The 72,089-nt window shown below is 30.3% G+C and overlaps 2 long non-coding RNA genes and 1 pseudogene across 2 annotated transcripts; 2 read left to right on the top strand and 1 right to left on the bottom strand.

Moving 5' to 3' along the window:
- Positions 1 to 10,250: 10,250 nt before the first annotated feature.
- On the top strand, positions 10,251 to 11,374 carry LOC141910069 (uncharacterized; annotated as a pseudogene).
- A 36,567-nt stretch (positions 11,375 to 47,941) lies between these two features.
- On the top strand, positions 47,942 to 48,668 carry LOC141910258 (uncharacterized). Its single transcript, XR_012619888.1, has 3 exons — positions 47,942 to 47,970; positions 48,399 to 48,447; positions 48,533 to 48,668. It is a non-coding gene; the product is annotated as an uncharacterized LOC141910258 (long non-coding RNA).
- A 753-nt stretch (positions 48,669 to 49,421) lies between these two features.
- LOC141909738 (uncharacterized) lies at positions 49,422 to 52,914 on the bottom strand. Its single transcript, XR_012619787.1, has 4 exons — positions 52,638 to 52,914; positions 51,906 to 52,000; positions 51,685 to 51,792; positions 49,422 to 51,017 (listed from the first exon to the last, which is right to left on the bottom strand). It is a non-coding gene; the product is annotated as an uncharacterized LOC141909738 (long non-coding RNA).
- Between the last annotated feature and the right edge of the window lie 19,175 nt (positions 52,915 to 72,089).

Below are 72,089 nucleotides of genomic sequence, written 5' to 3'. Positions count from 1 at the left end.
CTTATTTTGGTTTTACTGTGCCATCAATGGGGATGTTCGCGTACGGGACTTGATTTTTTCTTGATAGAAACTTGGTATAAAACTCTGACGACTGTGATATCGAATTTTTAAGATTTTTGAATGTAGATTTAACCAACTGAGTTGGAATGAATCGAGTATAATCTCGACTGCAGAGGCGAGGCCTTCGCCAATATCCGACTTGATATTAATTCTCAGCAGATGGAAATAGCATGAGAACAGTTTGATATTTTTTCAAATCAGTGGAAGGCAAATCAAAGTTCAGGACTGTGTAAGATCCGTAAAACGTTTATGTCGTCCCGTTAAATGGGCATTTATCCACATCCGCGTTTATCAAAGCTTACCTGATTCTGAATCCTTAACAATTATCGACCGATTACATCCATAAAGAACTGGAAAAAAACGGCTTTTTAGTCACCACGTGAAGGTTTTGTGAGTTTATTTTTACTAGCGACAGAATGCAAGTCAGAGCAATGAAGAGAATAACTCAGGCGCCACAAGAACAACCTCGAGTTGATATGCTTATATGACTAGCTGCAGTTATTAAGATTTAAATCAAGCTATGACGTCATTAGTCTGGCATTTTTTATTAATCATGAATCATGATTGCAACGTAGAGCAATACGACTAACTACTATCGAACCTAGCGGATCATCGCGGAAACCTCGTTTGCCTAGTCTTAAGTTGTTAGATTGATTATAGAACCAAAATTAGCTTAAACTTGTCTTAAGTTGTTCGATTGATTATAGAACCAAAATGAGCTTAGACTTGTCTTAAGTTTTTAGATTGGTTATAGAACCAAAATAAGCTTAGACTTGTCTAAAGTTGTTAGATTGGTTATAGAACCAAAATGAGCTTAGACTTGTCTAAAGTTGTTAGATTGGTTCTAGAACCAAAATGAGCTTAGGCCGATCTTTGTTTTGACCGATGTTATAAGATTGACAGTATAGAAATACGATCGTCTACAATCGATAAGAACGATAACAAACCCTCTATGACGCAGGTTTTGTTTGGCTATTACTCAGTCTGTATACACAGGTGAATTGATATGTTTTGGTTTAATGTTTGTAAATGATTGCTTTATCTATGAGGGTCTGGTGCACATTAAAATGTCTTATCTCATACGTGCTAAAATTTATTGGGGTTTTTTTTGGTAGTTGACTAGCACCCAAAGTTGGGTCAGTTAGACTTCACCAGAATCTAGTTCCACGGTTGCGTGGGCTGAATTTGTCTCCGGACCAATTTCCATTGTCGTTTGAGTTTTATTGGACTCAGTAATCAGTTCCACACTTAAAGAAGCTGCCGACGAAAAAAATCCGTCAGATCAACCCAGAATGCGGTAGCGAACTCCGATCATTTGTGATAAAATCATCTCCTTCCAAAGAACACTCTCCAAGATGTGACACAAAACCGAACACCATCTTGTTCAATAACAATTTATTATCATTTTCAAACTGTTTTCTACAAGTTTTCTTACAGTTCTTCCTCATCATAGGGCATTTAAGCGTCATAGGGCATTTAAACGTGCTCGATGGGCAGTTTTCCAAATCAGTCAAACTGTCGCGCCGTAAACTCAAAACCTTTGAGCAAACGTGTCGCGAGAACAACCTCTACAGCCAAGAAACCAAGTCGCTACCGGGATTCGAATCCTTGAGCCCTACGCAATTTTCTTAATCTCCGGTGAAAATTTGTATCTACATCCTGAGCCGCTTCCAATGAAAAAAAGTGATTTGAAAAATGTTAATATAAGAATCGTAGAATGATACAGATACCACATATCTCGTCGTATTAAACTCACCCGCAAAGGTTGCAAGTCTTTTTACAGTTTTCCTAATGGCCACCGCCGCCCTGGAGTATCATGTACCACCACCAAAACAATATCTCCGATCTTTAAATCAGGCTTAGGGTGAAGCCACATTTCCTAGAATTTTGTCCAGGTAGCCACTCTTTTAGCCAACGATGCCAAAATTGTTTCACTAACTCTTGAACCCTTCTCCACCGACGCCTAGGGTTAAAGTCCGTTGATTCCTCTGATTCCGGCGCAAACTTCACACCTGACTGTCCAAATAAGAAATTGTTAGGCGTAAGCGGGACATCGTCACGTGTATTAGCCGGCGGATAGGTTAATGGTCGCGAATTCAATAAGGATTCAGCACCGGTGAACGCTGAACACAATTTGTTTAGGTCTGCATCGGAGTCATTAATCGAGAGTTCGAACATTTTAACAACAAGAAGAGACAAATTCAGTCCCAATACTGCCGCCATAAGCTCTAAGCGAAGCATGGAGGTTGTAATCGACGGAACTACCTGTGTTTTGCCACGATACGACACGACACTGCAAATTCTCCATTATACTCATGATTCTGTATATAAAGACTTTGTAACGTTATGATAATCATTCTCATTCCGGGATGCAATAAAGATTGTACATATAAGGTTTAACTGCCTTGTTGTTCCTGGTGGATGGAATCCTGTACCGCTGGTGTAAATGCTAGTCCCCCAGCCAGCCTGCCGATACAACAACCAGCCGGTTACAGATGGTGGAAAACCCGAATCTAAGTCCTAGTGGCTTATGCAAGTACCGATGAAGCTGCCGAAATAGGGATTGTGACTGAAACGTATACCACAAAACAGAAGATCGCATTCAACTGCACTTGTGAAAGGACTGCGCGAATCGCCGAAATCGCTGCTGTTTTGGTGGATACAACACATTATGGTAACTTGTTGTCAGCCATAGGTAATATAATTAAATCTTTATCTCAAATTAGTGGTCGGATATTGAGTATAGGAAATTATAGCTATTGTAGTTTGGGAGCATTACCGTGTAATTGAGCAGTTTGATATATATCTCGAGTTTCGATTGTTCAATTCAAAGTATTTTTCTAGCTATCCAATTCCATACATTAATCAGTTTCATTTCGTTCTGTACACTTACGTGGTATACACTTCTTGGAGGACTCAGATAAATTACTTTAATTCGTCTAGTTGCGTATCTAATTTTGTCGGGACGATCTATTTTTTTACGAAACCTTTATCTGCGATTTCCACAATAGATAGCTTTCCGTTTTAATCGTTGATATATATAACTATAGTAAAAGATGAAGCGCATACATTGTAGTAAGGATGTTTGTCGCAAAGGAGCATCTCGATTACGGGTACCTGATATCAGCGGTCGATATAAGCTTAGTTTCAGGATTGAATCGGAATATTATAAACATAAATATTGATAAATGTTTAAACACTCCCAACGAGCATTAGTCGATACAGGTGCATCAATTTCATCATCCTCCCTCTGCAGGGACTCGAACCTGATGGCATCACTTCACTCACGGCACGAACCCCTGCATCAGTAGACCGGGTGCGCAGCTACATGCGCAGCTTTCCGAACGAAAACTGGCGGCACCAATCAGATTGCCCGTTGTATAATCGTTGAGGCAAATTTCAAGGAAGAACTATAAATGGGAAAACCCGGGCTAAAATAAAACGGGATTTCTGATTGGCTAAAAATCACATCATCTGAACTGCGCATGTATCTGCACACACGGTCGATTATGGCAGGGTTTCGTGCCGTGACAATCTCGATGCCATCAGGTTCGAATCCCTGCCGGGAGAGGATGCAATTTCATGTATTGCTAGGTCAACGGTCGAAAGATGTATCAAAAATCCCATATATAGTCATTCGGATATAAACATTATTAGAGGAGTTTGCGGGGAAGCACATTCAGTGATTGGTAGAATTGAGGTACCCATTTGCAGTCAATCTCATATATTAATGCACAAGTTTTATGTATTCGATAGGCTACACACAGATGTTATTCTAGGGCTGGATTTTTTGGAGGAAAACAATGTAAATATTGACCTTGCATCTGGCACAATTGAATTTAAAGATGTGTCGATTCCGTTAAAGATTCTTAGGAATCAACAAAAGCTGTACAGAAATAAAGCTAAAACGGTTAACAAGATAGTTATCTCACCAAATATTAAACAAATAGTTCAAATAAGTGTCGATACGTTGGCGGAAGGTTCATTGGTTTTTTTTTAACCATACAACCACAAGTTATTGAATAAATGTTTAGGTGGAGGTAAAACATTATGCAAAATCGCGGACGGTAAAATTTTCGCTACTATTGTGAATCCTACTAATGAACCGATTCAAATTTCAAAATATTATGTGCTTGGATTTGCATATAATGTAACTGACGACGATTGTTTTGATTTCAATGATGACAGTACTAGTGCAAACATTTTCTCCGTGGATACTCAAACACCACGTGATAATGATGAAAAAATTAAAATAGCGGAGAATTTAGGCATAAAAATTCCAGCAAACTCAGGATTGTCTCTTGAACAAAAGGAGAGATTAATGTATTTAATTAGATATAATAGGTCAATATTGGCTAGTAACTTACAAGAAATCGGCGAAACTTCATTAGTTACGCATAAGATAGAAACAACTGATGACGACCCTATAATTCAAAGACCTTATCGCAAAAGTCGACACTTGAGGTAGAAAACGACTTGGTTAACGAACTGTTAGATGTCGATCTTATTGAACCAACTGATTCTGTTTTCAATAATCCTGTGGTTTTGGTCAGAAAACCAGACAACACGTATAGGTTTACTATTGATTTTAGAAAACTGAATTCGAAGACCGTAACGCAATCATTTCCACTACCTCATTTTGATGATGTATTTGACACTATATCCGATGCTAAACCCATGATATTTAGTAAATTAGATCTTCATTCAGGATTTCACCAGATACCGATACCTGAAGAATCGCGTCATTTTTTTTTCAAACGACGCAAGGCAAAATGTGCTTCAAAAGAATGCCGATGGGAATTAAGAATGGTCCTATGGCTTTTCAGATGCTTATGTCAAAATGTTTAGGTAATTTGAATTGGCAATATGTTTTGTGTTTCATTGATGATCTAATCATATTCTCTCAAGATTTCGACAGTCACCTAGTTCATTTATCGAATGTTTTTAGAAGCTTTTAAACAAGCCGGTCTAACTGCGAAACCGACTAAGTGTGAATTTGCAGTCCCAGACATCGAATACATGGGTTATACGTTTTCGGCTGAGGGTCTTCGTACTTGTAAAAAGAAAATCGAAAAGGTTAACAGCTTTCCGGTTCCGTCCAATGTCAAACAATTACGAAGTTTTCTAGGGTTGACAAATTTTTACAGGAAGTTCATTCACAATTATGCATCAATAGTTTCTCCCTTGAATGCTTTGAACTGTAAAGATGTGAAGTTCAAATGGACCCCTGATTGTCAGAAACCTTTTGATACGCTTAAACAGAAATTAACTGGTGATCCGATCCAATTTTGATATTCCCTGATTTCAATTCTCGTTTCTATCTCTCAGTTGACTCTTCTGATTATGCTATCGGTTACGTTTTGTCTCAGAAAAAGGATAATTTAGAACATGTTATCGGATATGGTGGTCGCGCGTTACGTGTAAACGAAAAGAAATGGCATATTAGTGATAAGGAAGGACTGGCTTTGATTGAAGGAATTCAGAATTTTCATCCCTACCTGATTGGAAATGAATTCACTGTGTATACTGATAACAAAAGTTTAATGTATATTGATCCGCAGCTGAATTGTACTTTCAAAAAGATCAAACGATTTATATACGTAGGTTTCTTGGCATGGTCCTGGGAGAACACACGCATTGTTCCTTATGTACGATAATACATTATCCGCCTTAATGGTTGTTTGTCTGAAACATTTATACTTGTATCAGACGAGCATTCTAAATCACTTTGAAGGTAATCACGGCGCTGTAGTCATGAGAAGAATTCGTGGAAATGAGCAATTATGAAATCAACTTATGAAACACTCGCTGACCCTTAGTCTGATAATTCGATAATAAGGAGTAATATTAAAGAGTAATATTAAAAAGTAATATTAAAGAGTTTTAAGAGTTTGTGTGTTTAAATTTGAATGTACTAATAATGATAAAGAATATAAATAAGAAAGATGATATTTCGGCTTACATTGTATATTACTATTTAGACAAAATTAAATACCATTCATTGTGGGAATTGTAATCATTGGATAAGTTAAAATAAATGAGTTCGAGGGTTGGAAAAATAGTATATATGTAATCTCTTCGGTGCGGTTGAGAAGGAGAGCAGACCGGCAGGTATCATGACGTCGAGGGTCGGGTTAAAGTTAGCAGCGAATGAAAGGTCTAGGAATCAGGACCCCAGCTCTGCGTCGTGGTGCTGCGTTGGTTGCTCGTTCCCTTTTACGGCTGGCCGCAAGCAGGGTTCTGGATTTTTCTTGGGTGTGGACGCAGCCGTATAAAAGGGGCCGCACCTCGAGGGAGAGCGGACTCTTTTGGAAAGCATTTTCAGGGGAAGCATTAGAAGACTATAGAACAGATAACTTTCGGCTATCCGGTTGAATTGCATCTTCTTGTGTGCGGGATTTGTAACAAAATTCTAAATTAAAAGGTAGGGAATTTTATAAATTGTTGAGACTATAGTTCAGTTAAAATTGTAGAATTAAAGTTGAGTATTATCATATTTAAATCCGGAGTTCCTTTTATTCCTTGGTTTTCGGGTTTCTGTGTTCGTGGTCGACTTTCTCGCCAGGGACCGGAGTTTGTAATAGAGGAAAAAGACAATAGAGAAAGGGACCGCGGAACAATATTATGAAAACCGACTAAATAAACGTATAGGACGTTGGGAATTGGCTCTTCGAGTGTATAGTTTTTCTGTTGAACACCGACCGGGTAAGAAAAATGGCAATTGCGACGGTTTAAGTAGACGAGATAATGATAAACCTCCTCCTCCTAGACCTGATGATCCTTCACAAAAAAACTGTTTTCACAGCAATGACAAATGGATCTCAGTCTAATGAAGTCGTGTTTGATTATACTAAAAACGCACGCTCGAATTTATTTTTATTTTTTACTCACTCGCCCTTTCAACCTTTGACTTGAAACAACTTATTCCTATTTACTCTTAAAATTTCATATTTTAAAAGTGTTAGCATAATAATCTAGATAAATAAGATCAAATATTGATTTCGAATAATAAAAATCAATTTTTAACATAAAAAGTGTGAGTAAAGTGCAAACATAAAAAGTTTGAGACAAAGTAACGAGTAATTAACGAGTTGTTAGAATTAAAATCAATGTCAAACATAAAAAGTGTGAGTAAAGTGTGATTGAAATAATTCATATTTTAACATTGAAAATTTATATTTGACTGAGTTTTAATGAAAGTTTTGTTATAAAAATGAAGACAGAAGAAGAACCTAAATTCAAAATCGAAATAAAAGAAACCAATAAATTATTTTCACAGTTTAACATTAAAAATTATATTAATTGAACCTTAATTCTATTAACAAATTTAGTGTATGAGAGGCATTATAAAATTGATAACATTACTATGATTAATCTTTAACTTTTTATGTTTGAATTTGATTTTAATTCTAACAACTCGTTAAGTAGAGTTTCTGTTTCTTCACAGAAAACCCTATTGAAATTCGCGTGATTATTATTTTTTCCCCTTTTCCACACAGTTTTCGTTAAAAGTGTAAAGGCTTCCTTACCTTACCGCTGTCGCCGATACAATCCGTATGATATCCTTCAGCTCACTTCAATCTCCAGATACTGCATGGGAATTTTGATAAATCCACGTCATAAAGGCACTGTCGAGCCGTAAACATCGGAAATTTGGCTCCGTTCGATTAGTAGCCATGTTGTGTTTTCTTTCCGAAATTTCTCTCTTCTTTATGAGGAAGAGCTATCGAATTATTCAAACATCGGAAATTTGGCTCCGTTCGATTAGTAGCCATGTTGTGTTTTCTTTCCGAAATTTCTCTCTTCTTTATGAGGAAGAGCTATCGAATTATTTCCTCTCTTCTCCACAATCAATTTCAAAGTCAATTCTATGAATTTATTGCTCAGCGGGTCCGAGTCCAAGAGTTTACGAGTCCGGCGTTCGCGTGTCTGACAGGTTTACGGGCATTTGTTTGTTACCTCTTTAATATTTTTGATTTCTTGTTATTCCGGTTATTTCATTTAAGTATATTGCTGATCAGTTCATGTCACCAAAAGCTTCAAACAGATTTTGAATTGATCAAGTTTAAATCAAGGTCGTTGAATCGTGGAAGGCTACTAGAATTACGTTCGTCTTCGTCTCAGAGAGAAAACAAACGACAGAAAAGTATCATGTGATTATCGATAGCCTACTACCGTACACATGAAGCGGAATACCGGGATTCGGGCTAGCGTGCTCTGGCAATTGACTACAAAAATCTACTTCCGTTTCCGTTAAAATTCATAATGTCAAGTCTAAGGTCTCAACTCTCGGAATTTCCTCGACCAAGAGGGAATACAGGTAACTCTCTCTCTCTCTCTCTCTCTCTCCTCTCTCTCTCTCTCTCTCTCTCTCTCTCTCTCTCTCTCTCTCTCTCTCTCTCTCTCTCTCTCTCTCTCTCTCTCTCTCTCTCTCTCTCTCTCTCTCTCTCTCTCTCTCTCTCCCTCCCTCCCTCCCTCCCTCCCTCCCTCCCTCCCTCCCTCCCTCCCTCCCTCCCTCCCTCCCTCCCTCCCTCCCTCCCTCCCTCCCTCCCTCCCTCCCTCCCTCCCTCCCTCCCTCCCTCCCTCCCTCCCTCCCTCCCTCCCTCCCTCCCTCCCTCCCTCCCTCCCTCCCTCCCTCCCTCCCTCCCTCCCTCCCTCCCTCCCTCCCTCCCTCCCTCCCTCTCTCTCTCTCTCTTTCCATAATCCTATACATTTAAGGAAAAAGTTGCATATAGGCGTCGCTTCTAGGGTTCGCTCACGTCACTAGCATCTGGGAGGTAGAGAAGCTAGAAGGGGAAAATTATCTTGTTTTCCTCCATGAGATTTAACGCGCAAAAATATGTCAAGTCTTCCTCTGGTTAGTAAGAATACTTTAAGGAGTCCTAATTCTCAGTGATGAGTCATAATGGTAACACGGGTGACTGAATGTCCTCACAAATCACCCATGAAAAAGTCGTGTGCATGAATGAAAAACTGTGACCAAAAGAATTAATAGAAGAATCATGAATAAGTCAAATGAAATAAAAATCCCCTAGCTTTCTCTCCGACTGAGGAGGAAATACAGGACTGCGTCCAGTGCTACAAGTATTTCCGGCCTCCACAGCCGACCTGATCAGGCGTTTGTTTACGTTGATGTATGTTCATCTATTCGGGTAATATGAATAGTATCCTAATTTGAACCGTAGGAACTCCGAATATTTGGCGAAACTTACTTGTTAGCTTTCGCCTGTTTCTACAGGCTTGATCACACTGATGATGTCTATCAGTTAGCCATACCGTATATTATCGGATCCGGAGCTGTCAATTTTGAAGAAAGGTCTTAACTTCGCAGTCACCCCCAAGAAAATTCCTGTTGTTGATTTTATCACCGCCACCGAATCAGCCTGCCGGTCCCTAACGAGTGCTGATGCGAGTGAACTCAGAGCCAAGGTTATCGGGATAATCGACATTAACAGCAAAGTTAGAGACCAGAATGTCACCACACAAGAAAGAGATGCAATTGATTCTCTCAGAAAGGACGAAACCATAATGGTTTTACCTGCTGATAAAGGGAGGGTTACTGTAGTTATGAACAAGACGGAGTATTTTGACAAATGCAACTTGTTACTATCATACAAGAAGCTATCACGTGATCCAACCAATCAGTATAAGAAGATGTCCTTAAAGATTTATTTGATAGGAAAGTGATCTCCTTTGTGTTACACCGGAAACTTTACCCCGCAGTGGACCAACCACCTCGATTCTATGGCTTACCTAAGGTCCATAAAACTGGAATGCCATTACGACCTATTGTTAGCTCGATCGGAACGCTATGGTATCAGTGCGCCGATTATCTTAGCTCAGTACTAGGTCCATTAGTTGGTAAATCCGAACACCACTTGAAAAACTCGAAGGTGTTTGCGGCTGAGGTACAACACCTTAAACTTGAGGAAGATGAAGAGCTACGATCGTATGATGTTTGTGCTTTGTTCACCAGCGTACCTGTGGACAAAGCTTTGGAGGTGATCACAACAAGACTCCGTAACGACAACACCTTGAAAGACCGCACACCGTTATCACCTGAAGAGATTATAAGTCTGTTGTTTCTCTGCCTCAAGTGTACTTATTTCTTGTTTAACGGCGATCACTACCTACAAGTCCATGGTGCTGCTATGGGTTCACCAGTCTCACCCATCGTATGCAATCTATACATGGAAGAGTTTGAACAGTTAGCCTTAAGGACGGCATTACATCCTCCCAGGTGGTGGAAACGGTATGTCGATGATACATACACAGTATTGAAGAAGCAGTAGAAGTACCAGAATTTAGTACCCATCTTAACCAAGTGGACGATGACATAAAATGGACATCGGAGGCTGAATCGGTCAATGTTTTACCGAGTACTGACGATGGTGGTGACAGTAGGACGGAACGATCTATTGCGTTCTAAGACACGCTATCGGTGGTAAACAGTGACCACACTATCCGTGCGAGAGTATACAGGAAAAAAAATCATACCGACCAGTACCTGAACTTCAATAGCAACCACCCCCTAGAACACAAGAAGGGTGTTGTGAGAACGTTGAACCACAGGGCGGAAAGTGTCGTATCGGATCCAGTGGATATGTTAGAGGAGGTCAACCATGTAAAGAAGGCTCTGAGTTTTAACGACTATCCTGCCTGGATCACGTCACCGAACCCATGCAAACCGGCTAATAATACTAAGGAAGCTACACAATCCGAAAGGCGGAAAGTCGCTCCCGTCGTGATACCATATATTAAGGGTACCTCAGAACAGTTACGTCGGGTTATGAAACGATACGGAGTACCGGTGTTCTTCAAACCCATGAACACTCTACGGCAGATTTTGGTTAGACCTAAGGACAAACTGGATAAATCGAGAGTAGTGAGTCCGGTGTATCATATCAAATGCGAACAGTGTAGTGACTCGTACGTAGGTGAAACCGAACGATCCTTAAGAGCCAGATTCGGGGAACACAGACGCCCCAGCTCCGTTACGTCAGAGGTGTCGAAACACCTTCATGTCGACCAACCGGGTCACACAGTTGACATTGACAACGTTAGGATTCTCGGTGTTGAACCCAGATGGTTTGAGAGAGGTGTCAAAGAAGCAATCTACATCCGTACATTGCACCCTTCTCTCAACAAAGACGGGGGCCGTTTTCATCTCCCGGCCGTCTGGAACAACGTGCTGTCCCGCTCTATGGAGGGGGGGACACACACAGCTGATTCTCGAGGGAATACCGGAATCCCGGATGACGTCAGCAGTGACATCATCAGTGTGATCAAGCCTGTAGAAACAGGCGAAAGCTAACAAGTAAGTTCCGCCAAATATTCGGAGATCCTACGGTTCAAATTAGGATACTAGCCGTTTGTTTAGCTTCAAAAAGAATAATAGATACCAACTAAATAAAACGAGGAGCATTCACCAATATTTGGCCTCTCCCACTAGAGGGTGCCCTCAATGCTTCCCCTTTTTGAAGACTTACATGATGCCCAAAACTCTCCAACCCACAAGATTTCATGGTGTCACAGAATCCCAAAAAAGTGAAAAGAAAATCCTTTCCTCAAATGATAGTAAATCCGACACCACAAATATAGTTTAGGGAAAAAGGCAAAGATTTAGAATTTTATGTATATGATAATATTCTCTTGAATACTATTTATTAATTCTTGGAAATATTCAAACAATAGACAATATATACAAAACCTCGAAGTTATCTCTTATTCGCAACATTTAAAGTAGATAAGATGGCCAACCGGCCACCAAAGGAGGAGATTAACAAAGGCATATTGCCCTTAATACAAGTGCACGACTCGCACCTGAAACCAATAGTATTAAGAATAAAGATTTCAGACAGTCTAACATTACGACTCAATAATAGTTGCTTAAACCCTACTCCCTTTTTACGCTAAAAATGTAACTCTAAGTGCTCCTAATAAGAATAAGAATTTTCGCTATTTTTGATCATAGTTCCAGTTAAGTATCTATTTAATTATTTTTTTCCCTATTATGTTTATGCAAGAGATGGTCACTAATCCGAAAACTCAAAAGTTGAGGGAAAAACCAAGAGAGGAAATCGGAAAGAAGAATACTTTCGGAGAATAATTCAAAGGAAAAAGCCTCCTTGAACCCCGAAAGATTGTTTTCCGAAAACATCTTGGAAGAAAAACAACTTTGAGAATAAGGACCAAGAAATATTTTTACGAAAGAGAATCAGTGCTAAGTATGACTAACTAAGAAAATTAGATTAATCCCTCCCCCATAGTTCGAAATCTTCGTAATACACACATAAGAATGTCCACCGCGACTAATTAATGAAGTACATTTTTGCCTTTTATACAGCCCAGATTATGTCGTAACCCCATCCAATTGGCTAAAACAAAGCACCCCGAGCACACAATATAATTAAGAACCGTATATTGACGCCATCTCGGGCACAGAGCACAGCATAGAAATATCGATTTAAGCACGGGAATATCGATTAAGGCACATTAACTTGAAAAATACAAAACGGGAGCGACCCGAACACATAGAAGAGGTCTTCAGGTACAGTTTGTGAATTCAAACTAAATCATACAATATTTTATTGAGATAGAAATAAAATAGTTTCTAATCCACCAGACCGAAGTCAATAGCATTAAACATTCTTGCCTCAGAATTACAAATACATTATAAGGTTTTATTCTACATTTTGAATTTTAGACACACTGCTCTCGAAGAAGAACTGGGAGGACTCTGCAGCTGGAAAATAATAAGAAAAAAAAGAAGTGAAACGAATTTTCCGCTACAACTGATTGATGTTATGGTGCGATTTAAGAATAGGGGACTATAGCGGGTGGTAGCTTCCGTAAATTGTCTATAGATGGTACCTGGTGAAACTTAGCAATCCATAAGGGACTGGTGGATAGATGGCGGTGCGACGTAGCCTACATGATGAAGAGAGAACGTGGCTTTTAGGACTGACAACTCTACAGTTCTACACCTCAACAACTGACAAAGATATAGAGAGAACGTGGTTTTGCGACAGACAACTATATATACAGCTCTACACCTCGACACCTCAACAAACAACTGACAAAGATATAGAGAGAATGTGGTTTTGGTACAGACAACTCTACGTCTAACAACTAAAGACCAGTCTAAGCTCATTTTGGTTCTATAGCCAATCTAACAACTTAAGACCAGTCTAAGACTTAGTTCTATAGCCAATCGAACAACTTAAGACCAGTCTAAGCTCATTTTTGTTCTAAAGCTATTGTAACAACTTAAAACCAGTCTAAGCTCATTTTGGTTCTGTAGCCAATCTAACTACTTAAGACCAGTCTAAGCTCATTTTGGTTATATAACCAATCTAACAACTTAAGGCCAGTCTCAGCTCATTTTGGTTCTATGGCCGATCTAAGAACTTAAGACCAGTCTAAGCTCATTTTGGTTCTATAGCCAATCTAACTACTTAAGACCAGTCTAAGCTCATTTTGGTTCTATAACCAATCTAACACCTTAAGACCAGTCTAAGACCAACTTAGTTCTATATAGCCAATCAAACAACTTAAGATCAGTCTAAGCTCATTTTGGTTCTAAAGCTAATGTAACAACTTAAAACCAGTCTTAGCTGGGTGGGGGCATATGTAGTAACAATAAACTTTTAATTGTCACTATTAATAGTCAACTATCCACTGGTTAACTATAACAACCAACTTAGAGGCAACTGACCCCAGCACAGTCATAAACAAACATTAGAAACATATGACAAACATACCAATATTAGACAGATAAATACTTATTTACAATTCATTATTATCTAAAGAATATGATGTCTTGATTTTAATAAAATTCTACTTGGATGAATTATTGTTATTATTATCATCATTATTTGTATCATTATTATTATTACTTTATTTCCTGCATAAATTATGACATAGTATAATCCTGTAGATCAGTTTTCTAAGACAGAATATGATTATATGATCATTATGAAAATGTTACAATTGGGATAACATAAAGAAGCAAAGCTTTTGCATATGCTGACCGAAAAATAAAAATAGTTACAGATAATAGATAGAAAAAACAAACAACACAAAAAAGAAATGAGAAAAGAAAATTAAAAATTATAGGAATTGATTGTCGCGATTTGGAGCTTATAATTCACTGGTTTCAGTGTTGTTTAGTTCTGTTAAAGGTATCGCAGGTCGACTGAAGTCTAATTCACCGTACAATCCGCCATCTTCCTCGGTGCCTAGGATCACTCGTGGAGCAGTACGCCCCCTAGAGGTGCTCGGTTGAAGCCTCGCGTGGTCCGGTCGGTACATGTTGTCTAGTCGTGCATAGATCGTCCCATCTTCACCGATATCCTGGAGAAAAAAATTATGTTTAATTATCTCGCAATTTATGCGGGTATCAACAACCTGATAGTCAGGACCCCTAACCGCCCTCAGTGTGGACCCCTCACCCTTCAGTCTGAAACCTGCACCCCCTCAGCCAGAAACTTGCATTACCTTCAGATTGTTGAAGGGTTGGTTCCATGCTATAGATTGAAGGGGTGTGGGTGGTTCCATGCTATAAATTTAGGGGGTGTTGGTGCCTCCATGCTATAGATTGAGGGGTGTGGGTGGTTCCATGCTATATATCGAGGGGGTGTGGGTGGTTCCACGCTATAGATCGAAGGGGTGTGGGTGGTTCCACCCTATAGATTGAGGGGGTTTGTGTGGCTCCATGCTATAGATCGAGGGGGTGTAGGTGGATCTAGATCGGGATACAAACCTCAATATAAACACTTCCAGCCGTGAAGTCATCATCTTCAACATTCACAACTAGAAATAGAAAATAGACAAATATTTAACAGTTCAGTGAAATCATCGCAACATTACAACCTGTCGTCTCAATATTTGTGAGTCTCAATTTGTATTTTTAATTCATCTTACTAAGTTTGGATCAGTCGTCATCCGTCAAAGAGCGTTTTGATGTTATAAAATCTAAAAGGTTGTGTTTGAATTGCCTCAGACCCAATCATCGGGCCGATGGTTGTAGATCGCAAACACGTTGTAAGAAATGCGGTTCAAAGCATCATACGAGTATTTGTGATCGACAAATACGATATTCGGCTACGTCGTCTACAGCTGTTAATTAAACGTCAGCTAATCCGACAATGCAAAATTTGGCGCCATTGAGCCATGGATCGAATAGTCCGACAACAGCCATAACTGAAGTTCAATAATCCGAAACGAAATCTACTAGTGACGACAATCTTCCAACTGAGATTGGTCGGTTCTATATCGGTTCCTCTTCAGTCGTTTTGTTAGAGACCGCCGTCGTTACAGTTCGTCAGTCGAGTGATTCACTTCTGTCAACTACCGCGAACGCACTTGTTGATTGCGGTGCTCAACGAAGTTTCCTCACTGAGTCGTTGGCTGAAGTACTTAAGTTGGTGGCCAAACGGAAATTGTAAAGTTAGCATGTTTTGGCTCGTCGCCTAAAAGTCAGATTGTGAAACGTGCGACTATTTATATACAAACTAATTCAGATCTAATACCTATTGATGTTTTGATTGTATCACATATCACTGCACCAATCAGAAACGACCGCACATTCTAAATCAGAAATATCTATTAGATCGTGAGTTAGCTCAAGAAAACTTTTATTCTTTTTTCATTGGAAAATCAGTCGCTCATTGAGATTTTTGATCGAATGATTACGGGAATTTTAGACTCAATAAATTGTCTCAATTTTGACAAATCTCGTGAGAGAATTGAATTCAAAAAAATAAATAAATAAACTAAAGCCAGCGGGGCAGCTTACGAACGTTTGCGAAGCTATCGTTTTGTGGCGCCCATTTGTGGAGGAGCCATCTTAAATCTGTGTCGAATTACAACGGCTTATATCCGGGAATCGGAAAGATTTTTTTTCAAACCAGGATGCTCCTTTGTTGATTAAAGAATGATAGCCAAAACATGCTATTTTTGTTAATTTCTTAATAAGGGTCATCGGGTAGGGTTTGTGTTGGTTTGAGTTTCGGCAGGAGGCAATTTAACCTCGGGCCCTACAAGCAAGGATGCTTTCAGTCAGTTTTCTCAAGTTGAAGAAATTTAACAATAATAGCATATATCGGCTATCATATTTGAATCTACGTGTATTCTATTTGTATATAATTCATCGAGTGAGAACAGAATTCCAGGTGGGATAAGCGTACAAAATCAGCCAAGGCGCTGTTGGGAATCGACGGATTCAAAATGGCGTCTCGGTGAAATAACCAATCCGAACTAGTTATAGCGAGATGGGAACTTCAATTCACATATGAAATTGACGTCCAATAACTATCATGAAATGATAATCCCAAACGGTACTATCACTTGAACAAACAAACTTTTTGCCGTGTGCGGCGGGCTCAAAGAACGAAGGTAAAGTTAGTTACGATGAAATTCGAACATTGAATTTTCGTAGTTGAGACGCTCAATTTAGACAGATACAATAAAGACACTTAATGTCAAATAAACCTTACATGGAAAATGTAAGAAATTATATTGATTCACTAGAAATAAAAGATACAATTGAAATTTTAGAAACATTACATAGTAAAATTGGTCCTGCAGCTATTATATTTAGATTTTTTAAAGGTACAACAATAGAAGATTATAGTAAATTTAATGAAATAATAGAAAAAATACTAGATTTGATAACAGATGTTGAATATCCAAAAATTAGTATCTCTGGGAAAGTAAGTTTTATAAAGTCAGAAGAAAAAATGGATTATAATATTCAAACACTCTCTGAAGAAATAATTTCAAAAACACAAATAAAAGAGAAGTTAGAAAAAATATTAAATGAATTTAAACGTCATATTGAAGAAAGATATTTTGAGGGTTCTGGCTTAACATTGAATGAAATTATATATTTAGATTTAAATGTTTATAATACAAAAAGAAATAAAACATCAAAAAGTAATAAAATGTTTAAAAATGATTCAAACTTTAAAACAGAAAAGGATGTGAAAGCATCAAGTTATATTAAATTAACATTTTTATCAAAAGCAATTATAAATGTTAAAAATGAAGACAACAAATGTTTTCTGTGGGCAATTATTAGTTGCTTACATCCATCACAGGAAAATGTTTGTAGAATAACAGATTATCGGAAATATGAAACATTATATAAAATTGATCAATATCCAGTAACTATAAAAATGATTCCTAAAATAGAAAAAGTTAATAATTTAAAAATAAATGTATTCGAATTAATGCAATTACCAAAGACAAAAGGTGAAAATATTAAAGATTATACATTGGAAGCTTTATATTTAACAGAATATTATGATGATGAAAATGCTATAGATTTGTTATATTACAAAAAAGATGAAAATGAACATTATATGTGGTTAAAACAAATTGATTTATTCTTTAGAACAGAAAGTGATCATCATAATAAAATTTATTTATGTAGAAAATGTTTATCTAAATTTATGACTGAGAATGCGTTACTAAAACATAAAGAACTATGTGATAATAAAGATTTTTGTAAATTAATAATGCCAACAGAAAAAGATTATAAATTGAAATTTACTAATCATAAATTTAAAAATATTGTTCCATTTGTAATTTATGGGGATTTTGAATCGTTGAATAAAGAATTAACTGATCAAGATAGAAAAGAAATATATAACAAAAAGCAATTATTAAAATCAATGGATAAAGGAAATGAATTAAATGAAGACACAATACAAGACCCACCAATTATAAACACAATTAAAAAAGTTCATCAAAGAGCTGCTGCTTATGGAATTTATATAAAATCAAATTATCCTGAATTATATGAAAGTCAATATATTTCTCTTTAGAGGTGAAAATGTAGTTAATGATTTTTGTGATAAAATTATTGAATTAGAAAGTGATTTTGCAAAATTATTAAACAAAAATAAAAGAATAGTTATGACAAAAGAAGATGAAATTGATTTTAATTATGCAACTCATTGTTGTTATTGTGAAAAACGTTTTTATTCATTTGATAAAAGAGTTAGAGATCATGATCATTTAAATTCAAAATATCGTGGAGCTGCTCATGAAGATTGTAATTTACAAGCTAAAAAAGTAAATTTCGTACCAATATTATTTCATAATTTATCAGGATATGATACCCATCTATTTATAAAACAATTATCGGGAAAATTGGGCGTAATTAATCAAGAAATAGAAGAATATAATACTATGAATGGTGTAAATGTAAGAAAATATGATTTTAAACTATTAGCTAAAACATCTGAAAATTATATTTCATTTCAATTTGGTTGCATTAGATTTTTAGATTCTTATAGATTTCTAGCAAGTTCATTAGATAATTTATCAAAAAGTTTAGTTGATAATGATTTTGTTATAACTCGATATTATTATCCAAATGAACAAGATTTTAAATTATTGAGATATAAAGGCGCAATTCCTTATTCATTTTATAAAACACACGATGATTTCAAAGAAACGAAATTATTGAAAGATCAATTTTATGATCAATTAAAAGAGGAGTATGTGAAAGACGAAGTTTTTGATAGAACATTAAATATTTGGAACCATTTTAAGATGAAAAATCATGGCGAATTAGTTGATTTATATTTAAAATCAGATGTTATGATATTGGCTGACATATTTGAAAAATTTAGAGAAGTTAATTTGAATCATTTTAATGTTGATCCTTGTTATTGCTACTCTAGTCCTGGTTTAACCTGGCAATGTGGTTTAAAATATACAAATGTAGAATTAGATTTATTAAAAGAACCAGATATGGTTTTATTATTTGAAAAATCAATTAGAGGTGGAATTAGTGGTGTTATGGGAGAGTGGTCCGCGACCAATTGATTTATTTACAATACACAAATTTAAATAATTAAATATATTCAAATGATAATAATTATTCTATTGTTTAACTGAAATGCACGCGGTTATGAAAATATATTATAGTTTTTTAATTACTTTTAATATATGTTATTAATGAACTCGATCATTAAACCTTTAACCCGAAAGCCCATTATCCCTATTACTCTTAAAATATTCACATATATGAATAAAATATAAATCATTGAACTTCTAAAATCAATTTTAATAAAAAATATAGTATTAAAATGGAAGCAAATAAATACTACTGCCCAACATGTAATATCGATATAGACAAGTCTCAAAAAGCAAGACACAATAAAACTATAACACATTTAGAGAATAAATTGAAACTAGAATATTTACAGTTATATTCAGAACAGTTAACAAAGGGAAAGAAATTTATTGAATTATGGAATAATGATCCAAATAATGAACAATACGTTGAGGAATTTGATATCAAGGAATCGAAACAACTTATCAAAAGCAGCGAGGAATGAAAAAGGATGACGTTGGTCGAAGAAATGGAAGAGGATTCTAAAATGTTAATCAATTTTAATAAAAATATGTATAATAAATGGAACCAGAACAACCACAAACTATCAATATTACAAATAACACTGGCGTTATAAACATATATTACAAAAAGTGTTCTAAATGTGAATTAGATAAATTAGCTTTAACAGAATTTAGTAAGCGTAAGATTAGCAAAGATGGTTTTCAAAATTGTTGTAAAACTTGTACTAAACTATACACCAAACAATACCGAGAAGATAATAGAGAATCTTATAATGATTATATGACAGAATACATGAGAGAAAAATATAAAACAGATCTTAATTTTAGATTAAAACAATGTTTACGGTCTAGATTAACACAATTATTCAGTAAAGACAGTCACTCATACACACTATCTGATCTATTAGGTTGTTCAGATGAATTTCTCAAATCATGGATAATATATCAATTCGATGATAAAATGAATATAGATAATTATGGTGAATACTTTCATATTGATCACGTGTTGCCGATTTCTAAATTTAACATGAATAATGAACACAATCAGAAATTAATTTGGAACTGGAGAAATTTAAGGCCTTTAGAAAAGAAAGAAAACATGATTAAATCTAACAAACTAGATATGAAATTATATTTAGATCAACTGGATAAAGCAAAGACATTTGTTGAATTATGGAACTCAACACATAATGAAAAATACGTTGAATGTTAAACGCTTAGAGAACCGGTTTCTCTCGATCTATGTCAAACCGCCTGTATGTAATTGTATTAGGTTGTTTACAAAAAACATCTGTGCCGTATTTCATATTCAGTTGAATGGGGCGCACCTCATTTGAATATTGATCGAATGTGCTATTTCAGTTGAAAAGGATTAATCAATTATATTACAAAAGAAGGAACATCTGTTGCACCAGACAGTGTTTAGCTAGTGAATAACTGGCAGTTATAAGCGCGCAGCACATGAGCATAGGAACGCATAGGATATTCTCTCTATAAACACAATTTTAGGAGTTTACAGTTATAAATGTAAGTACTGTTTTTGTTGTTATTAAGGCGTTGGAAAACGCTAAACATGTAAAACTTATCCTGGTAAGATGAGCCACAAAATGGTCATGTTTAAGTGTTGTAATTAATATTTTACAACTACAACTTCGAGTTAGTTTTATTCTACGTTAGATATTTATCTTTTAGATAACAAAATGAAGGCTATTGAATCAAGAAAGTGAAGATAGATGGATGTGGAATCAGAAATAATGGATATTTCAACTCATGAGACTGTAGCAGTTTAGCCATACTGTATAGGCTTCCAATGCATTACGTTTGCCGGAATTTCAATTGTATCATTAAGCTGTTGTTAATGACACATAGTGACAGATGTTGTATTATACTTTATTGATTCCTGCATTCCACGCATACCTTACCGCTCGGCTGCCGAGCGGCTTGGAATGTGGAAATCGATAATGATTGTAGAATAAAATATATGTGTGTTTATGAAATAGTATTTCCACCAGTCGTTTCTTTGAATTTATTTTCAGTTTTAGGATTTATCATCAAGAATCCGAAATGACTTATCTGGACAGTTATAGTTACTGCTCCTAATAGATAGACAATAGTAGTGAGATATTAAATCCTAATTTAAATAAAATATAATAAAAAAACAATAACTTCAACTAGCTAGTGAATTCTATTAAATTTTTAATATTTTCTTTTCAAAAAGAGAATACTTTATATTTTGAATAGATTCAAATAGAAATTCTTTAAATTCAAATAGCTAGTATCAGTAGTCAATACTAGAGTTCTTTAACTTTAACTATCTAGTATCATTTGAAGAATAATTATAATATTTTTCTTATTAAATTTCTCTAATATAAATGTCAAAGAAATCTAATAAGAATAGTATTGATATTGAAAAGACATTAGATGATTTAGGTATTAGTGATAATAAAGATACAGTTGTTTCTAATTCTATTCAAGTTAATAACAATATAGATTATGAATACTATTTATATTGTAAGCATCATCTTGAATTATTAATTGCTGGCGGGAAATCTAAGGACTTCTTAGGAAAAATAATAACTTTTCAAGAACTAGACTCTATGAAACCTGATAAAGTAATCAAATATTTTAAGATTTATGAAGAGGCAAGATTAGCTAGAATAAACGACTCTATAAGTGATGGTATTGTCAAATGTTATTCTAAGTTATGTAACCAGTTAATACCAATTGATGATGAAAATAAATTATATAATGATTTGAAAAATGACTACTTAGTTATGACTGAATTACAAAAATGGGTTGGATATGCTTCATTTCAATTAGGATCGGTTATGACGTTGATTTCTACTGGAGTTATAACATTTTCGAACATCAAACCTATGGAATATAAATCAGGTAAGAACGAAACAGATGTACTACAACAAAACGTCGAAACAGAAAATGAATCAGAACAAAAATTAACTAAAATAAATGAGTGATGGAGTTAAGAAAAAGGCTAGATCCGAGAAACAAATTAAATGGGCAAGAGAATTAGGTTAAAGATCTTCAGAATTAAAAAAAGCTAAGAAAAAGAAATTAACTGATATAAATGAATCTGATGGTGCCGTACGGCACCCACACGGTGGTATTGATTCAAATAATAATCCATCTAATTCTTCTAATGCTGGAAGTAATTATAAATTATATATTACAATTGGATTAGTAACAGTTATTATATTATCCGGTGTAATATATAAATCAAAATTCAAATCTGATGATAAAGATGATTCCAATGACAATAAACCTATCATACCAGAAAATAAGTCAAATGAAAATAAATCTAAAATATTATTAATGGATTAAAATATGATGAAAAAAGAACAATATTTAAGAGAGTTATATTACAACCCAGAAAGTGAAGTATCATATTCAAGTGTTTCAGAATTATGGAATAAAATTAAATCTGATAAAGAAAAAATAAAATATAGTGAATTAAAATCATGGTTACAAAATCAACCCACATATCAAATTCATAAAAAGATGGATAAAAAATATTTAACAAGAAAAGTAATGGTTTCATATATTGACCAACAATGGCAAGCTGATTTAATTGACATGAAAAACTTAGAAGAATATAACAAAGGATATTTTTGGATACTGAATGTTATAGATATATTCAGTAGATACGCATGGAGTATCCCGATTAAAAATAAAACCGGTATAGAAGTAACAAATGCTTTCAAATTAATATTTAAAGAAGCTATCCCAGATAAGATACAATTTGATGAAGGTAAGGAATTTTATAACAAACATTTTAAAAAACTATTATCTGATAACGATGTAGATTATTTTTCAACACATTCAGATAAAAAAGCATCAGTTATAGAAAGATTTAATAAAACATTGAAAACTAGAATGTGGAAATATTTCACCGCTAATGAAACATATAAATATATCGATGTATTAGATGATTTAGTGAAAGGTTATAATAATTCTAAACATAGTTCTATAAATATGAAACCTATACAAGCTAGAAAAGAAGAAAATTCAGAAATAGTTTGGAATAATTTATATGGAGCATTTGTTACACATGATTTCGGTGAACCTAAATTTAAAATAGGACAACATGTTAGAATTTCTAAATATCGAAAAACATTTTATAAAGGTTATACCCCTAATTTTACTGAAGAAATATTTAAAATTAAAAAGATAATATTAACTAAACCATTTGTTTATAAATTGTTTGATTTAAAAGATGAAGAAATATTAGGTTATTTTTATGAACAAGAATTATCATTAGTACCAAATCCAGATGAAATAGAATACAAAATAGAAAAGGTATTGAAAACAAAAACTCTTAAAGGAAAAAAGTATTCTTTGGTGAAATATAAAGGATATGATGATAAATTTAATGAATGGATTTTATCTAGTAAAATTAAAAGAATAAATGAATAGATTTATTTATATTTGAACCACATAATATGTTAGTTACTGGAGTTACAAATTGTGGTAAAACACATTTCATATTAGACTTGTTAGAAACTATTTATAAAAATCATTTTGATAATATAATATTATTCTGCCCTACATATGAAATGAATGAAACGTATAATAGAGATATAGTTAAGATAAAAAAGTTTATTATATTAAATCCTAAAACAGTAAAAGAAAATTTAGATAATTGTATAAAAATTGCATTAGATATTTATAAAGGATCTAATACATTATTTATTATTGATGATTGCGCAAATTTACATGATTCTAAAATTAGAGAAAGTGAGTTATGTTATTTAGCTTTCTCTGGGAGACATTTTGGGATAACAACTTGGGTTTTAAATCAGAAATATAATTCAATTGTGAAAGATTTTAGAGAGAATATAAGATTTCTAGTTTTATTTTATAACAAAGATAAAAAATCTATGCAACAATCATTGGAAGAAAATCAAATTATACCTACTGAATTACATGATGAATATATGAATAAATTAAAAAATAATAAAGGTTCAAAATTATTAATGAGATTACAATTTCCTTATGAATATAAATTTATAAAATAACTATTTGTTTACCTATATATTAGATATGTATTAGATATGTATTATATAACTCCCTAATGTCTTTATTATCTTTAGTATTTTAGTATTTTTAGTATATAAAGAATAAATCTTTATTTTATTAGTAGTGAATAAAATTATTTTTAAAACTACTAAACTAATAAAGATAATAAAGACATAACAAACACTATAGATTTATTATTACTGAATCAAATATATATAATAAATCTGTGAGATAAATAAATCTATGATATTTATTACATCTATATATGTTTGTTATATCTTTAATATCTTTAATAGCTTTAATACTTTTAATACATAAAGAATAAATCTTTATTTAATTAATACTTAGAAAAATAAATATATAAATAATTTTTATTAATGATAAATCTATGATATATATAATAAATATATATGATAAATAGATTTAATTATTGAAACGGTAATATATAAAATCCATCAGATGAATAAATATAATTATTGAAACAGTGTTATATATATATTTATGTCTTTATTATCTTTATTAGTTTAGTAGTTTTAAAAATAATTTTATTCACTACTAATAGAATAAAGATTTATTCTTTATATACTAAAAATACTAAAATACTAAAGATAATAAAGACACAAAAGGGTATTATATTCATATTTTAAATTACTTTTCTGATTCTAATTCTGAAAACAATTTTCTCCATGCATCTCTTAATTCTTGTGATCTTCTTTCACCTAATAGTTTAAAATGATAACCATTACCATTCAAACCCTTAACAAAGAATTCATAAGTTAAATAAATATATTGGTTTAATTTGTCTTCACTTATATTTTTATATTCATTTTTTGCATCATTTCTTATTTTATTTATAACATCCTGTGAAAAATCTTCATAACTATAGTATTGAATTATTTCATCAAAGTTATCACTTATATTATCATTAGCAGCAACTTTTTTCAATTCTGTTAAAAAATCTATATTTTTAAATTTTATGAAATAATGTATACTCCAATAATTATTTGAATCAATTTTTATATATAACCGACGAGTTTTAATATCTAATATTACTTGTTTTGGATTATTTCTTACATAATCGATAAAAATTGATCTATATAATTTTCTATGATCATTATTTTCTATATCAAAAAATCCATTTGGTACTCTATAAAGGTTATTTAAATCAGCAGCTTTTATTGTATGTTCAAAAGAATTAACATGTTTAATTCTATCTTTAGGTAATACAACAACATTACACTTTTCACATATATTTCTTTCTATATTATCCAAATGTATCTGTGTTAATTTATGCTTTGAAAAATTACTACGACTTATATATTTATCACATTCTTCACAATATTTATCTTCTTTAACATTATCATTATCAATTTCACTATCATTATCCAATTCATTTAAAATCTTATTCTTATTTTTCTTATGCTTGAGTGAATTAAGATGAGTTGCCCAATTCTTATAACTTTTATACTGTTTACATACGTCACAATATTTTTCATTTGTCTTTTTTGATTCAATATCATATGTAGAGGGTATATTATAAGATAGATATCCTGTTACATCTTCTATTTTATATTTAATATCATTCTTATCTTCTATTTTATATTTAATATTATTATCTATTTTAGGTTCAATATTATTATCTATTTTTGTTTCAATATTATTATCTATTTTTGTTTCAATATTATCTTCTATTTTTGTTTCAATATTATTATCTATTTTTGTTTCAATATTATTATCTATTTTTGTTTCAATATTATCTTCTATTTTTGTTTCAATATCATTCTTATCTTCTATTTTTGTTTCAATATTATTATTACGTTCAATTAAATATTCTTTGTATTGATTTAATTCATTTAATAAAAATGTTCCAATATATTCATTTATTCTTTTATAAGGTATTACATAATACAAATCATCATTGATTTCTTTATCAGCTTTGATTCTTTCATATAGTTTACATCCTTCCATTTATTATATATATTTTTATTAAAGTTAAAATTTTAATACATAACACTATCTAATTGTGAATTTACAATATTTAATTGTGCGTCAGATATAATATAAATGTGCATTTTAAAATTTTTAATTCCTTTTTTCTTTGTCATGAATAATTGTATTCCATCTTTTGTATTTTGTAGTTTTTTCCCAGAACCATGTAATGAATTATCCTCTGTTGTTCTAAAATCTAACCATAATGCATATTTATTACCGGTATAATAATCAATTTGATTAATGTTACAATTTTCAAATGATTTTACTTTTTCATTCATAAAATGTTTTTTAATTTCTACCCATTGATCAATCATTCTCATTCCTTGACAAAATATTTTATTCGCTATTCCTTCGATAGTTATTTCTACTTTTGTTATTTCAGGATTATAATAATTGTCAACATTTATTGCACCATTAGTATACGTTCCAATGGTAAAAAATATTAATATACCTTTAATAGATCTTCTAGGGAAGTTAATATTCTCATTAATTATTTCATCATTTGCATTAATAGTTACAGTTTTAAATTTATCAATATAATCATATAATAATGAAAACCCTTGATTGTATTGAGTTTGAATTATACTTGAAATATTTTCATCAGTTACTGTATCATATTCTAAACATATATTCGATAATTTATAACTCATATCTTTATTAACGCTAGATATTACAATTTCATTTACAGGAGCAAATGTTATTTCGAATATAATATCTTCTTGAATTGCGTATTTATATAAAGGTGCATTATTATTTATCAATTCAAAGTCTAATGGAATTTTATATTTGCTTCCATATATACTTTTTATCAATTTATCTACATCATTTGTTAATATTGCGCTATTAGCTTCTGATCTTAATTTATTTTGGTTTTCTGATTGAATTCCTTGAAATATCATATTATTTCTATTTTCTTTAGTTAACCATAAATCTTTATAGTGCATAAATAAATTATAATCATCTAATGAGAAAACTGTTTCTGGACCAATCTTTATTGTTAACTTTTTAATCAAATATCTTCCAACATTATCAACGACATAATTATTATTATTACCGATTACTTTTATATCAGCTGATAAATAAATACTGTTTGGAACATAAAAAGTATTTTGTGTTAATCGAGGGATTCTAACATATAAAGTTTCATCGGGATTAATATTTGAAGGGTTATGAGTAATTATATGATGTGATCTTTCTGCTTTAATAGCATTAGATATTCTATGATTCTTAGAAGGATTGATATAACTCCCACTCATTTATTTAACAAAAAAATTAATTATTTATTTTTAATCATATTTACTAACCCAAAAATAATAGCACTAACAACTGTGATTAAAAATAAAATAATATGTTCAGCAGCAAAGTTAATAATGTTTCCTGCAGATTTCAATATAAAACCAACAATTGAAGCAATAACTCCTGGTAAAGCTGCAGCAGATTTCTTTGATAGTTCCCATAAATATTTTGCTAATTTCTTTAAACCATCTTTAACTTTATCTTGTATAGAATTATTTCCTGGAGGTTTATCTGGTTTATTAGGAGTGGGAGTAGGAGTAGATTTTAAAGCATTTGATATAGCTAAACCTATTGTTGTAAATAACATAGTAACAGCTGTTAGAATTGAAAGAACTGTTATTCCTTCAAACTTAAATAATAATTTTATTCTATCTTTTAATGATATGTCAGAATTTGGTTTTAGTATTAACTCTTTAACAACAACTTTTAATCTATTAATACAATAATCATATGATTTTAATAATAATTTCATTTTTTCTTTCTGAAATTCTATGTTATATTCTAAATCATCAATTTCTTTTTCTAAATATGCATTTCTTTTTTTAAATTCAATTTCTTCAATAACTTTAAATTCTCTATCTAATTTTAATTGTTCTAATTCTTTTCTGGTGTCAAATAATTTATTTTCTAAAGGTTTAATTTTATTATATCTAATATGTTTTTCGCGCGCAATTTTATCGGCTTCATTTCGTATACTTATTATTTCTCTAATTGTTTTTTTAGAAAACATATTTAAAGCTTCTATTTCTTGATCTGTTGCATCAAGTAATCCATTCGGTAAAAGTTTTTCAGTTTGAACTTCGTTTGATTTAAGTTTACTAGTTTTGGAAGTTTTATTCCGTAAGTTATCAAAACGTTTTTCTAATTGTGATTGACTTAAATCATTATCAATTTGTTGAGTGTCTCTTCTCGATGTTTCGGGTGTTGAAGATCTTAATTTATCTCTATTCTCTTCCATTTCCGTTTCTGGATTATTATCGATTATTTCAAATAATTCATTAATTCTTTGTTTAAATTCTTTTCTATTATTATCTCTTTCTTCTTGTGTAACATCAGTTATTTCATTTCTATTACTTATTCTCTTAATTCTATCTGGTTCTAACTTAAGCAAAGTTGATTCTGCTAATATTATATTTTGAGTTTTATAAGAGATGTTAATATAATAATCATCTTTCAATTTATAATAATATTCACCATCTAAATATTTTAATTCTTTTACTAAAAGTCTGGCACCTCTGTAATTTATATTATATCCAGATTTTTTAAATACATCTTGAAACTTATAAATATATTCAATATTTTCTAAATTTTGTCTTGATAAACCTTGATTTTCATTTTCAGGATTTATTCTCGATCTAGTTCTTCTATCAAATTCATCTGTTGATGGGACTTTAGAACCACTATCTGCTAAATTAGAATTATATGCTGATTCATCATCATTATCAATATTAGTTTCATTAAAATCGGTTTGTGGTTCATCGTCAATATATCCTTCATTATCATTTCCCATGTCATCCAATGGAATATTTTCTACACCTTCTACATCCATTTACATAATAAAAAAATTAAAATTTAAAATATAATATTCCTCCGATTACAATTCCTATACAAGTTATAGCTAATTTAGTATTTTCATGGGATTTATTATCATCATTTAGTTTAATTATATCATGTTGAATTTTATCAGTTCTATTATTTTCTGATGTATTGTAATCTTTTATTTTAGAATCATTATTTAATTTAATATTCTTAGTTTTAGTTTCAGTTGATTGAATATGTTTTTTATTTTTTTCACCTTCCATTAATTTTGGAGCAGTAATAATCTTTTTATTTATATCATTCAATCCAAATGAATTATTTATTGTTGCAGTTTTAATTAGATTATTATAACCAATTATATTTCCCATCTTTAATACTAAATCATTAGAAATAATCAATAGATTAGGGCCTATACAATAATTAAGTCTTACATGAGATTTATCTAAATAATTTTGATATCTTATAATGTTTTCTGGAATCGATCTATTTTTATCATTATGAATTGAATCTTCAAATAAAACTTTAAACTGTTTCTGCGCATCGAATGAAGTGTTATCATTTCCAATTATTGGGGATCTTGTTTCAACTTGAGCGCCTAAAATACATATCAAATAAATTCTAATAGATTGATTTATTCTTTGTATACCTGATTTTGTAAAACCTTCACCATTTTCTAAAATGAAATTAACCCAACCATTATTATTATCAATTTTATAATAATGATAAGCTGAAATTCTATGCATATAATCAATTCTTTTTATTTCAAACTCTTCACCAACACCTTGCAATTTACCATGCGCTCTAAAATCGGAATTAATATTTATATTAAATTCATTACATATTTTATAAAACTTGGATATATTAATATTATTATCCAATTCTTTAAAATATTTAGACCCGGGTAAAGGACAGTCTAATTCATTTAATATTATTCTGATTTGAAAATACGTGTGAAATCTAAATATTGTGTGAATTAATTTTAAATCAGAATACTTCAAATTTTTATCTAAGTTATTTAAATGATCATTCCAACTAATTCCACATCCTGTTGTTGCACAATAAACAGCAAAATTTAATTGATTCTGCCAATACTTCATATTAGATTTTACTTTATATTTATGATATTCATCTCGAGTAAAAGTAACTTCATATGTATTAAATATATTTTCCATTTTAGAAATAAAAAACTGTGATTCATTAACATAAATTTCTAAATTAGTTAATGAATTTAAAACTATATTTTTATATGTAATATTTTTCTTAAAATCTATTGCCGGAATATTATATTTAATTGATTTATTATATTGGAAAGCTTTTGGAAACCCCATTTATATAACTAAAAAATTAATAATTTATTAATTCTTTTTATAATTTATCTTGTTCTTCAACTGTTATATGACCATTTAAACTTATTATATAATCTAGTGTGTTCTTTAATTTATTAATTTCTTTTATATTAGTTTTGATTTTTTCTTTATTACTTTTTATATTTAATTTTGAACTTATACCAGTTAAAACACTTGAACTTAATCCTAACACACCAATTGATATAGCTAAAGGTGTTAATGGACTGAATATTGCTAGAAATGTTATTACAGAACTAATTGTAACCGAACCACTTATAATCAAATAATATATAATTTTACTTTTTAAATATTTTTTCTTTTTTATCTTTAAGTCACTTTCAAATTCTAATATTTGTTTTTCTAAATATGTTTTTAATTTAGTTTTATTTATATCATGAGGAATAATATCAATACTATCAACTTTATCTTCCATTTATTTAGAATAAAAATTACTAATTAGTAAACTTATAAGCAACAAATATAACAATAACAGTTCCACCTAAAATCCAAATTATTTCATATTTCTGTTGTTCTTCACTTGGGGTATAATAATCTGATAATTTAGGTTTGTATAGATGTAATTTTTCTTTATTGGTTACCGCGTTATATAAACTCATTGCATCATCGACTGATTGAAAATCTCTATGTGAAATCTTCTGATCATATAATTCTTTATTGATGTAATCCATATAGTTTTGCCTCTTTTCTCTATATTCTTCTGCAGCTTTATTGTATTTCTCTAACGCTAAGTTATGTCTTCTTTGTTCTCCTAATGAACTATTTTTATCAATATGTTTAAATAAATATCCACCACCAGTAAATGCTAAAGCGTTAACAATTGCTGATCCTATAATAGTTATAATTGCAGAAGCCATTTATTTAACAAAAAAATTATGCATTTATATGGGAGGAATATATTTTTGCTTTTCCAAATAATCAATAGTTAAATTAGATAAAGTAACTGCTAATGTTAACTTTAAAATATCATTTATATCAAATCTGTCAACATTAACACTTCCCATTTTGAATACTTTTTTTAATACCATTGAATAACCAACAGTTCCAACTGATAGTAATGCGCCATTATATAATCCAGTTATTATCCACTTATTATCACTCATTTATTTATCAAAAAAATTACTATCATCAAAATATTTAGTTAACTTATTTATGATTAATTCAACATTTATTTCATTACTAGTTTCATTTGTATATATTTCAATTATTATTTTTTTAATATCATCGATGATAAAATCTTCATCTAATTCATAAAATCTTAAAGATTCTCTAATTAAATTAGTAATCTTTTCTACATTTAAAGTTTCTTTATCTATTGTTGTTTCATACTCAAATGTTGTTTCATTAGAAAATACAACATTTTTTATATGTGTAATTACATCATTAATGTTAAATTTCATTTCTTTCTCGCGTTTAAAATCAAATCCAAAACATATACTCGGTCCAACAGTTATATTCATTTATATATCAAAAAAATTACTCTCTACATCTTATAACTAATTCATATATCACAGGAAAGTTATTTAAATCAATTAAGTATCCAATATGATTTCTTATTTCTAATTTAAAATTATTAAGTTTAGGAATGCAAGGTTTAAAATCACATTCTGTTAAATTATAATTTATTTGAGTTCCAAATTGTTTAACATTTTTTAGCGGTAAAATATTTAGTATACTAGAATTACAAATTGTATCTTTAGTTGCTTCGAATGTTTTTGTAGGATCAATTAAATTACAATAAATATAGAAGTGCGTAAAAGGTATTATATTTGGTGTAGTATCAACATTTGAATAAACTTTATTTGGATTAACTCCTAGCATTTTAGCTAATGGTTTTCTTACTATGAATTTATATTGTTCATTAGTTAACTTTATTCTTATTTTATTAGTACTATCGATTTTATTAAATTTAATGTTAAACCCAACAGATTCACCCACTTTTAACCGAGCTCTTCTATTAATTTCTTGTGCTAATGTATCTAAATTATATAATCCTGGTCTTAGAAATAGATGATACCATTTATCCATATTTCTATCATGAATCATAAACAATCTATGATCAAAACTTTTATCCGATATATTATAAAAAGAATTACATAAACTTATATTTACTAATTTTAAATCTACACAATTCTTGAATTCTCTATCTAATTGTACTAGTAAATTATGTGATTTATAATTTGTAAGTTTTCTAGAATCAACATATATTCTATATTCTTTTAATTCTACCATTTATTTTACATATTTTCTTATTCGAAATCTATTTCATGGTGCCCTTTTTTATTCTTACCTTTATATACGAAATAGAAATCTCCAGAACATAATTCTTCTAGATCTTCACTTGATAATCTATGAAATCTATCTGGTAAATAAGTTCTGAATTTATGTGTATTTCCTTTTAATCCTTCATATTCTAAATGAATTACTAATTTATCTCCATATTTGTTAGTAACTGTAACAATATTTGTAATTAAATATTTCTTGTGAATTGTTAACTCAGTTAGTTTTTTGAATTTATAATCTACAGATTTTACATTTGTGGTATCTTTAATTCTATCTAAGAATTCATTGTGTACTTGTTTGCTCTCCATTTATTATACAAATTTTTATTGAAATTTATTAACACGCTAGAATCCTTTTCATAATCTCATTTTCTTTTGTTTCTTCTCTTTTGAATTTTATATATTCATCTAAATTACAACCATAGGCGACTGTGTGGATTCCATCATCTAAAATATATCTTTTATCATCAAATGGGTTTAGACTTATCTTCTCTATCTCTTCAATATACATTTCATGATCTTCAGATCTTAAACATTTCATTTTATGTTTTCTAACTTCTTCATTAAATATACAATTGATGTAATCTTTGAAATGAATATTCTTTTCTACTACACTTTTGGTTATTCCTTTTAACTTTTTAGCTTCATGTTCTTTAGTTTTATATGAATACATTTTAGATCTAATACCAATGAACTCTATCATTTCTTCACCGCCTAATTCATCCTTAAACTTCCCAGGAACTTTTTTATTATCATTGCTAAACAATTCATGATCTTTAGGATAGTTACTGAAATCAAAATGGTGTTTTAATATTTTTAAGTCTTTTGTTATGTTATCACTTTTTATCTTTAATATGTAAGAATCTGTATCTAGATATAAGATTTCTATATGTTTTTCTCCAAAATGGGGTTGTAATATGTTATAGTAAAATTTATACATTAATAACTTTGATAATTCTAAAACCGATGCACCAACATAAATAGGTTTATTGAACTTCATAGAAGTTCTTCTCATTTTAACTGCTGCTAAATTTTCATCAAATATTCTGTTACCTATGAATTTCGGATACGATTGTAAATGTCTAATTCTTTTACCATTACTAACTAACTCAATATCACTTCTATTTCTTATGTTTTCACAAGTCTTACCATAAAATGCATTATTCATTAACTTAAAAAAATCCTTCTCAAAATCAGTTTTAGATTTAGTTCTCTGTGTAGTATTAAAATCTATATATTTTTCTAACCACTTAGATTGATTAAATGAAATATATCTATGTACTTTTTTTAATATCATTCCTTGATTCAAATAAAACTTCAACATTCTATAATGTACTACATAATTATATTTATCTTCTTGAGTTACCATTAACTTTTCAGTATGAATATGATTATCGGGTTTAATTCTTTTTTGATAATTTGATAATTCTTCATGTTTAACAGTTTTATGTTCGGGACAATATGCTAGATTTCTAGATTTGAATTTAATATTTTCAGGGTATTCTAAATCTACAACAAAGAAGTAACCAATATCTGAATCATCTGCAATATCTAGGATTCTTTTCTTCCAATCAAATTTATCAATTTGTAAAACTTCAGTTATTTCAAACATCCCATAAGGTTGTGGTTCCATCATTGCCCAACCATAAAGATTATTTGCATCTATGTATAATAATTTATATCCAGGATTATCATTTACATTGAAATATCTATCACCCAATACACCTGAAACACCTCCTCTTATAGATTTTTCAAATAATAGTAATTGATCTATATTTGTTAACAAATCCATTTTTATATTTGTAAATTTTAATCCACAATCCCATGTTAATCCTGGTGATGAATAACAATGACAAGGATCAATATTGAAATATTTTAGGTTTACATCTCTAAACCTTTCGAATATATCGGTTAATAATAATACATCTGATTTTAAATATAAATCTACTAATTGTCCATGATTTTTAATTTCGAAATGATTCCAAATATTCAATGTTCTATTATAGACTTCATCTTTAACATATTCATTTTTTAATTCATCATTAAATTGTTCTTTCAATAATTCAGTTATTTTAAAATCATTATGATTTTTATAGAAAGAATATGGAATTGCACCTTTATATCTCATTAATTTAAAATCATCATAATTTGGGTAATATTCTTTTAATATCTTTAATTCATCATCAACTAATGATTTTGATAAGTTATCTAATGAACTATTTAAAAATCTATATGAATCTATAAATCTTAGACAACCAAATTGGAATGATATATAATTCTCAGATGTTTTAGCTAACATTCTAAATTTATAAGTTGGTATTTTATCTTTTGATCTATTTGAATTTAATCTTTCTATTTCATTATTAATTTCTTCTATTTTATGACACAGTTTTTTGATAAATAAATGTGCATCATATCCTGATAGGTTATGAAATATAACTGGTACAAAGTTAATTTTCTTAGCTTGTAAGTTACAATTCTCATGTGCAGCACCTCTAAATTTACCATTCAAATGATCATGGTCTCTTACTTTTTTATCTTTATAATTAAATATCTTTTCACAATAATAACATTTATCTGCAAACTCAAATACTTCTTTATCTTCTTCTGTCATAATTATTTCTTTATTTGTATTCAATAATTTACTAAATCTTATTTCATATTCAATTAATAAGTCACAAAAATGATTGATAACATTTTCATTTCTATAATGATAATATTCACTTTCAATTAGTTCTGGATAATCAGATTTTATATATAACCCGAAAGCTGCAGCTAATTGATGAATCTTTTTAATAGTATTTGTTTTTGGTGGTTCTTCTGAATAATCACTTTCATTAGAATTTAATTTCTTTCTTTTATAATATATATCTTTTCTATCTTTATCTGTTAATTCTTTATTTAATGATTCAAAATCTCCATATATTACAAATGGTACTTTATTTTTGTAATCATATTTTTTGAATTCTAATATTTTATCTTTTTCATTTGGTAAAACTAATTTACAATAATCATGATTATCACATAGTTGTTTATGATTTAATAATGTACTTTCATTACTGAATCTATGTAAACATTTTCTACATAGATATATTTTATGGTGATCATTTTCTGATTTGAAAAATAAATCGATTTGTTTAATCCACATGTAATGATTTTCATAATATAGTATATCTATAACATTATTTGAATCATAATCTTTTGATAGGTATAAAGGTTCTAATGTATAATGTTTAATATTATTTCCTTTTGTATTTGGTAATTTAATTAAATCAAATACATTTATTTTAATATTATTATCTCTTTCTATTTTTGGAATATTTTTAATTCTAACAGGATATTTATCTATCTTATAATTATTTTCAAATGGTTTATAATGAGTTAATCTATAAGTATGTTTATTATAATCTTCAACTGGGTGTAAACAACTTATTATAGCCAATAGAAAACATTTATCATCTTCATTTTGTACATTTATTACACCATTAGTTTTAAATGGTAGTTTAATATAACTTGTTCCATTTATACTATCATCTTTATAATATGATACATTATTTTCATCAATTGGTTTTGATTTAGTTAACTTATTATATTTTGTGTTATAAACATGTAAAGTTATAAATATTATCTCATCAAATATTAAACCAGATCCTTCAAAATATTTCTCTTCTATTTTAGTTTTTATTTCATTATAACATTTATTTAATTTATCATCTATATGTTGTTTAGATATAATATGTTGTGAATGAGAATTTATATTATATATTGGTTTATCTTCAGATTTTATAAACTTTACTTTAACTGATATACTAATTTTAGGATATTCAACATCTGTAATTATTTTTATTATTTCTTTCATATTTTCTAAATATTTTTTATTTTCTTCTAATGTTTTTCCTTTATGAAATTTAAACTCGATAGCTGCTGGACCAATATCAAATGCTTCGGTTATCTCTATATCTTTTTTATTATCTAATGAATTAATATAATTTCTTACATCTTCCATATATGGTCTTTTATTGTTTAATTTATTTTTTATTCTTTTAATTGTCTTCTGTTTCTTATCGTTATCATTATCAAAATAATCTTCACCTAAAATATCATTATTCTTATTTCTAATATGACTTATAGATTTTAAATGTTCTTTATAATATCTTTTATCACTGAATGATTGATTACATGTATCACATTTGTATGTTTCCTTTTCATTCTTTAATTCTTCTAATTTAGTTTCTAATATATCATCCTTATATTCTAGTTTCAATTTATTCTCTAAATGTGTTATAGTTTTATTGTGTCTTGCTTTTTGAGACTTGTCTATATCGATATTACATGTTGGGCAGTAGTATTTATTTGCTTCCATTTTAATACTATATTTTTTATTAAATTGATTTTAGAAGTTCAATGATTTATATTTTATTCATATATGTGAATATTTTAAGAGTAATAGGGGTAATGGGCTTTCGGGTTAAAGGTTTAATGATCGAGTTCATTAATAACATATATTAAAAGTAATTAAAAAACTATAATATATTTTCATAACCGCGTGCATTTCAGTTAAACAATAGAATAATTATTATCATTTGAATATATTTAATTATTTGAATTTGTGTATTGTAATTAAATCAATTGGTCGCGGAGCGTAGCGGTAGCGAAGCGGAGCGACCAATTGATTTAATACAATATGCTTTTTATATTATTAATATCTTAGAATAAATATTTAGTTTTAATATAAAATGCACGCGGTTATGAAAATATATTATAGTTTTTTAATTACTTTTAATATTTTGTTTTTTAATGGGCTCGACCGTTCGACCTTTAGCCTGAAAGCCCATTATCCCTATTACTGTTAATTCATCAAATGGAATTATAATATCTAGGTTTAAATAATTTACAATCTTATTTAAAAAGAATTCATAATTTATTGAATCTGTTATTCTATTTTCCAAATGATACATTAATATTTGTTTGAATATTTTTTTTATATTTTTCATATCTTCTTCTGTTAATTTAGGTTTTTCATAATAATCGTTAAATAATAAATATAAATACATTTTCTTTTGTTTTGTGTTAAATGTTGATGGAATAATTGTTTTTATAATATCTTTTTTAGTTATTTCACCATTTTCATTTTCTATTATTTTCATTTTTTCAAGCCATTGCATATATTCTGGTGTATGATCTTCTATAGAAAATATTTTAAAAATTTCATCAAGATAATTTAATTTTGGATCTATGAGAAAATCTCTAGTTTTTTCTTCACCTAATAAATTCTTTTGCCATCCACATTCATTACAAAATATCACAGGACCTTCTTGTCTTAAGTACTCATAAATACATTGTGGGCATTTTTTTCTATCATAGCTTGGTAATAGATCTTCATTAAGCTCTTGGTATTTTCTTACGTTTTCTTTATGTTTTATTGTTCTATTATGTAGATTTGAATTACTTGTTGTAATAATCAATTTACAATATTTACAATAATATGTTTTTCTTGTTAATTCATTATATTGTTTTTCTAACTTTTCAACTGTTTCTTTATTATCTGGTAACGTTTTCTCATATTTTATTTTTTCTAATAAATTATCTTTTCTTTCATTGAATTCAGTTTCAAATTTATTAGAAATTGTATCTATATGTGCTTTACGAAATTGATGATTCTCCCAATCTTCTGTATTTTCAGGGCTATATTTCATTCGACAAGGCTCACAGAAATGATCTTTTATATTATCCTTATCATAGAATAAGAAAGGTCTTTTCCAAATAACTTCAGGTTCAACTTCAGCAGAATTACTATCAACATTAGCCATTGCGCCATTAATTCTACACTTCTCCGAATGTTTTTTAACATAATTTCTTGAGAATAATTTATTACATTTTGGACAGTTTATTTTAGGGGGTTTATAATTTTCATCATGTTTTTTCATATGTCGAGCCTTATTACTTTTTCTTAGAAGTTCACCACAAATTTCACATGCTATCTTCTCATCCATTTATTTAGGAAAAATTTTATTAAAATTAATTTTTAGTGATGAGCGGTAATTTTTTTATGTTATAAATAATGTTAGAATTAAAAGAATACAGAATATTTGTTGATTCTAGAAAACTTACAAATTATAAATCACATAATTTACTAGTACAATTAGATAGAGAATTTAAGAATTGTGTAGATTTAAAATTAGTAAATATAAGTTTATGTAATTCTTTTTACAATGTAACGGATAAAAGTCTTGAACATTTAATTTTTTCAATCTTTTATAAAAAAAGGAATAAATGGTTTTTTATATATTTAAAACCAGGATTATATAATTTAGATACATTAGCACAAGAAATTAATAGAAAAGCTCGAGCTAAATTAGGAAGTGATTCTGGATTTAGTATTAGAATTTTAAAAAGTGCTAGTTCTAATAAAATAAAGATTAGGTTAGACGAACAATTTAAATTTACAGTAAGAAAACCTTTAGGTAAACTGTTAGGAATTAACCCAGATATTGTTACAGCATACGCAGAAGGTAAATCAAACTTAATACCTTTTACACATTTTTATATTTATTGCAATTTAATTGACCCAACAAAAACATTTGAAGCAACTAAAGATACAATTTGTAATTCTGGTTTATTAAATATTTTACCATTAAAAAATGTCAAACAATTTGGAACGCAAATAAATTATAATTTAGCTGAATGTGATTTTAAACCTTGTATTCCACATTTCAATAATTTTAAATTAGAAATAAGAAATCATAATGGTTATTCAATTGATTTGAATAACTTTCCTGTAATTTATGAATTAGTTATAAGATGTAAAGAGTAATTTTTCACCTATATAAATGAATATAACTGTTGGACCGAGTATATGTTTTGGATTTGATTTTAAACGTGAGAAAGAAATGAAATTTAACATTAATGATGTAATAACACATATCAAAAATATTGCATTTTCTAATGAAACAACATTTGAGTATGAAACAACAATAGATAAAGAAACTTTAAATGTAGAAAAGATTACTAATTTAATTAGAGAATCTTTAAGATTTTATGAATTAGATGAGGATTTTATCATCGATGATATTAAAAAAATAATAATTGAAATATATACAAATGAAACTAGTAATAAAATAAATGTTGAATTAATCATAAATAAGATAACTAAATATTTTGAAGATAGTAATTTTTTTGATTAATAAATGAGTGATAATAAGTGGATAATAACTGGATTATATAATGGAGCATTACTATCAGTTGGAACGGTTGGTTATTCAATGGTATTAAAAAAAGTATTCAAAATGGGAAGTGTTAATGTTGATAGATTTGATATAAATGATATTTTAATGTTAACATTAGCAGTTACTTTATCTAATTTAACTATTGATTATTTGGAAAAACAAAAATATATTCCTCCCATATAAATGCAATAATTTTTTTGTTAAATAAATGGCTTCTGCAATTATAACTATTATAGGATCGGCAATTGTTAACGCTTTGGCATTTACTGGTGGTGGATATTTATTTAAACATATTGATAAAAATAGTTCATTAGGAGAACAAAGAAGACATAACTTAGCGTTAGAGAAATACAATAAAGCTGCAGAAGAATATAGAGAAAAGAGACAAAACTATATGGTTTACATCAATAAAGAATTATATGATCAGAAGATTTCACATAGAGATTTTCAATCAGTTGATGATGCAATGAGTTTATATAACGCGGTAACCAATAAAGAAAAATTACATCTATACAAACCTAAATTATCAGATTATTATACCCCAAGTAAAGAACAACAGAAATATGAAAAAATATGGATTTTAGGTGGAACAGTTATTGTTATATTTGTTGCTTATAAGTTTACTAATAAGTAATTTTTATTCTAAATAAATGGAAGATAAAGTTGATAGTATTGATATTATTCCTCATGATATAAATAAAACTAAATTAAAAACATATTTAGAAAAACAAATATTAGAATTTGAAAGTGACTTAAAGATAAAAAAGAAAAAATATTTAAAAAGTAAAATTATATATTATTTGATTATAAGTGGTTCGGTTACAATTAGTTCTGTAATAACATTTTTAGCAATATTCAGTCCATTAACACCTTTAGCTATATCAATTGGTGTATTAGGATTAAGTTCAAGTGTTTTAACTGGTATAAGTTCAAAATTAAATATAAAAAGTAATAAAGAAAAAATTAAAACTAATATAAAAGAAATTAATAAATTAGAGAATACACTAGATTATATAATAAGTTTAAATGGTCATATAACAGTTGAAGAACAAGATAAATTATTAAAAGAATTAGTTAATTATTAATTTTTTTATTATATAAATGGGGTTTCCAAAAGCTTTCCAATATAATAAATCACATGAATATTATAAATATAATATTCCAGCAATAGATTTTAGTAACATGATAATATATAAAAATTTAGTTTTACCTTCATTGATTAATTTAGAAATTTATGTTACTGAAACAAACTATTTTATTTCTAAAATGGAAAATATATTTAATACATATGAAGTTACTTTTACTCGAGATGAATATAATATATATAAAGTAAAATCTAATATGAAATATTGGCAGAATCAATTAAATTTTGCTGTTCATTGTGCAACAGCTGGTTGTGGTGTAAGTTGGCATGATCACTTGAATAACTTAGATAAAAATTTGAAATATTCTGATTTAAAATTCATTCATACAATATTTAGATTTCATGTATACTTTCAAATTAGAATTATATTAAATGAATTAGAATGCCCTTCACCTGGATCAAAATATTTTAAAGAATTAGATAATAATATTAATCTATCTAAGTTTTATAAAATATGTAATAATTTAATATAAATATTAATTTCGATTTTAGAGCGCATGGTAAATTGCAAGGTGTCGGTGAACAGTATGAAATAAAAAGAATTGATTATATGCATAGAATTGGAGCTTATCATAATTATAAAATTAATAATAATAATGGTTGGGTTTATTTTATTGAATCTTATAGTGAAGGATTTACAAAACCCGGTATACAAAGAATAAATCAATCAATTAGAACTTATTTGATATGTATTTTAGGTGCACAAGTTGAAACAAGATCACCAATAGTTGGAAATAATAGTACTTCATTTGATGCGCAGAAACAATTCAAAGTATTATTTGAAGATTCCATTCATAATGATAAAAATAGATCGATTCCAGAAAACATTGTAAGATATCAAAATTATTTAGATAAATCACATATTAGATTAGATTATTGTATAGGACCTGATCTATTAATTATTTCTAATGATTTAGTATTAAAGATGGGAAATATAATTGGTTATAATAATCTAATTAAAACTGCAACAATAAATAATTCAATTGGATTAAATGATATAAATAAAAAGATTATTACTGCTCCAAAATTAATGGAAGGTGAAAAAAATAAAAAACATATTCAATCAACAGAAACTAAAACTAATAATATTAAATTAAATAATGATTCCAAAATAAAAGATTACAATACTACAGAAAATGATGCCGTACGGCACCCACACGGTGATATTAAAACCGATAAAATTCAACATGATATAATTAAACTAAATGATGATAATAAATTCCATGAAAATACTAAATTAGCTATAACTTGTATAGGAATTGTTATAGGAGGAATATTATATTTTAAATTTTAATTTTTTTATTATATAAATGAATGTAGAAGGTGGAGAAGATATTGGAATGGATCCTTTTGATGAACCTGATATAACTGATGAACAACCACCTGATTTTGATGAAACAAGTTTTAATGATGGTAATGAACCAGAATATAACAATAATTTAAATATGCCTGATTATATTAAAAATGCAGAATCACAATTAAATCCTGAAAATTTAGACCCAGATTTAGTAAAACAAGATTTAGATAATTTAAACAAAATACCTAAATTAGAAGATTTAATTGAAAAATCTAATTTTAACATAAATGACGAAGACGTTGGACTTTTAGCAGATCAATTAAAATCTTTAGATAATGGTAAATGTTATTATCGTTTGAAAGGTGATTATTATATTGATATCACTTATAAAAATAATAAAAATAAAATATTATCAGAATCAACTTTAGAAAAATTAAAACCAGATAGAATTAAAATAATAAGTAATAGTAATGAAATAACTGATGTTACACAAAAAGAAATAGATGATAATATAGATGTATTTAAACAAAGAATTAATGAATTATTTGAAATAATCAAAAAGAAATCAGAAACAGAAACAACTTCTGAACAGAATATAACTTCCAAAAATAGTAAACTTAGATCAAATAAAGTTCCAATTGAAAAACTTTTACCGAATGGATTATTTGATGCAACAGATCAAGAATTAGAAGATTTAGATATATTTTCTGATAAAGCAATTAGAGAAATTATTAGTATAAGACTTGCATCTGATAAAATTGCACATAATAAAAGTATAAGAGATTTTAAAATTAGAACTTTAGAAAAAGAATTAACTGATAAAAATAAAGAAATAGAACAATTAAAGTCTGATTTAGATCATCAAGTAATTGATGAAATAGAATATAGGCAAAAAGAATTACGTTTAGAAAAAGACATTAGTCTTAAATTAGTAATTTAAAAGATAATTTAGAAGTACAGAAAGAAGAAATTAAATTATTATTAAAATCATATGATTATAATATTAATAGATTAAAAGTTATTTTTAAAGATTTGTTGATTAAACCAAATTCTGAAATATCATTAAAAGATAGAATAAAGTTATTATTTAAATTAGAAGGAATAACAATTCTTTCAATTCTAACAGCTGTAACTATGTTATTTACAACAATTGGTTTAGCAATATCAAATGCTTTGAAATCTACTCCTACTCCCAATAAACCAGATAAACCCCCAGATAATAATTCTATACAAGATAAAGTTAAAGATGGTTTAAAGAAATTAGCAAAATATTTATGGGAACTATCTAAAAAATCTGCTGCAGCATTGCCAGGAGTTATTGCTTCAATTGTTGGTTTTATATTGAAATCTGCAGGTAATATTCTTAACTTTGCTGCTGAACATATAATTTTATTTTTAATAACTGTTGTAAGTGCTATTATTTTTGGTTTAGTAAACATGATATCAAAAAATATCAAGTAAACCATGATCAAAAATAAATAATTAATTTTTTTGTTTAATAAATGAGTGGGAGTTATATAAGTCCTTCTAAGATTTCTAGAATATCTAATGCTATTAAAGCAGAAAGACCTCATCATATAATTACTCATAACCCTTCTAATATTAATCCCGATGAAACTTTATATGTTAGAATTCCTAGATTAACACAAAATACTTTTTATATTCCAAATAGTATTTATTTATCAGCTGATATAAAAGTAACCGGCCATGATAACAATTATGTTGTTGATAATGTTGGAAGATATTTGATTAAAAAATTAACTATAAAGATTGGTCCGGAAACAGTTTTCTCATTAGATGATTATAATTTATTTATGCATTATAAAGATTTATGGTTAACTAAAGAAAATAGAAATAATATGATATTTCAGGGTATTCAATCAGAAAACCAAAATAAATTAAGATCTGAAGCCAATAACGCAGTAGTAAATAATGGCGTAGATAATTTGATTAAAAAGATTTATGGAAGCAAATATAAAATTCCTTTAGACTTTGAATTGATAAATAATAATGCACCTTTATATAAATACGCAATTCAAGAAGATATTATATTTGAGATAACATTTGCTCCTGTAAATGAAATTGTATTATCTAACGTTGTTAAAGATATGAGTTATAAATTATCGAATATATGTTTAGAATATAACACAATAACTAATGAAAATATTGCTAACACAATTCAAACTCAATACAATCAAGGATTTTCATTATTATATGATTATATTGATAAATTTAAAACTGTAACTATTAATGCAAATGATGAAATAATTAATGAGAATATTAACTTCCCAAGAAGATCTATTAAAGGTATATTAATATTTTTTACCATTGGAACGTATACTAATGGCGCAATAAAGGTAGATAATTATTATAATCCTGAAATAACAAAAGTAGAAATAACTATCGAAGGAATAGCAAATAAAATATTTTGTCAAGGAATGAGAATGATTGATCAATGGCCAGAAATTAGAAAACATTTTATGAATGAAAAAGTAAAATCATTTGAAAATTGTAACATTAATCAAATTGATTATTATACCGGCAATAAATACGCATTATGGTTAGATTTTAGAACCACTGAAGATAATTTATTACATGGTTCTGGGAAAAAGCTACAAAATACTAAAGACGGAATACAATTATTCATGACAAAGAAAAAGGGAATCAAAAATTTTAAAATGCACATTTATATTATATCTGACGCGCAATTAAATATTGTAAATTCACAATTAGATAGTATTCAATATTAGAAATATAAAGTTAAAATTAAGGATATATAAATGGGTGGTAAAAAAACTCCTAATACTAAAGAACAATATTTAAGAAATTTATATTACAACCCTGAGAGTTCGGTTGCTTATTCTTCTACTAAAAATATATGGCGTAAAGTAAAACAAGATAAATTAGATAAGATAATCCCACAAAATTTAGTTAAATATAAAGATATAAATGAATTTATGTTAGAACAACCAACGTATACAACACATAAAAAAATTGTTAGAAAATATAAAACTCGTAAAACTATGGTAAGTTATGTAGATCAACAGTGGCAAGGAGATTTAATTGATATGAAAAATGTTAAGAAAGATAATGATGATTATTGGTGGTTATTGAATATAATTGATATTTTTAGTCGTTATGTATGGAGTTTCCCACTTTATAGAAAAGATGCTGTACAAACATCAAATGTTTTAAGAAAATTTCTTTCGGATGATAAACTAAAACCAGAAAAAATACAATTTGATGATGGAAAAGAGTTTGATAATTCACTTGTTCATGAACTCTTAGATAATCATAATATTAAATATTTTTCAACAAAATCGGATGAAAAAGCTGCAGTTGTTGAACGATTCAATAGAACATTAAGAACAAGAATGTGGAAATATTTTACAGCAAATAATACTTTTAAATGGATTGATGTTTTACCAAAATTGATAGAAGGATATAATAATTCTTATCATTCTTCTATTGGAATGAAACCTATTGATGCTAGAAAACCTGAAAATGCTGAAATTGTTTGGAATAATTTATATGGAGCATTTCTTGTAGATGATTTTGGTGAACCTAAATTTAAAGTTGGTCAAAATGTTAGAATTTCTAAGTATAAAAAGATATTTGACAAAGGATACGATCGAAATTTTACTAGAGAAATATATAAAATAAAAAAGGTAATAACAACAAAACCATATGTCTATAAATTAGAAGATTTAGATGGTGAAAAAGTTGATGGCTACTTTTACGAAGAAGAATTAAGTTTAACTACTGAAAATCTAGAACAAGAATATAAAATTGAAAAAGTATTAAAAACAAAAACTATTAAAAGAAAAAAATATTCTTTAGTAAAATGGGTTGGATGGCCAGATAAATTCAATGAATGGATATTATCAAGTAAAATTAAAAATATATAAATGAATAAAGAATTATTTATATTTGAGCCTCATAATATGTTAATTTCTGGTGTAACAAATTGTGGAAAAACTTATTTTATATTAAATTTATTAGAAACTGTTTACAAAAACTATTTTGATAATATAGTATTATTTTGTCCAACATATGAATTTAATCAAACTTATGATAGAAATATTACTAGAAATAATAAATTTATTATATTAGATCCTAAAACAGTTAAAGAAAATTTAGATAATTGTATTAAAATAGCAATTGATATTTATAAAGGATCAAATACATTATTCATTATAGATGATTGTGCTAATCTACATGATTCAAAAGTTAGAGAAAGTGAGTTATGGTATTTAGCTTTCTCTGGGAGACATTTTAGGATAACAACATGGGTTTTAAATCAGAAATATAATTCAATTGTGAAAGATTTTAGAGAGAATATAAGATTTCTAGTTTTATTCTACAATAAAGATAGAAAATCGATGAAAAATGCACTTGAGGAAAATGATATTATTCCACATGATTTACATAATGAATATATGGATAAGTTGAAAAATATTAAAAGATCAAAATTACTATTTAGATTACAACACCCATTTAAATATGAATTTATTTAAATTCAATTAGTTTGTTAATCTAGTTTAATTCTAGTTATTGGTAGTTGTAACAAAAATCAAATAGATTTAACAATATTTTAACTAGCTTGTTAATCTATTTTAATTCTAGTTACATTCTAGTTGAATTCTAGTTGTTTGTAGTTGAAACAAAAATCAACTAGATTTAACAAGAAATAAACAAACACAACAATATTTCAACTAGCTTGTTAATCTAGTTGAATTCTAGTTACATTCTAGTTAAATTCTAGTTGCAACATCACACAATTAATTTTTTTGTTATATAAATGGGAGGTGAAAAGAAAATAAAATCTAAAAATGGTGATGTTCCAATTGAAAAAACTTTATATGATTTAGGAATAACAGAAACAAAATTAACTCCAGATGATGGTGCTTTAAATATTGTTACAACAAATAATAATTATGAATATTATCTTTATTGTAAACATCAATTAGAAATATTAATAGCATCTGGAAAATGTAAAAATTTTGTCGGTAAAAATTTAACTTATAATGAATTAAATACAATGAAATCAGATGAAATTATTAGATTATTTAAGATTTATGAAGCCGCGAGAACAGCTAGAATTAATGACGCGATATCAGAAAATGTAGTAAAAGGTTATAGTAAATTATGTAATTATATACTACCAATTGAAAATGAAAATAGATTATATTCCGATTTAAAAAATGACTATTTAGTTATGACTGAATTAAATAAATGGATTGGATATTTATCATTTCAATTAGGAGGATTTATGACATTATTATCAACTGGAGTTATAACATTTTCAAATATTGAAAGTAAAAATATTTCTATAATAAATGAGCGAGGTGAAAGAAGTGAAGGAATTAACTGTGAAGAAAAAACCGAGAACTCAGAAACAAATTGAATGGTCTCGACAATTAGGAATTAAATCACAAGAATATAAAAAAGCTGTAAAAGAAAAAATAAGTAATAAAAATGTTAATAAAAATGGTGAAAATATTGTTATTTCTACTCCTTCTGATAGTAGAATATTTGATAAATATTTATATTTTACAGTTGGCACGGCTCTACAGCTCTTCTACGAAGTTAGAAACTTGACCTTTTAAACGTTTCGGCGTGAAAGTCTTGTTGATAGGCTAAGGCGCGCACGTGACCTAACGCGCACCTGCTGGTAACGCTTTAAAGCTGAAGAAACCGGGCTTTGGCATTCGTATTTGAGCGTACATAGTACATGAATGGATAGGCATATATTAATTCGTAACCAGTATAGATCGCTTCCTGAAGACCCGAGGTACCTCGCGGTATATTGTTTGAGACTTTAGTTCGTGGTGGAGAAACCGTGACAACCTGCTCCGAAATCGTAAGTAATTTTTTGATAATTTAGGCATCTCCAAATGCCAAGCTATTCATAGTTTAATGCCAAAGCGAACATTAAAACATAATACTTCATAGTGGATTCCGATTTAGCGAGGTAGATCATAAAAAGATGAAGAAATTGACATACAATAACCCCTATTGACGAATTAGGGCTTCAGAGATTTTTTGACGCTCGTAAATTTGTACCTCGTAAGAATTCGACCGATTTTATAGAGCGGCCACTTTCCGGCCCCTAAAATGATTTCCCCTCCCATGTATTTCCTCTTGGAGTAGAATAATGGTGCTCTCCTATTTTTTTACAGAAATTTGATATATAAGAAGCCCAGAAATACCCGATGAAAAGGCCTAGAAATTTTATTTAGTGAAATGAAGTACATTTATTTGACCAGATATTTATTCTTTCATTTTTAGCATGATTAGTACTGACCGTTAGGAATGTCTGCTGCTGAGCAAGCCACTGGTAAATATATCAAATTTTTTAAACTTGAGATTAAGATTAAGGCAATATGAAAACATTAAGATGCACTATATTTCACTTTTTACAGCATCAAAAAAGCGCTCAGTAAATCTCACTACCAAGCAAGGTGCCCATTCGAGAAAGAAGTACTTCGGAAGTTCCAGAAAAAAGCGTAGGAGTGAGTCTTATATCTATATTTTTTGGAATGTTTTTATTAAAGAATTAAAATTCATTACACATGTTAGAAATTTTGGTTATTCGTTAGTTGATTGTGAGGTTTACAAGTTTTTTTATATTTCGAACTCTGATTGAGTGACTGTCAATCAAATGACTTAAATGAAAGGATAACGACAATGAGGATAATGCAAGTATAAGTATGAGGATAATGCAGGTATGATAAATATGTTGTTCTCTATTAAACCCCTGAGGCCAGTTTCAGTTTCTCTGTTTAAGGTGGTACAGGTTTATTCGGTACAGGTTTATTTTTTACTAACATCTGCAAAAAATATGAGACAAATATTTCTGATTCTGCTCAATTCAACACATATTTCATTCAAATAATGAAGGTCTTTGAAAGGACCCATTTTCTACAATCATATTTATTCTTCCCTCTTAACATTTCCCTAGGAACAAAAACTAGGGACATAGTTGCAAATTCAACATTTGAAGAAAGCCAGAGTAGTGAATTTACGGAAAGAGAGGAAAGCTCGACTAATGACGATATTTTGCTGGAAAATCCACTCGAGATATCTGCTGTTGATGGTGTAGATGGTGTAGATTTGTCTGATATTGATGTCCTCCTCCAGTGTAGTGATCTAAATTCGGTTTCCTTACGTTCAATATCACCTGTTAAGTCTCATTGTCAATGTTCTTGTCATCCTGATTTGATTACCATGAAAGAGAAAATCGATGAATTATCCGACCAAATTCGACAGAAGAATGAAGAAATTCAAAATTTGAAAGCGAAACTTGAGCAAATTTATTCACAAGATTTATTAAAAATTGACACAGATTCATCAAACTTAGAAACATTTGAAGCTACTCCCCTTGTTACTAGTTTTCGCAGTAAAAGCAGTTGTTACACCAAATTAGAACATCCAACAATTAATTCCAGTTCAGCCTCAAAGAAAACTCTTGACTCGAGAGCAAGAAAATTGAAACTTGTTTTGGATAAATTATCCTCTATTTCATCGTCAGGCAATGATATGGCTGTAACATTATCTTGTTTCATGAAAAGGTATCCTGATTTAGTCAAAAAGGCTCTGGAGTTGGCCGGTATCGCAACTGTAAATCAATTAGATCCAACTCAAGTAATAGAATTGAAATTAAATTTGAGACTACCGATGAATAAGTTACTTGAACTTAAAAAAATCTTGAAACATTACAATATTCAGATTTTTCCGTCTAGTCGAAATATTAGACAAGAGCTTGCAGCCAGACAAGAGTCGTTTTCTACATTCATTGAAGCTGGTGAAATAGAACTGGAAATTAATAGCAGAACGCATGAAAAGCAATTGTCAGCGTTTGTTTCTGTGACATCAATAGAGCTATTAATACAAAAGTCAGTAGAAAAACTGATAATGAAAAATCAGTTAAATAGGTCCCCAGAATTTCATGACGAAATATGGGCAAAGATCGGGGTGGATAAAGGGGGCGGTAGTACAAAGATGGTACTAGCCATCATAAACGGACCATCCCCGAATAGTCCAGATCAAACGCATTTGATCAGTTTTTATGAAGGGGTTGACTGTTTGGAGAATTTGAATAAGGTTTTTGGAAAATTCCAGGGTGAAATTTCAACTGTCAAAACCATCATCGTTTTTGATCAAGAAATTACCGTTAGACTATTTCTAATGGGGGACCTTCATTTCCTTTGCCAGATGATGGGCCATCAAGGCAGCGCATCATCTTATCCATGCCTATGGTGTGAGGTAACACTCCATGATTTGCGCAAAAAAGATGCAACACCTCATACCCCAACATTCAAGCAGTACCAATCGCGTTCAATCGGGTCCTATTTAAGGAATGCACAAACTGCTGAAGCTACACCACGGGTTATTGGTGCGGAGACACAAAATATTCAAAGTAGTATGCTTTTCAAGCCCTCTGATTTAGGCCATCTAGTTCCTCCTGGTCTCCATGTTTCTCTTGGCTTAGGGTTAATGTTCTTCGAGATGCTAGAAAAACGTTGTTGTGAACTTGATGAATCTTCCCTCGGAGAACGTTTTCCCGAGCAATGGGAAGCATGGAGAGCAGCTTCAGCATCTGTAACTAGCTTGCAGGATGAACTGGATAGCCTAAAACAGAAGTTACAATCTTGTCAAGAGCTAGTCGACTTATTGAAAAATGCAAAGAAAAAACGCTCTAGTCCATTAAACTGTGGGGCGCCGATTTGTATAATTCGTTCTATTGAGAATCCGCAGCCACATATATATTTGTATTGCACGAACTGCGAAGCACCATACCACAGCCAATGTGTTCAATCTGTATATGATCCTGATATTTCTGATAGCGATTTCCTTTGTTTGAAATGTCGGCCACTTGCGGACAAAAAAATAACACCGGATAAATTCCTGAAACAAGCAGAAGAAAACATGAGCAAAATCAAAGATATAGAAATTCCATCAATAAAAGTACTGTTAAATCCGAGAAGAACCAAGCTTAACCAAATATATAAGGACATAACCTTAGAGATGGGACCAATACAAAAAGATCTAAATGAAAATCTTAAAAAGATAGGAGTCGACAGACAGGCATATCACTCGAATAGCTTTGTAGGAAACCATGTACACAAGTTGTTTAAAAAGGATGAGGAAAATGGAATTAACAATCCACAAATACTATTATCCTGTCTCAACAATTATCCGAATGACCGAAAGTTATTTTTGGATCTTTTCGAGAAGTTTCAAGATATCTATCAAGTATATTCAGCTTGTCGGTTTTTGTCCGAACCTGAAATAGAACATGTAGTGAACAGTATTCATGAATTTGGTACATGGTTTCCTCAAAATTTCCCCACGGCGAATATAACTCCCAAATTGCATGTTTTGATCTATCACGTGCCTGAATTCATCCAAACATGGAAGTCATTGGGGCTCTTTGGAGAGCAGGGGCTTGAAAGCAAGCATGCGAGTATGAACCAAGATGCCAGAATCTATTCCTGTTTGCGGAACAGAGTAGTCCGCACAAAATTAATGTTTTTGAATCAAGGTCTCTACTCAACAAAATCACTGCACTTACACAAAATAATCCGGAAGTGTAACTGTGGAGGATTCTTCAAGAAAATGTCACCATCGAGTAATACACGAACTTGCCAGAAATGTAGCAATGTCAGTGATCAGGTTTAACCTATAATGAGAAATATTTCTTCATGAGCTGAATATGCATTGATATAAGTTTATTCATCATACTTGTTATAATGTTTAAAAACTTAAAATGCCGAAAATTTTGAGGAACTGTACCTTCGAAGCTAGCTTCCCAATCAGTTCCAGATTCTCTAATTAGTTTTTGTTCTATGATGTAAATCACTGTTGCACGTCATAAATTTATGTAATTTCTGAAAAATAAAAGAAAAAACAAGCTGAAACTTATAACCAGTTTTAGTTCATACTTAATTACTGATTCTCATTGACAGCCCTGCCTGATTCGGTCTTAAGTGATGACGAGAGATAAAACAAAATAGGGAGGGCAAGGGAGAGAGATGTAGCCTACAGCCAGCAAGCCTCTGATAGGCCTACCGCCCGCCCGCATCAGTATTAAGCTAGGGACACACGAGCGCTAGCGAATTCGCCGGCGAATTCATACACCCGATCGCCGGTGTAAATAATCGGCCGAAAATATTAAACATGTTTGATACGGGCGATTCGCCGGGCGATCGAGTCGGCCGACGAAATCGTCGTCGCCGTGAGTGGCCACACGAGCGAATTTTTCGGGCGATTTATAAATTCGCCGCGATCGGGCGAAAATACGCTTGTGTGCCGCTACATTTAAGGATTTTGACAGTATAGAAAGTATGGCGGTTTATAGAGGATAATTAACTATACATTTGAATAGACGTGTACTACAAATGAATGGAGTTTGTGGACGTGATGTATAGGTAGGCTAGTAGCCTAGGCTATCGGCAGCAAATCGAACGAAGGTGCATACATTCTGGCCTCATATTTTGTTTATTCATATAGCAATAAAGTACTTACCGTGGGTGAACTCATGCTTTATCCTTTATACGTGATTTGATCAGCGGCAGTTTTCAATAAAACTAATTGAATTTGGATTGAATCGCTTTCCGGTGACAAGCTGTCGTTTCATTCTTCCATTTGAAAGCATGATGATCTTAAAACAATAGTAACCGTCGTATCCTAATAGTTGATCATTGTTATTTGGTAGGAAAACACATTTTTGGGTGTAATTTAAAGACATATTCATCTTCTCTAGCTGTCATCACTTTTTGTTTACAATCCGCCATGATGTACGGTCACATGACTCCGCACGAAATCTAATTTTATAAAATACCGTAATATCAATTTATTTATGAAAAGAAAGTTTAAATATCGTATATTAGCAAAATACAATTGAATATTCATCACAAGACTAATAAAATATAGCTTACAAACTTATTTAATATGAATCGGAAATCATCGACAAACGCCGATGACTCCGCTGGCTGAATATGCTACAGGTGCACGTTCGCATACTAAGTAGGGTCAAGGTTGCTTCAAGTTTCCTCGCTGTACAGCCGTGTTGGATTTGTAATTGTATTCATTTTGATTGGGTATAATTGGTATAAGAAATCAAATAAAATTCATGATATTAGTAATTCTGAACCAACTGCTATCAAAAATGAAAGTACTTCTGAAATTCCAAAATTGATAATAAAAAAAATGGATTAATATTTTAGAAAAAAAGCAAAAAAAATAATTGAATATCTCACTACTTTTGTCTATCACTGTGTGGGTGCCGTTTATGGCACCATCTATGCGGAGCAATTAAATTGTCCAGATAAGTCATTTCGGATCCTTGATATCAAATTCCTCAACGTATCGTTCATTATTTGGATTATTGTTCCATTGATCAATAAATTTCTTTGCCTTTGTTAACTGTTCTAAATATAACTGTAAATCTAGTTTATTAGATTTGATTTGATTTTCTTTCTTTTCTAAAGGTCTTAAATTCTTCCAACCCCAAATAAGTTTTTTATTGTATTCATCATTCATGTTAAATTTAGATATTGGTAACACATGATCAATATGGTAATAATCCCCATAATTATCTATATTCATTTTATCATCGAATTGATATATTATCCATGATTTGAGAAATTCATCTGAACAACCCAATAAATTAGATAGTGTTTCTGAATGTGTTTCTTTGTTGAATAATTGTGTTAATCTAGATCTTAAGCATTGTTTCAATCTAAAATTAAGATCTGTTTGATATCTTTCTCTCATATATTCTGCCATATAATAATTATAATGTTCTATATTATCTTCTCGATATTGTTTGGTATATAGTTTAGTACAAGTTTTACAACAATATTGAAAACCATCTTTGCTAGTCTTACGCTTACTAAATTCTGTTAATGATTTATCTTATTCACATTTAGAACACTTCTTGTAATATATGTTTATAACGCCAGTGTTATTTGTAATATTGATAGTTTGTGGTTGTTCTGGTTCCATTTATTATACGTATTTTTTTACTAAATTGGTTAATAATTTTAGAATCCTCTTCCATTTCTTCGACCAACGTCATCCTTTTTCATTCTTCGTTGCTTTTGATAAGTTGTTTCTATTCCTTGATATCTAATTGATTGGGTATAATTGGTATAAGAAATCAAATAAAATTCATGATATCAATAATTCTGAAACAACTGCTATCAAAAATGAAAGTACTTCTGAAATTCCAAAATTGATAATAAAAAAATGGATTAATATTTTAGAAAAAAAGCAAAAAAAATAATTGAATATCACCATGTGGGTGCCGTACGGCACCATCTCACTACTTTTGTCTATCTATGCGGAGCAATTAAATTGTCCAGATAAGTCATTTCGGATTCTAGATATTCATTATTTTTATTAATTTATTTTGTTTTTATTTGAATATTTGAATTTGAATTTGTTAATCAATTAACATAGTAATTGATTACTAATTTGATTAAAAATTATATCATAATTAAGTTAAAAATACATAATTCATTTATCAGTTTTCATTCTTACATTCTTTTCATTCGGAATAATTTATAATTTCAAATTTCACATATTTTTTTTAGCACCAACAACATTTACTTAGGTGTTTTAGCTAAGTATATAAGGCAATTCATTCAACCCCTGGAGTGCCGCCGGGCTTGGCTTGCAGGGGCATTTCGAAAATGCACCTTTGTCCACCCTCCGTGGTTCTCCTTCAGTTTCGACTTTCGATCCTCCTTTCGGGGGTAAGGGGTTGATAGGAAATGCATTAGGCGCCTTTAATATAATGTGTTTCCTGTCAACCATTGAAGGAGAATTGGTGAGGTGTGGGTCACAGGGGTGTAATTAGAAATGCTTGGGGATAGGTATCTCGTGGCGCCTCTCAATAACGGGATGCTTATCCCCTAAAAACTCTGTGAGTCAAGTCGGGTGGTTTTGCTAAAACTTACCGTAAAAACATTGAAATATTCCTTTTAATCACGAGAGAATGATGACTATCCTCCTGTCGTCACGGCTGAGCTAATTTAAATAAACCTCGTTTTCAGCAACTAATGAAAACGTAGTAATTCAATACCAGCTAACTGGCTTGTGTGTGTTGTATGTACTGCGTGCTTATTATATAACAACAACGTTGTGCAACACCTGTTTGATTGATCAATATTCAAATGAAGCACTCTCTTATAATAATATGTAACAGATGTACTGTATGATTATAGTTGTTTATAAAACGACTAAGGTCATTTTGGATTCTAGATATTCATTATTTTTATTTCTTATTTAATCAACAATTTATAAATCATGATGACCGTCTTCATTTTTCCCATGATATATTATTTTAAATCCTACTAAATCTTTCAATTCCTCCATACTCAATGAAACCCATTTATCAGGTAAAAACACTTTAAATTCTCGTGATGTACTAACATTACAGTAGCTTAAATTAGCTGATACTTTCTCTCCATATTTAGTTTTTATCTTTTCTAATTTCACTATTTTATGTTCCATTTCTTTTGTAACATCAACTAACTTTTTTATTTCAAATTGTTTTTTTGCTGGTTTAATTCTGTTATTTATTGTTGCTAAGAATGCTTTTCTATCTCCCATTTATTAGGGAAAAAAATTACTTGTGGTGATGAGTGTTTGACCTCCGACCTCTGATCTGAAAGCCTACTTTCCTAATTACTCACGTAGAAGAAATTCAGATCTGGGATAAATCCTTTGAAATCGAAAAATTGATTAAGCAACTTGTGAATGGCCATTGGCATTACGAATAAAGCAAAAGTCGTTATAACCGAAATCGCAAGTACAACAGCTTGATTATCATTTATTTTTTGAGTGCTGATTTCAAGGCGCCTTTTAGACGCGCGACGCAATGAATTTACTAGGATTATATTTGCAAGGGCAATGCCAAAAAATGCCACTATGTGCCTAATTTATGCATCAGACCTCTCACTCGTAAAATTCGGGCACCGGGCCGCACCTTGGTCAACAGGTTGAGTCCAAAAGGACAAAGAACTTTCGTTTGTTCAATATCTAAAGTGAAATAAAACCAGCATTGACTGCCAAAAGTTATGATGAATATAAACAATAAACAAATGGTACACGTGCATTAAGACTAGCTATTGTTTCATTTTGCTCACTGGGTTAAATAATATTTTGAATAGATTCAATAATAAAAACATTAGAATTGAATAATTTAGTGTTGCTAAAGTAACTTATTGTTAAACTCTTTTCATTTTTATATCTTTTATTACAAATTTCACAAGACTTGATATTATTAATTCTATCTGATAAATTGAGCGTATCTAATTATACAGTTATCATAGAATTCTAACAACTGTTTTATACTATAAATTGGAAAAGAGAATAAACCTGAAATAATAATAATTGATTTAATATTCTGTTGATTTAAATCATTAACTTTTTTATTGTTATTTTTTCTGTGATTGTTTCCATTTAACTTCTTTAACTTTTTACTCAATTTTTACATTTTCATTCATCAAATCTTTACTAATATTTTCGTAGTAAAAGAGAAGCGCAGCCAATATTAACCCTCCTGCCATAAGATAATGCTTCAAATCACTTTTCCCAGTTGGAATGAAACCATTCATTTATTTAAAGAAAAAAAATAAAAGTAATTTGAAATATTTTATTTTGAATATGAATATTTAGAGTTGAATTATTATTTTTGAGTTATGATATTTGAAATTTTCCAATGCCTCGTACAGCTTAATCTTATTTCAATATATATTTATTATTCTTTTCATATTCGATATGTTTAACTGTTTGATAATGTTTTGATTTATGTGATCTTAAATATTTTCCTCCACAATCACATTTTCTAAATTCATCATCTAAGTTTCATTGAGTTCCTATATCTTTGAATGATTTTTCATTATAGATAATTTGTTTATCATCAAAATTGAAATAACATAATTGTCTTTTTTTCAATTCTTAAGTTAATGAAATCATTGTAACCTTTCGAAAGTATTTAATCATCATTTCTTCATTGAAAGGAGTTTGAAGTATATTTATTTTTCTATTTTGTTTTCATCTAAAGTTCCTTTATAATTTAAAACTGTATTGAATATTTTAGGATTTTAGCACCATTATCAAAAGTATCAATTAGTTCAGTAATTAAATATGTTTCATTTGATAATATTTGATTAATTACTGTAATATTATCAATTTTATAATGCCTCACATACACTAAATTTGATGCTGAGATGTAATTTTTAATGTTAAACTGTGAAAATAATTTATTGGTTTCATTGATTTCGACTTTCTCTCTTCTTCTGTCTTCATTTTTATAACGAACTTTCATTAAAATTCATTCAAATATAAATATTCAATGTTAAAATATGAAATATTTCAATCGCACTTTAGATTTTAAATGTTCATTATAATATCTTTTATCACTGAATGATTGATTACACGTATCACATTTATATATTTATTTTCCATTCCTTAATTCATCTAATTTAGTTTCTAATATATCATCTTTATATTTTAACTTTAATTTATACTCTAAATGTGTTTTAGTTTTATTGTGTCTTGCTTTTTGAGATTTATCTATATTGATTTTACATGTTGAACAGTAGTACTTATTTGCTTCCATTTTAATACTAAATTTTTTATTAAACCTGATTTTAAAACTGATTTTATTAATTTATATGTTATTCATATATATATGAATTATTTCAATCACACTTTACTGACACTTTTAATGTTTAAAAATCTAACTCATACAAATATAAATATTAAAATATGCTTAAAATATAAACTATTTCACTTACACTTTACTCACAATCTTATGTTTAAAAATCTAATTTCAATCAACACGTTAATTACTCGTTTCTTTCTAAAATAAGAGTTATTTCACTCACACTTTACTCACACTTTTATATTCTTTTAATTATCCATCTATTTTACTTATACTTCTATTCGAAATCTGTTAAAATATGAATTATTTCTGACACTTTATTCACACTTTTATAATTAATATATAATTTATTTTAAAATATATGAAATTCAGGTAAATAATGTTCATTTATAGGAAATTATTAGGAGTAATAGGGAATTAGGAGCCGTGCATAAAGTACGTACGTCCGTAGGGGGGTGGGGGTTCTTAAAATCCGTACAAAAGCGTACAGGGGGAGGGGAGGGGTCTGCTAAAAACGTACATACTTTCCAAGGGGGAGGGTTAATATTAATAGTACGTACTTTGTGCACGAAACATATGTCTGTGGGTAAACCTGTCTTCCTTTAATGTATAGCAAACACTGCCTTAATTGCGAAACCGGTCTCCCTGGGTTTGTTGCATTCAATATATTATATTTGGATCTCGGGAATTCCCCACTTTCAGTCTTCCATTTCGTCGCCATGGAAGATCGTTGATCAACGTCAGCAGGAACTCTGTTGAATCAGGGTGGATTTTGCCTTCTTTAAACCATTATTCCTGAAAATTCTGTTTTACTGGGGGGGGGGGTTACCCCTAAAAGTATGTACGCAAGGGGGGGTTATAAAAAACGTACAATGAGCGTACAAGGGGGCAGGGGTTAAAAATACCCGGAAGTCAAGCGTACGTACTTTATGCACGGCCCCTTAGTTGTTTTAAGTTAGAGGGAGAGAGGTTGAGTGAGCTCGACCTCTCGACCTCTGGCTTGAAGCAACTTATTCCCTATTACTAACAATACGAGATAATTGCTCGTAGCATAAACACAATATTGTGACTCCCTCAGAGACCGACTTCTCGTTCGACATCCACAAGTTGCCAAGAAAGCGACTCACAACCACGTATAGCTGTAAATATTTACTTAGTTAATTCTCTAAATTGCAAGAAACCATTGAATAATCACATAATTTATGGGACAGGGACAGCATAGAAGTTGTTCTTTTGACTACAGAACAATACGATAGAGATATGGCTTTTTGCGTGCATTGGGGAATAAGAAACGCAGTCAACGGTGACATGATAATCCTTGTCGATATTCATTGATGGCCATATTGTAGAATATATACTGCCGGCCATAAAATACATGCCCGGTCCGGCGCAACCGCAAATATTTTTCGATGTAGGAAGTACTTTTCACTTTGTCGTTACCTATTTTTGGCTTTATTTTTTCAGGTTTTCACGATGAATCTTCTATGGACAATGTTCTAGTACCGCGGTCATTATACGGCAAGTCTCCAACACAGTAGATTGATGAATGATGCAAATCTCTTTCAGGTTGCATATCCACTGCTTGATCCAACTACGTCATCCTATATTAGATGGCCTCAAAAACCTTCGGAAAACTGACCTCTTCATTGATGTCAGCTCTAACTACTTCTGAGGAGATGGCGATGAAAACAGTAACAGGTGGTGGAATGAAGCAAAATCGCTTAATCAAGTGCGGGTGAATCTCATTATTCGTAAGTTTCATTACACTCTGAGAAATTGTCAGTTTTCATGAAATAATGAGCTCCCATGGATTTATATCTTTTGTTGACTTTTTCCTCCTAGGCCATGTAATGGAAATATTTCCAGATATAACACCTGCCAAGATCCGAGCAAAAATGGCGCAGAAAATCAAGTATGACCGGTCGGAAAAATTTGGAAAAAAATTATCAAATTATCACATTTCTTATTGTCATACTTTGTACTTGTCTTTTGTCACAATTTTACGAATGCATATATAACCTTGTTTAGAATGAATATGATGCAATTTATGGTGTTCTATTCCTACTAACGGATCCCTAACCAGAGGAAGTCATCTAAGAAACAAGAACAAAAGACTAGAGTAATTCTATTGTGCAAAAATAGTATTGCAGGATTTTGACAAGATGTGGCAAAGGAGTTTAGCATTGTGATATTCGATTGAAGGTATTCGGAGATTTCGTGATTGTATAATGAAATATTTTGGATTATCAAATTTACACGCGTGAATTTCTATATTTTTCACATGTGAATTGTCACATTTACGCCCATTACTTCCCATTACTGCCCATTTCACATCATGAGAAATGAATTTTCACACATGTAAAAAAAATTTCACGAGTAATATTTTCGTAAGGGGAGTCAAACGTTTAACTCAAGGATGAGCGTAATGGGGATCTTCACTACATCGGGATGATGGTTAATGCCCATGTATAATTTCGCTGTATATGGAGGAGTGGGGATATCGAAATCGTTAAAGAAAACCATTTATACAAATGCGCCTTCAGCCTAGGTCGAAATAACTTTTTGGAAATATACCGTTCTACCCATACAGATCGTTAGAATATATACTTGGGACATCGAGTGAAACAAAAGCCGCCAGTACCGTATCCGTTTTCCGTACCAGTATTACCGGTATCTCTCAGTGGAGTTGAACGCCACCAAATCTGAGAATGGGGCCAAGAACAAGAAGCAAAATGTTGATTTTTTTCACAAAAATCTGGAGGATGGATGTTTATTTAAGCAAATATGAAAAGTCCATACTATGTACGGATAGGAAATAAATTTAATTAAAAAATGTATAGCCGGCATTTGTTAGCATTACTCTTTCTCGGAAAAGGAATTTGAACCATAGATGGATTGAAAACAAATTTATATATCTCGACGAGAGAGAAGTTGAGCTATATAGGAATTGGTCCAATCATTTGGAGGCGGGAGCAAGAAGGATCATTTGCAGATAAAAGGGCAAGTGACATTGAAATGGTGATGCGTGCCTATGTAAAGATTTTGACAGTTAACTCGCCAGCGAAAATGCAAAACGTGGACGTAAAATTTTTACACACGATGTTGGGGAATAAACAAAGCAAGCACCGTCAAAGACTACTTGATAGATTGTTCTAACTTTGTGATATTGGCTCTTAATGAAGAAAAAAAATGGATACTTTCTAAAACTGCAGAAATATTGCAAAACTCGCACATTAGAAAGAAAGCCAACGTGCCTGAAGTTACATTTGTACAGTATGGTACTTATCTCATTGACTATTTCTTGTAAATATTTTAGTAATTCTGCTATTGTATAATAAGTTTTACAGCATAGTCGCATAAGTCGTTTTCTTGATCGTGCGAGTCTTGAACGTCTAGTCCATGCATTTGTGACATCCTGCATTGACTGCAACAACGGTTTGCTGTATGGACTACCCAAGAAAACAATTGCACCACTTCAGCGCGCACAGAACTCGGCTGCACGTATCATTCTCCGCAAGCGAAAATATGACCATGTTACTCCGCTGCTGATCGAATTGCATTGGCTGCCTGTAGCAGGCCGTGTATGCGTTTAAATGTGTTAACGGCTTAGCACCAGCATATTTGTCTGACCTGTTGGAAAGTCATTCTGCAGTTCGTGTAACCAGGTCAACTGACTCAGCTTCTCTTCGAACTAAACGAACCAAAACATCCTATGGAGATAGAAGTTTTTCTTTGTGTGGACCTAAACTTTGGAATTCCCTACGATTTGATATAAAAAAACTCTGCCTCGTTGGACACATTTAAATCATCAGTTAAGACATGGCTCTTCAAGAAGCACGTTTTGGAGAACCAAGCGCTTTGAGCTCTCGGATGGAAAAGCGCTATACAAGAACTTATTATTATTATTGTATATATGTATATATTGTTTTCTTTTTCTACTGGTTCGTTGTTCATTGACAATCATGTCACTCGATTGTGATGAATAAACTAACTTGTAACTTGTAACTTATTTAAACATATTGATACTCGTCTGGCGGTTATAGTCACTTCGCTTCGAATCAGCTAACAACCACGAGTTCTAAAGACGACACGTATTTCGTAAATACATTCTTTCTTGCAGGCGTCCACGAAGTTCGACGCCTACACTAAAAATGTTGGAATTATTTGGATGCGACATCGGATCGAGTTGCGAGTTAAAAAGCATATCATCCGCATTGGCTTGTGAATTGATATATTCATTTGGGTTAACTATCGACGTAACGATAACGTAAGGGGAATCACCTATTAGAGACGTTATCCGGAGCGGTGAGAGGAATGCTCGACGAAAATAGGGATTCGTTCGATTCGATAGTAAATAATTTACCAGCGCGTACGATAAAAAGAGGCCAGTTCTTTTCAGTTTGCGAAATGCCACCATAGAAAGCCGAACGATGAACTGGGGAAGAATTGTTTCATTTTCTATTGCTCGAAATTTGTCAGAGACCAAAAGTAACACTGCAAACACAGCGATACGGAGAGACAACTGTAGGGCGAGGGCGTTGATTACAATTAAAAATGCTGTTAAAGTGGGGTACAAAAATCCGAGCGTTGAAATCTGGCACTGGCCTAACTTAGAAATGGGATTATTAACGAAATGCATTTCCACATCTCAAAAACGCCAATAGGTCAAAACTGAATTTAGTGGATGGCCTCATCTCAAATGATCGATGAGAGAAGGAACGTTACGTCAAGGAATTCTAAGAAAGTGAGGAGTTAGAACTTGAGCCTAGTCTTAACAGCATAAGACCATTATCTGAGGATCCATCCTCTTACAAATCATCTCATCCTATTTTAGGAAAGATTTGCGAGCAGAATAAGATACTATATGCGGTTGCGTCCGATAGAAGAGTTCAGATGAAAATATAATTTGTTCCTCAAGATGGGACTCTATTTTCTCCCAAATATTGCGACTTTGAAAAATTTGGACATCGAAAAACTGCATCTGAAACATGCGACTACATACACATTATAAAATCGTCACAAACAATGAATCTATTTCTAATGTCAACTTTATCAAGTCGACACACGTTCTGTAATGGTCTACTTTCTTAAGAGATAGTCAGGGATGAAAGTTTCGATGCGTACGGTCATATGATTTACACGCTGATAAACTAAAGAATTCGACCATACAGTAGAAAATATAGTTATCAAGAATCACCAAGTACAAATATCTGGAGAAAATATACATGCAATAAAATGGAAATGTGGATGCGATTTACTGTTCAAAAATGCAAAGCTGAACTCATAACAGACGTAGAAAAGAAGTATCCAAATCCGGTTAACATTAAATACGAGAAGACCGTACGATGACTCCCGTGTGCAAGGAGCGGCCTGGTGTAAAAGATTCGCAATGCAAAAAGAGTATGCGGACCACATTGAGAGGAAAATTTTTAAGATCAATTGGTGTGCTTACTTCACACCCTTAAAAGTGCCATAGTATACGTCATATGCTGATTTTGAAACAATTTGGTACCTGATCCACCCCCATGAAGCTGGCTCCCGGTCCCCGGTTCCCGGTTTAATAAGGAGCCAGTCGTTGGTGGCTATTGAAAGCGACGACCGCATGTGAATGCATTGATTGAATGACATCTCAAAAGTCAGATTATATAAAATTGAACATGATATAAGGATAGGTTATTCCATATATACTGGTAAAAATGATGCCCAATATGTGATATAAATGTTCAATTAAAAAGTAGAAACCGAATCCATAATTCAGTCTGGTATTGTTATAACATCAAACACTCAAATTCAATCCTTTGTTAGATTGGTAGCCAGTGTAGATGAGCAAGAATAGTGGTCCCTAATTTTAATGTGGACTGTTCAACAAGTTGGAGTTTGTGTAGAAATGAATGAGTTTAAAATGGAGTGGAATTTAGATAATATACTGTTTGAATGTCTATTACTCAATCTTTTTATTGATCATAAAAAATTGTGGTAAAATATTTGACTCTAGGGTTGGTTTTAGATTGTATCTCTCCACGCCAGAGGTAATCATGGATATTGGACTACACAAAATTCCTTGTGTACAGCTCAACTTTTTAAATCCCTGGAAAAGCTCGCCACGGATATATCTCAGTAATGATCAATTTTCCGACAAATTCTCCCCTTCGAAAAACCTAAACAACCAATGTACGCTTGCTCTAAGTTTGTCAATGCACTATTGTTACCTTTTCTAGCTATTTGCACTAGCTGTGTGTCGCAAATAGATTGCATCCTCTATTACAGGAATAAAGGATACAGCTCTGGGACCCGTTTCTCAAAAGATAGTTTAAATTAACCATCATCCAACATGATATGACTAAATACACTGAAAAAGATCAACTATGTACACATTTCAAATTTCAAACCATGTTTTATCATTAGAAAATTACGACACAACGTTCGATCACTCACTAGAGATAATCTTTTTGAATTTGTACACTGAGTTTTCGTATCGTATTATCGTATTTTCAATTCTCTGCTTTTGAGTCAACAAGTACAAAGTTATTTTAGCAATGAAAATTTAATTGTCATTATAAATGTTAACTATCCACTGGTAAACTTACTAACTTTTGGCAACTTACCTTAGATCGTGGAATGGTCTCAGGTGGCCTGCTTATTTGTACTATTAAAGAAATATACAGTATAAGACGTAAAAAGAATATGAACATATTATCTATCTTTATATTGCGATAATGCGTGTACGTATGATTGAAAAACGATATTCTATCGAATCTCATGGTACTTATGATTATTGTGTATAGAATCAATAATTAGCAACCCTCCACGGATACGAAGCAGCCTAAGTTTACATCCTACCAAAATTATCCTCGAAACTCTCAGCATTATTTCAAGGGTCGGTCTTAGCAAAATATATGAAGGACGTGCTCACAGGTTAACGAGGCCAAAAATCTTCCCCAAAATTTCAAATTTTTACAAGCAAAGATAATACGCTTCAAGCTTTTGGTGCAGAAAAAAATAGATGTCCACAAAATGCAAATTGTGTTTTCAAAGTAAACGATACATATTAAATACATATTAATGTATTAAATACATATTATGCTTTATTTCTGAAAATGAAGTCACAGAAGTAATTTATGTTTTAATTTATTCAAATATGATATTGTAAATTCTTTACATTTGACTAGGATAATACAAGAGTGATATTAGTTAGTTGGCTTATTCAATAAGAGAAACAATGAAATAATACAAGAGTGATACTAACAGTTAAAGTTATTGAATTTCTTGTTAAATCTATTTGAATTCTAGTCAATTCTTGTTAACCAATAGCGTGAATAGAAATCAAAAAGATTTAAATAAAAAAACAATAAGTTAAATAAGTTAGTATTAGATAAAGTAACTTATTGTTTTTTTATTCAACCCTTTTTTTAACTTATATTTTTATTCGAAATCTGTTAAAATATGAATTATTACTCACACTTTACTCACACTTTTATAATTAACATATAAATGATTTTAAAGTATATGAAATTCATGTAAATAATGTTCATTTATATGAATATTTTAAGAGTAATAGGGAATAAGTTGTTTCATATCAAAGGTTGAAGGGGAGAGTGTGCTCGACCCTTCGACCTTTGGTATGAAACAACTTATTCCCTATTACTCACGTTCACGCGAGTGAAATGTGCACGTTACAGGCTCAAATGCGCACGTTACAATTACAAATGGAAACGTTGTTCGTTCAAAACCCTACGTAAAAATCTTATGCATTTTAGCGGAATTTCAAAGTTAGCTCGCTACCTACAACAAAAATCGGACAAGACTTTTTCAAGCGACAAATTTAAATGTAAGAGCTAGTAGTACTAACAAAGGATTCACGAAACATATAAATTACTTATGGGGGTTCTGGTTAGCACTGGTAACTGGTCTGTACTGGTCAAGCATTGGTCAGTTAAACAATTTTTAAATTAATGCCCACATCATATCTAGTTATTTGACACCAAACAACTTAATTGTTTGCAAACAAATAATTCACTATATGGTCAGTACTGGTCACGCATTGGTCATTTAAAAGACCATGGTCCACGCCACATTTGATACCAAACATGATTGGATTGTGTCGTTTCGAAAATTTATCTGTTGGGCAATTTGTGGCTAGCCCTGGTTCGTTAGGTTCTTATTTTGCGGGCATTTTATCTCGAACCACCGAAAGACCGAATCACTTATTAATTCACCAGATCGTTAATTGCTGAAAATGAAGATTAGTGTTTAACTAATAGTCCTTGTCTGAACAAAATGTCTCTGGTATGGGTCCTATGGAATCATGTCCTTAACTGTACACCGTACTATATCTTTGTACTGTATCTTTTTATGTTCACTACTACCGTAATTGACTATGATGTTTTCAAGTGGTCTTAAGTACCGCTAATAGCCGAAAGTCGTTGATTTATGTGAAATTTACATACAGCGCCACCCGTTGATAGTAAAACTAACCCGAGCAATACGGGTGTTGAATAGATACGCTAGCAAACCGGCATTCTCATAATGCTACCCGTCGACATTATTAGAATGCCGATTTGCTAGCGTATCTATTTAACACCCGTATTGCTCGGGTGACTTTTACTACCAACGGGTGGCGCTGTGTGTAAATTTCACATAAATCAACGACTTTCGGCTATTAGCGATTGAAAACTTACTTTGAAAACACAATTTGCAATTTGTGGACATCCATTATTTCTGCACCAAAAGCATATGAAGTATATTATCTTTGCTCGTAAAAATTTGAAATTTTGAGGAAGATTTTTGGCCTCGTTAACCTGCGAACACGTCCTTCATATATTTTCTAAGACCGATCTTGATATAATGCTGAGAGTTTAGAGAAAATTATGGTAGGATGTAAACTTAGGCCGCTTCGTATCCGTGGAAGGTTGCTAATTATTGATCTTATACACAATAATCATAAGTACGTAACACGAGACTCCATATAATATCGTTTTTCAATCATACGTACACAAATTATTGCGATATAAAGATAAATAGTACTTTAATATACTTTTTACTTCTTATACTGAATATTTCTTTAGTAGTATTAATAAAGAGTGGATCAGCAGGCTACCTGAGCCCATTCCACGATTTGAGGTCAGTTGCCAAAAGTTAGTAAGTTTACATACCAGTGGATAGTTAACATTTAAAATGACAATTAAAACTTCATTGCTAAAAATAACTTTGTATTCGTAGAATAGTCACACTCAAATGCGGAGAATTGATAATACCATAATACGATACGAAAATTCACTGTGTACAAATTCAAAATGATGATCTCTAGTGAACGATCGAACGTTATTTTCTAATGATAAAACTTGGTTTGAGATTTGAAATGTGTACATATTGGATCTTTTTCATATTAACAGTGTATTTGGCCATGTATCATATTGTATAATGGTTAATTTAAACTAACTGGTTTTTGAGTTGTATCCTTAAATCCTGTAATAGAGGATCCAATCTTTTTGCGGCAAACAGTACAAATAGCTAGAAAAAGCAACGATAGTGCATTGGTAAACTTAAAGCAAGCGTACATTGGTTGTTTAGGTTTTTCGTTGGGAAAATTAATGTTTAATCATTATTGAAATATCCGAGGCGAGCTTTTCCAGGAATTTACAAAGTTGAGCTTTACACAAGGAATTTTTTTGTAGTCCGATATCCGTGATTACCTCTGGCTTGGAGAGATACAATCTAAAACCAACCGTCGAGTCAAATATTCTACCACAATTTTCTATGATTAGTAAAAAGATTAAGTAATAGACATAGGCATGCAAACAGTAATATCTGAAGTCCACTCCATTTCAAACTCATTCATCTTTACACAAACTCCAACTTGTTGAACAGTTCAAAATCGCGTGGCTTGAATTATTACGATAACTAAAATCAGGGACCACGATACTTGCTCATCTACACTGGCTTCCAATTTAACAAAGGATTGAATTTTAGTGTTTGATGTTGTAACAATAGGCCTACCATACTGAATTACGGATTCACTTTCTACTTTTTGATTGAACATTTATATCACATATTGGGTCCTTTCATTTTTACCAGTATAGGCCTAATTGGAAGAACCTATCCGTATATCATGTTTAATTTTATATAATCTGACTTTTGAGATGTCATTCAATCAATGCATTCATATGCGGTCGTCGCTTTCAAAAGCCACCACGGACTGACTCCTTAGCGATACCTTGGCGGACGATCCCACACGTTTCTTGCTCCAGCCCTAGAATGCTCAATTATAAGGCGCTTTTACGAAATTGAATCTGATTCGGTTTAGCTAAATCCGATTCGATGTTGGAAAACGTAAGGATTAGTAAATCGAATCGTTTTTCGTAAATGAGTCGAAAAGGTCGCGATTCGAAAGAAAATGGGCGTCAATGGTGACCGAATTATTGATAGATGATGGTCTGCAATAGATGTCTTTAGCCCGCGGTCGAAGAGGACGCCATGTTGGATTTCACTGACTAAATCGCCACTAACTTGCTCGCCGAGCAAGTTAGTCGATTTAATAAATCAATTTACTAAACCGCGTCCATAAACGAGTTGATTTACCAAATCGGATTCACTAAACCGCGTGCCGTAAACGTGAAACTTAAATCGATTTACAAAGATTCAGTTTCGTAAAAGCGCCTATAGTCGTCATGAACACCCGATTTGAATTCAAATTCAAAAGACTCCTAAAAACGCACCTGTTTACTCGATTACTGTAAAGCGCCTTTGAGCACTTATATGCAAGAATCAGTGTAATTGGCGCTTTATCAGTTGTATTCATCATTCAAACCATTATTCTCCTTATCCTATGAATTTGGAGACCCATCCTCGCATGAGAATGAATATAATGTGATTTCAATTAAAGATGACACATGGCCTCATATCATTACGTTATGTTTTTTAACGGGTGGGCGAGATTAAATTCTTATGTTTTTCTTTCTCTGAATGTCGCTATTTAAGAGTTCAATAATAATTTCAGTCAACCAAACAAAGGATTTTTCTGTATGTTTCGTGTCCTGTTTTTCCATAACCCTTGGACTGCATTTTAGGTATTTTTCGTGGATGACCGAACGCTGCTGTCCCTTTCTAGTAATTTGATGATATCTGTCGAAATCTAAATTTTAAAAAGGAATCAGGCATATCTCCTTGTTTGACTAAGTAAGAACTCAACTTTAAGGGACACTCCCTTAAAGGCGCCGAAGTAAAATCATGTGTCGAGTGGAGATGATATTGTGTCAGAATTTCTTCAAAAGCGGAGAAAATTGAATATTTTGAAAATAATGATTTCACATGTATGTTTGAATCCGTTATAACTGGAGCAATTTTCATAAAAACATATCTATGGAATCAACGAAATGTAATTAAGAAGAATACTATGTTTAAGATGTCATCAAAGGCATTTGAAAAAAGTTTTCTGATTTCGTCAACTGTGAAACTAGTGTCAACCAGATGTGTTCCCATTAAACGAACCGACTGCGAGCCGAGTCGATGTGAGATGTGACCTACACTGAAAATCTCAAGCGCTACCACTGGTTTTTAGGTGCTTCTGAATGTCGGCCGTTAAAAAACTAAACAATTGCCATTTGGAAAGGGCCTAGTTAGAGAAAATGCTAGATGTGTATATTGTGTGATATTTCATGTGCGTTTGGAATTTAACCTTGTTTATAACGAAACACACATGTTCTTTTCTATTTTAGAAGAGCGCATGATAGTGCAATAAAGAACTGACAATGAAAAAGGGGTAACAGGTGACTGATATCACACCGAATTTCAATTCCTATGAACACTTTTCATATAGTGAATTCTGTACAAGAGTTAAAAAGAACTTGAAATATTAACGAAACAGTTTTTTGACGGACAAATCGTTACCATCGAATTTTCAAAACTTTTTTTTAGGTGACCACTGGTCTAGTACGCGGTTTTCTGAAACAAAAGTGGCCAAGTTTAAAGAACGAAGTTTAAAGAGTTAGTAATAGGGGTTTAGTTGTTTCATACCAACGGTCGAAAGGTCGAGCCCATTAAAAACAAAATATTAAAAGTAATTAAAAAACTATAATATATTTTCATAACCGCGTGCATTTTATATCAAAACTAAATATTTATTCTAAGATATCAATAATATAAAAAGCATATTGTATTAAATCAATTGGTCGCTCCACTTCGCTACCGCTCCGCTCCGCGACCAATTGATTTAATTACAATACACAAATTCAAATAATCAAATATATTCAAATGATAATAATTATTATATTATTCAACTGAAATGCACGCGGTTATGAAAATATATTATAGTTTTTTAATTACTTTTAATATATGTTATTAATGAACTCGATCATTAAACCTTTGATATGAAACAACTAAACCCCTATTACTCTTAAAATATTCATATATATATGAATAACATTTAAATCATTGAACTTCTAAAATCAATTTTAATAAAAAATATAGTATTAAAATGGAAGCAAATAAGTACTACTGCCCAACATGTAATATCGATATAGATAAATCCCAAAAAGCAAGACACAATAAAACTAGAACACATTTAGAGAATAAATTGAAACTAGAATATGAAGATGATATATTAGAAACTAAATTAGAAGAATTAAAGAATGAAAAAGAAACATATAAATGTGATACATGTAATCAATCATTCAGTGATAAAAGATATTATAATGAACATTTAAAATCTATAAGTCATATTAGAAATAAGAATAATGATATTTTAGGTGAAGATTATTTTGATAATGATAACGATAAGAAACAGAAGATAATTAAAAGCATAAAAAATAAATTAAACAATAAAAGACCATACATGGAAGATGTAAGAAATTATATTAATTCATTAGATAATAAAAAAGATATAGAGATAACCGAAGCATTTAAAAGTGATATTGGTCCAGCAGCTATCGAGTTTAAATTTCATAAAGGTAAAACATTAGAAGAAAATAAAAAACATTTAGAAAATATGAAAGAAATAATAAAAATAATTACAGATGTTGAATATCCAAAAATTAGTATATCAGTTAAAGTAAAGTTTATAAAATCTGAAGATAAACCAATATATAATATAAATTCTCATTCACAACATATTATATCTAAACAACATATAGATGATAAATTAGATAAATGTTATAATGAAATAAAAACTAAAATAGAAGAGAAATATTTTGAAGGATCTGGTTTAATATTTGATGAGATAATATTTATAACTTTACATGTTTATAACACAAAATATAATAAGTTAACTAAATCAAAACCAATTGATGAAAATAATTTATCATATTATAAAGATGATAGTATAAATGGAACAAGTTATATTAAACTACCATTTAAAACTAATGGTGTAATAAATATACAAAATGAAGATGATAAATGTTTTCTATGGGCTATAATAAGTTGTTTACATCCAACAGAAGATATTACACATAGTTTTAGATTAACTCATTATAAACCATTTGAAAATAATTATAAGATAGATAAGTATCCTGTTAGAATTAAAAACATCCCAAAAATAGAAAGAGATAATAATATAAAGATAAATGTATTTGATTTAATCAAATTACCAAATACAAAAGGAAATAATATTAAACATTATACATTAGAACCTTTATACCTATCAAAAGATTATGATTCAAATGATGTTATAGATATACTATATTATGAGAATCATTACATGTGGATTAAACAAATCGATTTATTTTTTAAATCAGAAAATGATTTTGATAATAAAATATATCTATGTAGAAAATGTTTACATAAATTCAGAACTGAAGGTGCATTATTAAATCATAAACAACTATGTGATAATCATGATTATTGTAAATTAGTTTTACCAAATGAAAAAGATAAAATATTAAAATTCAAAAAATATGATTACAAAAATAAAGTACCATTTGTAATATATGGAGATTTTGAATCATTAAATAAAGAATTAACAGATAAAGATAGAAAAGATATATATTATAAAAGAAAGAAATTAAATTCTAATGAAAGTGATTATTCAGATGAACCACCAATAACAAATACTATTAAAAAGATTCATCAATCAGCTGCAGCTTTCGGGTTATATATTAAATCTAATTATCCAGAACTAATCGAAAGTGAATATTATAATTATAGAAATGAAAATGTTATCAATCATTTTTGTGACTTATTAATTGAATATGAAATAAGATTTAGTAAATTATTGAATACAAATAAAGAAATAATTATGACAGAAGAAGATAAAGAAGAATTTGAGTTTGCAGATAAATGTTATTATTGTGAAAAGATATTTAATTATA

This window comes from Tubulanus polymorphus, chromosome 8, assembly GCF_964204645.1.
Source record: "Tubulanus polymorphus chromosome 8, tnTubPoly1.2, whole genome shotgun sequence".
Taxonomy (NCBI): domain Eukaryota; kingdom Metazoa; phylum Nemertea; class Palaeonemertea; order Tubulaniformes; family Tubulanidae; genus Tubulanus; species Tubulanus polymorphus.
Note: the sequence above shows the minus strand (reverse complement) of the source record. Positions and strands in the feature narration are given on the sequence as shown.